This window comes from Emys orbicularis, chromosome 3 (genome assembly GCF_028017835.1).
Source record: "Emys orbicularis isolate rEmyOrb1 chromosome 3, rEmyOrb1.hap1, whole genome shotgun sequence".
NCBI lineage: Eukaryota > Metazoa > Chordata > Testudines > Emydidae > Emys > Emys orbicularis.
This window is the reverse complement of record NC_088685.1, coordinates 165,577,454-165,638,401: the sequence shown is the minus strand read 5'-3', so window position 1 is coordinate 165,638,401 and position 60,948 is coordinate 165,577,454. Positions and strand designations below refer to the sequence as shown.

Here is a 60,948-nt window from a genome sequence, read left to right as displayed (position 1 = left end):
GCCCGTTAAACAAGGGTCTCCCGCAAGTCCCCTTTGTGATTGATCTCTCTGTTCCTCATTTTCCCCAATGTCAGGCAATTCTTCCCTTACACAGCTGAGAAGAGCACTCTGAGCTCCAGCCTGCCCGTTGTCTGCTCTAACTGGAGGCAGTATCAACTAAAGGTCAATGTGAATTTCCCTAATATGACATTAGCAATGGGGCCCTATATTTTGCCTTTATCTTGGAAATTTCTTATCTTGAAGTTTTGTGGCCTGGCTTAAGCTTTCCTCACGTTTAATGAAGCTGAGGCCTAGATTCTTGGGAGAGGGAGTGTGCACAGTAGGATTAGATTTTTCTGACAGCTGTTGCTGGGAAGTGTGTGTAATTTTTAATATCTTGGCTATTGAGAGCACAGTTCAGAATCCATATGTGGACAGTGATGTATGCAACAAGGCTTAAGGCCTTGGGTAAATTTCTCTAGTAGCTACATCAAAGCCAACCAGGATAAGCTTATTAATGAATTTCAGTCAGAAAGTCAAGGGTCAGTCACCTACAACTGCCCCAGTAAGAATGAGTGAGATTGTCGTTGGAAGAGCTGCAGTTCTACCTACTATACTTGTCTAGATCCTGCCTCCTTGTCATCTGTGTTATCAAGTTAAAGGTTTCAAATCCTCTTTAAACCCCCCCCCCCCCCCCCACAGTGGTTCCTTAGCCGAGAGGGCTGCAGCCACTGGAGTTTTCTAATAAATGAAGGGTGGGGGGGAGAGATAAGAACATCAACACTTTGGCTGACATTCAAATTGATAGTTTTAAGGCAGGCAGCTCTGGGGAATTACAGGGATGTCTTCTGCACATGCAGGCCTCCAAGAATCAATTCATTCATAATTGTGACATCAGGAACAGCCTTTGATCTGTGCTCTGTTACTCTCACCACAAGGTAGAGGCCTTCAGGCTTCATCAGTCCTTAACACTGCATATTGGTTCCTAATAACTGCAGGCCACCTTGCCTATCAGAGCTGCTAGAGATTGTGTTCTCTGCACAGGGCCGGAAGCAAAGCCCAGTTGAGTCTGGTGGCTTGCAGAAAACTATGGAAAACTTTAGACCAGCCTTGACCAGTGTTTGAAGGGCAGGGCTGACGTTGTTTTAGAAAAGCCAGATGTGGGCATGGCTGCTAGTGTCTCCTTCAATCCTAAGGGGCGGAAGCATGCCCCCTGCCAAGGGCCCTAGCACTTCCAATGGGTTTAGAAAGCTGGGGGTAACCAGGAAGCTTTCTACACTCCCCAATACTTTCAGTATGTCAAACACTCACCAAAACCCTGCTTAGCTCTAATTTCTACCAGGCCAAGGAGGGGCAGAGATCAAAGCCCAAGCCCCCTGCAGGAGGATGGCACCAAGGCTGCTGTGACTTGCCTGTCTCTGCTGGACTCAGGGCTGGGCAGGGGAGGTTCTAAGCCAGTCTGGGATGTAAATATGTTTCGCTTTAGCTCCACCTGTTGCTCTCCCTTGCCAAGCCACTGGAAAGTCCCGTCCTGTGCCTGGGAAGCAGGAAGGGATCAAAGGTGCAGCTAGCCTGACTCTAGCCAGCCGTCCCACCCCGGGAGCGAGTTTCGGCACCATGACTGTGGGGGCCAGGCTGGGTGGGAGGGTGAAAGCCAAATTCTCCCCCTCGGGGCCTGGTGAGGACAAGATCTCCATCCTGGAGAGTCAACAGCAGGAGGAGGAGAGCCTGGGAGCCCCGGGGAGCCAGGCAGAGGAGACCTGCCGCTCCAAGAAAGTGCACTTCGCCTTCCTCCCGGACAACTACGAGCCGCTGCGGCAGGAGGGCTCGGCAGGCAGGAGCAAGTGCAAGAGGAAGCTGAGGAAGTACAGCAAGGTAAGGAGCCCGCTGCCCAGTCCTGGCGCTGCCCCCGGATCGAGCTCCGCCGGGCTCGGGGGGAGCCGCTAACAAACGCCGCGCCCGGGGCGGCTCCCGGGACCACACGGCCCCACGCTGCTTCGCTTGGGAGTCCCGGGCCTGCCCCTGCCGGCGCTGGGCTGGGCCGGGCCTTGGCACGCGGCTGCTGGGTGGCCCCAGACTCCGAGTGCTCGGAGCTGGCCGGAGGCTGCAGTCAGCCCCTAGCCCCTGGGGCGAGCCGCGGGCTAGCGATCAGCGCGCACAGAGCAAACCCAGCCCAGCCGGCTCCGGGGCGCTCCACGGCCCTGGGTGCTGAGCACCGCCGGGCTCGGGCTCTGCTGCCTGGCCAGGCGCTGGGCGCCTTCCTGGGGGAGGGGCGCTGGGCGGAGGGCGAGCTAGGAAGGGGTTAATAGCTCGCGCCAATCGTGCCAGAGGCCCCGCGTCTGACACTGACCAGCCCGGACCGTGGACCCCGCGCTCTCCCCAGCCAGGCGGGGTCGGTGTGTTTAGCTTGGTGGACGCTCCGCGGTTTTAACTCTGTTTTAAATGCATCATCTGCCTTTCCTCCGGGCTCCTCTTAGCAAAGGGCTCTGCTGGTGGCGCGGACTGGGCTAATGGGGGTGGTTCCCCACCTAATATCCGTTTCAGGACTTGACTTTCATTTATGCTCCAGAAACTGCACTTGAAACTTTAAGCACTATGAATCCTTTGCATTTCTCCCGCACCTTTCCGTGTGCGGTTCTGCAAACATTACTGAATGCAACCTCGCCTCATTCTTGTGGGGTGTGTCAGTCCCCATGTCACTAACAGGTAAACAGAGGCAAGTGCAGGTTGCCATTCACACAAGGTCACACAGAGAATCGTAGCAGAGCCTGGACTAGAACCTAAACATTCTGTCTCCCCATCCCACTTTCCTCCCTTCCAAGTCCCGTTTTTAATGTGCGCAGTAAGACATGGCCCTGATTTTTCTGCTCTATCTGTGGCAGTGATGCTTGTGCTGAGACCTATTAGTGGGGCAGGACAGCTTCCTCCTCTATGTGTTAGAGAGTGGAGAAGTGGGTTGTAGCCCACGAAAGCTTATGCTCTAATAAATTTGTTAGTCTCTAAGGTGCCACAAGTACTCCTGTTCTTTTTGCGGATACAGACTAACACGGCTGCTACTCTGAATACAGCACTCTTCTATCCCTTCAACTTTCTTCTCTGCACCCTCCCCGCTGTGCAATGCTGCTTCAAAGAAAGAATTTACTGCAGGATCTGTCATGCTCCAGTGTCGCTAAATGTGACAGCAACTCCCTGTTTGTAGCCTGACACCGGAGATGCAGATTTCAAAGCTCACAGTCTTCCCCTGTTGCCCCCTCCTTTAATGGTGAAGAGCCAGGCTCCTCTTCTGTCACTCAGACTCCTCTGTTAATCAGAGGGACAAAGGAAAATTAACTGAAATGTCACAAAAATTGTATTAAAAAATCCGAGGAAAAGGGAATGCAAACTGAGAGATGGTGCTAAAAAAAAGGAATGAATACACCAGACAAACCCTAAATGCAAATGCAAGTATAACTGCCCTGCCAGGGAGGTCACTGCTGGTTTCGGGAAATAAAACTAGAGGAGGAATGGTTGTGTGGTGAAGGATGATGGGGAGATCTGCCTTCACTTCCTTGCTCTACCACAGACTTCCTGTGTGGCCTTGGGAAAGTCACATTGTCTCTCTCTGTCTCATTTCCCCATCTGTAAAATAGGGCAATACTTCCCTACTGTACAAAGGTGCTGTAAGGATTGATTGATGTATGTGAAGGGTTCGGACATTGTGCTGATGGGAGCCTTATAGTACATAGATAGATGAGCAAGAGGGGAAAATTAGACTACAGCAAGCACTAGAAGTCACTTAGAAGTGCAGCAGTAGGAGACCCTTTTTTAGAGGGTTGCCAAGAATTTCTGGAACATTACACCTCACTGCACTCCTGTGAGTTGTTACCCCATTTTACAGATGGAGAAATGAAGTGACTTGCTCAAGGTTACACCAGAAATAAGTGGCAGAGTTGGGAGTAGACTCCGGGTGCCCTGACACCTAGTCCTGTGCCTTGACCACAAAACCATGTAGTGAACAATCCTGCATGGATCTCAGGGAGAGGGTAAGGGAAGTAACTGACAATTATTTCCTCAAACTTCTTATTGTAACATCAGAAAGTTGTAAGTGTAAGTCTTAAAGGCACTAACCTCCATTGTCCTTAGGAGGTGAATCACAGACTGCTAAAACAATACACTTAATATCCTATGGCTGCAACTCTGCCTTTGCACTTAAAAGTAAACTTGTGCTAAAGTGGTGAGTTCTCAGATCATTATAGTAACTAATAGTAACTGTCCAACAGATCTCCTAGGTATGTAAAATCACACTTAAAACTAACTTAAAAACATCCCTAAATATCTCTCACGCAGATATTTTGAGGCTTTCTAGAAATACATTGCTGCCATTCATAGGAAAGAGAAATGTTTGCTTGAAAGACAATTCATTAGTTAAATCTGAGGAAGCAGCCTGCTGACTTTCTTTGTTGTTCGGAAGAAACCAGTCCCATTAGAGAAGGAATGAAACTGACTCTCACTTAGATCAAAGAATAGAAAATCTGTCATTTCAGTCTGGAAATGGCACTAAGCTAATCCATGTGAGGGATACTTTACATTTCTTTGTGCTGCATTTCTCTAGCGTTCTTATTTTGACATCGTTCTAATTAACTACAAGTATTAGGGGGTGGATTTTTTTCTTTTCCAGCAGCAACAAAAATAGTATAATAAGATTCCATATATCTATAAAATGATCAGTTTAGAGTCAAGGTGTCCCTGAAAGTTGCACACAAATTTTAAGGGGGAAAAGTAACAATTTTTTACTTTGGTAACTATCATCATTTAGGTCAAAAATCACTCCTATTCCGAAAGTAACATTCCTCTTGAATAATTTTGGTAAATCAATGTTGTCCATTTAATCTGTGCTTGGTGCTCAGATTTGGGTCTGGGGGGTGCTAACTGGGTCAGCCATGGCCATACCCCAGCTCAGCCTCCTCCATTTCCCCCACAAAAAAATATTTTCACCGGCCACCTATGAGCGAGTCAAATAAATGATGTGGAAGTGGCGGCCAGTTGCCCATCCCTGGTCTAAGGTTTAGGGCTTGTCTACACTTAAAATGCGACTGTGGCGCGGCTGCACCACTATAGCTCTTCAGTGAGGACTCTACCTATGCTGACGGGAGGGGTCTCATATCGGTCCCCTAGAGGCCGTAGCTAGGTTCTCCTATTGACCTAGTGCTGTCTATCCGGGGGATGAGCTCGGTTTAACTGTGTCAGGGGACCAGGTGTTGATTTTTCATACCCCTGAGTGATGTAGTTACACTGACCTAATTCTCTAGTGTAGACTAAGCCTTAGTTTACACATAAAAGTTTACCAGCATAATTATATTGGTTAGGGGTGTCTTTTTTTTTTTTTTTTGCAGACACAGCTATGTCAGTAAAAGCCCTAGTATAGACACAGTAGTAGTAGTGGTATATAAAAGTTTTTATCCCAGTGTATCTTATGGCAGTTCTGGGAATGGGCATAAGCACTTTTATACCAATAACTGCATCTACAGGGGAAAGGTTTGGCTTGTTTAATGATACCCATGTAGTTAAACTGGCAAAACTCTTAACTGTAGACAAGGCACACAAAAGACAGGAAGGAAACAGAGGAGCAGTAACTTGCGCAGTGTCATACAGCAGATCCATGGCTGAGCTGGGAAAAGAACCCAGGTCTCCTGCCTTCCAATCTGCTGCCCTACCCACTGGTCTACTGCCTCTCAATCTGGCCACCCTAACGCTATTAAAACTTGTATAGGGTTTCATGGGAGTGAGGACTGCAGAGTTTGGCCCATCAAGGGACATTGTCTGATCTCATCTGGTCTTTCAGGTGCTGTAATTCAATTTTAGGGAAAACTATTTCTATAATAGAAATGGATTGGATTCCACCGATTTTGTTTTAAACAGATAAACATTCACCTGTAGCGTGTGCAATGCAAACATTGCAGTCTTGTGCTAGTCCCTGAGGGCCTGAAAGTAAATTTGACTAGAAGCTAACTATAAACAAAAAAGCACTGGCCCAGACTGTTTAACTGTCCAATCATGAGAAACGCCAAATGTAAGTAAATAATATCAAGACTGAAAGGAAAATTAGATTAATATTTTCAATTTGAATAATCTATCTTGGGTTTCCTGCAATGCTGTAAACAAATGTGTGAGTTTTTAATAGATATATATTGAAACAGAGATGGTCAAAATTTGAAATGTTGACAAAAAGAGTTGAAATGTTTGTGTACATTTTCATTAAACGTTCACCCCAATTTTAACCAGCTAGTGTCCTTCTTAAAAGCAAGCAATCTAATAGTCTTTATAACACACTTAAGGCTTGTCTGCTTGGGAAAGCTCTACTGGTATAAGCTAAGGCGTGAGCTTAAACCTATATAGTTACACTGATATAATCCTGTTTCAACTCTCTTATCGAACGATGCCTTTTTTCAGTTTAGTTTATGTTACTTTGGAGGGTGTTAAAGAAAAAAAAAAAGCCATTATTGCTGCAACATAAGAGTGTCCACATGGCAATTTATACGGGTATAACTATATCAGTTGAATTATGCTGGTCTGACAGGTAAAACTTTCCCCTGTGGACAAGCCCTAAGAAGATGGTGGGTCTGTTCATATTCTGAGGTTGTGGAAGGACATATAAAATGGCTGCCCTTTATTTGAGCTCCCCAAACTGTTTAATTTGATGTTATTTTCTGCTCTCTCTCTCTCCCGCCCCCTTCTTCTCTAAAAATAGAATGTTGGCAAAGCTCTCCAGAAAGGATGTCGCTACTTCGTGATTGGCCTGCAAGGATTAGCAACTGCATATGCAGCACCCTTTGGAGTAGCAGCATCAGTAGCCTCCTTGGTCCGCTAGAGTGGCTCTGCCTGTCTCATAAAGGAAGAAAAAATGAGCTTTCATAGAGGAGTACGGTGATTTGTACTTTCCTAGCATTAGATCTGCTGCTGTGACCTGCATCTGAAAATTCTTTTCAACAACAACAACAAATGAAGATGCTGACGTGACAGAGTATTCTATTCTGGAACAATCGCATTTCTCCAGTGCCTTTCATGCAAACATCTTAAGTGCTTTTCAGCTATTAAAATCAGATCCAGTGAAAGAATGTGCAAGCCCAAGGAAATAATCGTAGATTAATTGAGCCAAAGTTTGTAATTCTAAATGAATTAATTTACTCAAGCCTGATGCTATGTGTGAAAAGGAGCAAAGGGGAAGGGAAAGCAAGTAGAAGAGGGAGAGAGGTATGAGTGGAAAAACAGGAAGGGGAATAAGGCGCGAGAAGTAGTGGAGATTTGATGCTGGTTATGAGGAGGAAAAGTCAAAATAATGTAAGGAAATGGAGATAGTAAAGGTATCAGGAAAAGGTAGCCTCACAGCCTTTGATTTGCTTGTGTATTTTAATGCTTTGTTAGTGACAGCTACAATCAATATGTTCAGATACTATATGTCTCAGGTCTGAGACATGGTAGGCTTTACTACCTCAGTATTGCCAATTCTAGACATTGAGAAATCATGCCTTGGGCCCTGCAAAATCACGAGATTTGCTTAAAAATCACAAGATTTTAAGAAAAAAATATATATATCTAGTTTGCTTTCTGATTTTTGAGCCTTTAGGGTTCCCTCTAATTATGTTGCCAAGCTTTTCTCTGCAATTGTGAGGGCTAGAAAATTACTTTAAAAAAAATGAAAGCTGAGAATCTTGTGTAATCACTTGACACTGGGAGCTGGGGCTTTAAGAAAAATACCAAATATCGCAAGACTCTGGAAAAAACACTCCCAGGCACATCTGAGGCCCATAGAATTCTACTAACTCTGTATTCATTTCATTTTGTGAAAGTTGTGGCGATGCCATATCAAAATGAAACTTTCAGATGGCTGGGCTAAGAAATTTGGATGGAGATCTCCTAACATCACACTTTGAGGGAAACATATCTGAACTGTTATTGACATGAGATCAAGCATTTTCCTTACCAATATTTGGAGTTCTAAGTTGTGCTTTTCTGCTATTCTTTTAACTAAATCTTGTTGGCGTGTTCTCTTTGCCTTACTATGAATGAACTGGAATTGCCTCGCTTAAGAAGCCAGATTGTGTTTCTCTGAATGGTGATCAGAAAAATGAAGAACTGTAAATAAAAATAAAAATGCTCCCTTTGCTTTTGTGAATGTTATTTTTAAGTGCACAAATGAAAGGAAGTTTTTTATTCACAAAACAAGTACAGCATAGGCAGCTGCAGTGCAAGCTTCCCCACATTGCCTATTAACAGGCCTCCGCCCTGCCCTGGAGAAACCATCACTACGGATGAGAGATGATAGGTAAGTGGTGGAGGACCATATTGTCCTTGATGTGTCCGCTCAAACTTCCAACAAGGCTGCCAGTGGGTAGCTGTTGTGATGGTGTTTTTTGCAATGTGAACTCTTGTCCACTCAGAGCTGCACTCAGACCCACAATCCTCACTTCACACAAGCCACCAAATGTGTTTGGATTAATCTCACCCCCCCCCCTTTTTTTTTTTTTTACAGCTCTGCATTTGCTTCCTTCTGAGAAATTAATGATTCTTTGGGTGGGGGAGGAAATAGCGGGAGAGAGAGAGAGAGAGAGAGAGAGAGAGAGAGAGAGAGAGAGATCTCTCTCCCTCCCTCCCGCTATTATATATATATTGGGGGGAGGGATAGCTCAGTGGTTTGAGCATTGGCCTGTTAAACCCAGGGTTGTGAGTTCAATCCTTGAGGGGCCCATTTAGGGAACTGGGGTAAAAATCTGTCTGGGGATTGGTCCTGCTTTGAGCATGGGGTTGGACTAGATGACCTCCTGAGGTCCCTTCCAACCCTGATATTCTATGAACTGCAAACATGGCAAAGTTAAATTAATTTCAATATTAACCATTCTGTATGGCTCAAGTTTTGATTTCATACCCAGCCAGCAGTTCTTATGCCATAATATAATAGCTGCTTGCTAATGGGTAACTCACAGGCTCTAGCCTGTTATCACCAGAGACTTTCCACAAAGGTAAATATGAACTTTAGCTTGTAAATTGCTCTGCCTGATGGTAACTGTGTTCTCTTGTCTACTGAACTATGGCCTCCCTTTGGCTGGTGCAGCTTTTATGGAATAGGCTTGTTGATTTAGTTGGGGATTGGTCCTGCTTTGAGCAGGGGGTTGGACTAGATGACCTCCTGAGGTCCCTTCCAACCCTGATATTCTATGATTCTATCAATGCATTTTCAAAGTGAGGCTAGAGATCGAGTTTTTAGTGCTGGGCTTGGGGCGGGGGAGAGGTTGAGGCTTATTGGCAAGAGAAATGCACGCTAAATGATGCCTCTAAAATAGACCAAAACCCAACAATCAAACAACAAATCGAGAGAGAGAGACAATAAACAGCTGATATTGTTGCCATTAAATTGTCAGTGCTTCATGTCAAGGCTGCTTTTCCTCCTTGAAATCAACTAGTTCATTTCTTGCTGAGGCTGACAATTGCTGTCACTTATCTATATTTCTCAACCAACGCTCTCCTCTCCCTCCTCCTTTCAACATAAAGTCAGTCTAAGGTCCTGGAGCTCCTGGTGCTAGCATAGCACAGAGTGAAAAAGCAGGGTACAAAATGCCAAGTCAGCAAACCCCCAACACATGGAAAAAATGGTTCAGTGGCATGGGGCCTAATTTTCAGGAGTGCAAAGGGGCACATGGCTCCCACTGTAGTCAGCTGTGCAAGCCGAGCACCTCTGCTAATCAGGCCCTGATGTGTTTATAATCTGAAAAGGCAGCATTGTAAAACTTCTGGCCTCGGTGCAGCACGAGTTTGAATGAGATACAGCATGTTCATACTTCATGAACAAACCAATGCCCACCGTCCTGTGGTGAGGTCGGAGGGGCTCTGAAGTGACACCACATGCATATAGGATCACCAGAGCAGTCTGATTATACCTAGATGTTGGTAGGGGCCTTTCATGCTGTTCCCTAAATACAGTAGGCCATCTCCAGTAAGACAAATCAATTGCTTACTGGAGATGGCCTACTGGAGGAGCAAAGTATGTTTGGGGGTATGGAATGGTTTGTCATAGGCATGGCCTCTTGGACAGGTGGTGTTGTACCCTTTCAGGAAGCAGGCAGTGTAACAGACCAAGTTGACCATGGTGGAAAAGGATAGTTGTCTTTATGTAGCAGACACGCAGAGAATATTTGGTTTTGGTACCTCTGCTGCTTTTTCACTTACTCTTCCATCTCCTGTGCCTGTTTTGTACCCACACCCATTGCTCCACCTGAGAGGTGGGTGTTTTTGGAAGGCGTGCCGTTGTGTGACTGCCATGTCTATATTGTATGTTTTCACATTTTTTACCCAACTTCCACAATGTTTTACTTCGGAGGGCATGCTACAGCTCAAGGAGTTGAACACATCCAAGGGTTGAATTGGAAACAAAACAATGGTGGATAGCTCCAAGCTCTGCCCATAAAACAAGTTCCGCCCATGTGAATCACCAAAAGGAGAAGCCCCTCACAGTAGATTGTGTAGGTATTCACAGTTTGATTGTGTGTGATGTCTGAGCTCCCTGACCTTGGCTTCCCCTTGGTATGGCTTAATTCTACCCACGTGCTCTGCTAGGTTCCTTTTGTTTGGCTCGTTCTAACTGGGGGGTGGGGAATGGTGATAATTCCCAAAGACCACCCACTTGGGGCATCAAAATGAGACTTAACTCATAGTAAATTTTACCGATCTATGATCCTCCCTCTCCCTTCTTACAAGAGGAATGAATTAGAAAACAAAGTTGATTTACATTATCATGCTTTGGCATCTGAGTTAACACCTCCCTCGAATAAATGGGGCAGTTGACATCTCTCAAAGCTATTTTTCCAGGCTCTTTGCAGACTCTCGGCATCAAATAACCTCAAAAATGAGTGATTCTTCACAAACATGACTGCTAGCTAACCTGAGATTCGAATTTTTTTCTGAAGCCGAAAACAAGACAGCAGAGAGGTGTTGGTATGCCGAGCTGTTTGCTAGTCCTGAATTAATCCAAAGCTGGAGCCAGCACAGTGGAGAAGTGACTGTGATAAAAGGAAATAGGAAAAGGACCAGCTGAGTTTTGGAAAGGGATCTACAAGGGGGTGGGGGGTCAATATGCTGCCTCTCTTTTTGGCTTTCTTATGATGATATATCGAGGCCTGAAAGGTGGCTTTTTAAACATTCGGGGGACTTTTACCTTTAAAATATCAGGAATGGCAAGTCTTCCAGTTTCTGCAGAAGGTCTCCAAAGAGGACCAGAGAACTAGAATGGGAATTGTCTCAGCCCTCTATTGAAGGGGTAATGGTAATGAAGTTTTCACAAAGAGATCTTGTCTTCCAAGTGTTTGTCAGGAGTTTTTAAGTTTCTGTTTAGACATTTATACTACAGTAAATGCTGTGGCAGTATGGCCAGGCTCAAACATTTATAAATAATAAGGAAGGCCCCCAAAATCATGAGGTTGGTTTAAAAATAATGAGATCTAGTAAACGTTGCATTAGGTTATTTGCCTTCTGGTATCTGAGCCTTTAAAGTGCACTCAGGTCACAATTGCAAGTATTTCTCTGCAACCATGAGGTCTAGAAACTTTTTTTTTCCAATTGAGAGCTGAGGTTCTTTGTCTAATAACATGATCCCAGGAGCTGAGGTTTTAAGAAAAACACCAAATATTGCAAGAGTTGGCAATGCTGCAGCATGGGCAAATAGGTTAAAGAGAAATTCCTTCCCCTCTCAATTTCTTGGGGTTTGATTTTTTGCGATATCATCATCCCACTAGTTCTAGAGTCACCATAGAATCCTCTCAGCGGTTCTCAAACTTCATTGCACCCTGACCCCTTCTGACAACAAAAATTACTACATGACCCCAGGAGGGGGGACCGAAACCTGAGCCCCTCCGCTCTGGGCAGGGAGGCGAAAGCTGAAACCCAAGGGCTTCAGCCCTGGGCGGTGGGGCTCAGGCTTTGGCTTTGGCCCTGAGCGGTGGGGCTTCAGCCCCAGGCCCCAGCAAGACTAAGGCCAGCCCTGGCAACCCCATTAAAACGGGGTTGCAACCATAGTTTGAGAACTGCTAGCTGGAGCAGAGTATACAAGACCTGAAGCTACTATTTTTTTTTTTTAAACTTAGCCTTTTAAAGTTTATGTAATAAGCAAAAATGGGCAAAAGCACACCTTTTCTTTTCTAGTAGGTCACCTTTAAATTAAGTTCTTGTTTACCTATTCTGAGTGCCTTCAGTGATCGTTACAAATCCTGTGTCATTGAACAGAATAAGGCCGAGGACTGCTTTTCTGGCCAGAGCAGTTTAATGGCCATAATAACTCTCCACGGATTCACAGGAAATGTTAGAGCACTCATGATTGTTATTGGTTTCACCTGCACAACTTGCTCCACTACAGAGAAGTGCTCCATTGCACAGCATGTTTTGCAGTGGTATGCTTCAGAAAGGGCCTCGACACAGAGTAACACATACCTTTATAAGACACTTACAGAGCTTTGCTAGTCACAGTGCAGCATTCACTTAAGAAACGCGCAACCCGTTAGAGATCCTCTGCCTGCCTGCCCAGACCACAGTGCAAATGGGGAAGATTGTGTCCTGCTGTCTTTAAAATACAGTTGTTTTTTCTCCCTTCAACTTTTTCTGTATTTAATTTCTCTAGCCCTCTGCTCACTATTCATTGTTCACCCTTTATCCTCCCGTCCCTCAGGCAAACTTAGTGCTAACATCTATAGGCTTCGCAAGTCACCTCTTCATGGCCTGCCTTGGAGACTTTTTTTACTTCAAGCAGCACTAGAGGTCCAGAGAGGAGTCTGTATATTTAATGAGGTTTTAAAAGACCTAGTAGACGCAAATTTTCCTCCTCCTGGCATGGGTAGGAAGCTGTGTTTTTTGGGGAGAGGCGTTTAGTCTGGGCTTATGAGAGGTGGTAGGGCTGCTTCTTGAATCATAGGGGCCATAATACTACTCACCCTGGTAACCAAAGGTGTCATTTGTGTATTTGTGTATTAAGAAGCCAAATATCAAGATCTCTGACTCCAGCTGGCTGAAAACACCGGCACATAGAACCATGCTGTGCCTTTGATCCTTGTGAGCAACACGCAAGGATCTCCATGAAAGCTGTGTCCGTGGATTGAGAACTGTGCAGAATCCACAACTTCTAACCTATAGGGAATTGCCCTTTAGTGTCATCTGCTGGGCGGAATTCAAAGTTCTGTGTGAGTTAGCAATGCTCATTGTTCTCTGGTACCGCCTTATGTCAAGGATTAGCTCTCTGACAGGAACAATACTAGAGCTGTTACCTGAACAGGGAGAGTAGGGAGTGTAATTTGTCATGACTGATTTTTAATCCAGATTCTGTGTCAAGCCCCTGCAGTGGGATGTTTCTCTGCATTTCAGATGTGTATACCTGTTTGAACTCAACAGCTCAATGGCCATTTTGCACTATTTTTTTAAATGTAAGGCGGCAGGAGTATTATATTTTTCTTGATTTTTTAAAAAACGCATTGCACTTTCATCTGAGGATCTTGCCAGTCTTTACAATCATTGCCGAGATGTCTTTTATCCCTGTACTGCAGGCCTTTATCAGCTTCCCCAGAGCATGCGCAGCTCCGCTGTGATTATTCAAGTTCTGTGGGTGACACTCAATATGTTTGGATAATTGGGGTTACAGAAAATTGAAGGAATTTTCAATTTAACTAATAGAAGATGGGGAACAAGCCACTGTGTCAATTATTGGATATTTGCTTAAAATAATCAAGGTTGTATTTGCTTGATGATGGTAAATTCACAGAGCCCAGGATTTACTGCTGGCAAGAGTAAAAAGATGCTTTTCAGTGGTGCTAGAACCTTGCTACACTGCTGGATAATGGATGATGCCACATACTGATTTAGCTGACTTTTATTACAATAAATGAAGGCCTGCTGAAAATCTACAAATCTGCATAAGTGGTTCCCCATAAAGGAAGTGCCTTGTGAATGAGACCCATTATCTTGCTGCTTTGCAGAAGTGTTCTCTGCTAGAAGGCATTCATTATTAATGATCCTATTTTTAATTCTATCATTGCCAATTATTCACCAGAGATTTCCCCCCATGTTCATTACATTGAGTTCAGTTCCAGTGCATGACTCACTGAACTTATTTGTTTCTTTGAAGATTATAAATGGAAGTCGTGATGCTTTTATCCACCTCGCCTCCTTTTAAATGGATATTTTGAATCTATTGTTTGTTCTATGTTTAGAGGAAATTTAGAAAATAGTACTTGTGTGTGTGTGTGTGTGTTAATTTTGATCTCCTCTGGACCAATTCATCCTGAAAGCCATGTGACTCCCTGACTGAGAGGTATAGAAGGTCAGTGAGTTTGTGGCACTGTCTCCCCTCCTCTCCTGTTTTTTGCAGAACTGAAGGAACTGTGTATTGTTACAGAAAGACAGCCTCAAAACTCAGGAAACCCTTATTCCCAGGCTTGTCCACTAACCACTGGGCCACACCTCTGTGCACTGGGCAGTAGTTTGTAATGTTGGATAATTATGGCCATCAAAGGAATATGTGTAAGACAGATTACTCCAGAACACTTATGAACCCAACAATATTTTTCATCAAGAGTTTCCAGGGTTCACAACCGTGAACTCTCACAGTGAGTGTGTTCAGAATCAGAGGAGCCTGGCAGCTAAGGACCCACACCTTGAGTCTCTGGCTTCTGTACTTGGTGCAGCCCAGTCTCAGAAAGAACTGAACGATTTTAGCAGAAAGTTTCTAAAAATGTACAGCCTGAGGCAAACACCTGATATGGAAAATTTCAGACTGTACTCTTAAAGTTTGACAATATTATAAGCAACTGAAAACATGGTCTTATAATGGAAAGTGTCAGGTTACCTTAACTACAGGTGGCACAACCTGCTCTGCCTATAATTAAATTAGAATCCAGTTAAAACCTGCAGCTCTGTTTGTAATGTAACTAAATCAGACCATTGTTCTTGTACAGGTTGTTCCAAATCTTTTAGTCTCAGAGGGAATTAATGTATTTGGCTCCTGGATTACATAGGTGTGTCTGAAAATAACATAAAACTGCCTGATAAGTTAGTTACTAGCGGTATTTTCAGGTGGTATTGTGTGTATGAGCAAATCGCCTCTCTCAGGACATGCAAAATACTAATTCAGCTCTATACTGGATTTCTCACATCACAGCAGGAGGAAGGAGATCACGCAGAGGCTGCTGTTTTCCTGGCTCTTGTTATTTTTCCTGTAGTTTCACCAGACCAGGCTACCGAGGAAGTCAAAGTTAAATGTAACAAACACTCTACTAGGCTGAGCTAAACAAAAGGGCTTTTACCTCAGTGCTTGAGGATTTTGGGAACTGTGGATTTCAGTTCTGTTTAGGCTTTGAAATGATTGTTCTCTAAATTTATTCTGCGTATACAGTCACTGGGCTATGACATGTGCCCTCTCTAGGCTCAAATCACTGGCTGTTATCACTGTGGTATATAACCAAGGAGCTACTGCTGCCTGGATGCATAACGCTGTTAAAATGTGCAGTATAAACCAGGGCTGTTCTCCTCCATGTTCTAATTGTATTTCTAATTCTAATTCTAAAAGCAAAACTGCTCCACATTCAAGTCCCACCTTTGGTGATGGCCACAAGAAGTGCAAACAAACTCTCGAAATTATTCTCTCCTAATCTCCAGTCCTGTCTGCTGTGTCTTTCAGATTGGACGTGTCGGAGAGCACAGACTGCATTTTGTGATTTGCTCAGTGAAGAAGACTTAATACACAACAGAATGTTGGGTCATTGTTGAGCTGAGCTTGTGGAAGCAAGTGGCAATTTTAACCACAAAGAACTGTGTTCTCTGTGGAGCTTTTTGGCCAGGATAAAAATGCATGATCTGCAGAAGCTTAATAAGCAGTGGCTTGTAACGTCATTTTAGGCTCACAGCAATGTAGAGCAGGAACTGTGTCTTCCTGTGTGTATATATCATATATACTGTCTGGGGCTTATGTTAATTTGTTTTAATTGCTGGGTATAAGCATTATCCTTTTGGGGGAAGCGCTTGCTGCCTGCACCTGTGTTGTAGTTTTAATGGAGTGTTCCTTCCTTTTGCTAAGGTGCACCCAAGCTAATGTGTTAGAAGTTTGGTTTCCTTTATACTGTTTTTCATGTGACTGCATGCTACTGTGGCCCAGGGACCCCTGTGTTCACACCCTGCACGCTACTGCAAATATGGGTGTCAGATTTGTACACAATATGCCTGGTGAAGTATCATTTGAAAACTAACAACAACAACATCATTGTTAAATGTATGTGACAATACTGTGTGTGGAATTATGGATACTCAGGGATATTATGCTTTGAAATTTGTGCCTAAAAGGTGTTTAAACCAGGCATGTCAGGGGAAGTTGATAAACATGTTTCCTCAACGCAAAGGAAAAAGGCCAACACTTCAAACCAGGTGTGGCCAAATTCAATGGGCTATTTGTTTGCATTCGAGACTGCAGAAGGAGAACATTTACATTGTCAAATTGCAGCAGGAAGCAACACATTGGAACACACCAGCAAACACCTTAATCAAGATGGAGTTGGGCCTCAATAGGAGACAGGTGACTGAACCCCAGGGAATCAATTTGACCCGTGAAACAAAGGCAGACCAGTGCAGTGCAGTGCAGTGTTTGATGGGAAGGGTGTGTTAACTCCAATTAAAAAGCTGTGATGTATCGACTCTTTAAAAGAGCAGCAAACTTTGTACAGTGGTAGGGGCTGTGCATAGCAGAGAAAGGAGCTTGGGGGCTGGAGTTCACTGATTGTTACCTGCTAGGCAAAGTCTGGGCTGGGAGAGCCTTGAGGAGTTTGCTGGTGAGGAAGACAGGCTGGTGTGGCAGGGGAGCTGATGCACAGTCTAATCTCCAGAAAAGCTCACTCTTGCTGAGGCAGAGTGCTCACAGTTCTGGGTGTTCTCAGCAGTATGTTACAGCTACTAATCTTTATATGGGCTTAATATTAGCACCATATACAATTAGAAAATTCATATTTATCAAGGAGCACAGAAGACTTTTTTTTTGTACTTCAGTTGTATTTAGGAAATGGCCTGTCAAATTTTTGCCATGATGCTGGCTCAGGCCTTATTTCTATGGGGGCCTTGTGCATTCTTCAAAAGCGATTTATTTGTGGCTCAATGGGACTGGAAAGCTGAGTGATCAGACAATGAGTGTGGTGCGAAGGTGGGGTGCCATTGCGTAATGGGATCCCTTGACAGATGTGGTAGTGTGGAGAGTTGAGCTTTCCTGGCATAGAGGGCGGAGTGCCATAATGTTGTGCTTTGGTATTGTGTAATGCAGGGATCGTCAACCTTTGGCACGCAGCCCATCAGGGAAATCCGTGGGCGGGCCGGGACGGTTTGTTTACCTGCAGCGTCCGCAGGTTCAGCCGATCGCAGCTCCAGGCCCATGTCGCTTCCCCCATTGGCCTGGAATGGCAAACAGCAGCCAGTGGAAGCTGCCATCAGCCGAACCTGCGGACATTGCAGGTAAACAAACCATCTCGGCCCACCAGCAGATTTCCCTGATGGGTCGCGTGCCAAAGGTTGACGATCCCTGGTGCAGGGGCGGTGCTACCATTTAGGCAAACTAGGCGGTTGCCTAGGGCGCCAAGATTTGGGGGCACCAAAAAGCGGTGCCCCCAATTTTTTTTTACAGCGTTCCTACGCCCCTTCCCCGAGCACACGGTCGCCGCTCCACTTCTCCCGCCTCCCAGGAGTGCCAATCAGCTGTTTGGTGCTGCAAGCCTGGGAGGGGAGGAGAATTAGAGCGGGGGCAGCATGTTCGGGGAGGAGGCGGAGCAGAAGTGAGCTGGGGTGGGGAGCTGCCGCACGGCTCCCCGGGGGGAGGGAGCTGCCGCGGGGGGGGGCGCCTCAGGGCAGAGGGGGGGAGCTGCAGCGGGGGGGCGCCTCAGGGCGGAGGGGAGTGCGGGGAGCTGCCGCAGGGCTGGGGGGGGGGGGGTGCAAGGTGGAAGTTTCGCCTAGGGCGTGAAACTTCCTTGCACCGACCCTGCCCTGGTGTAATGTATTGAGATCTCCTGGCACAGCACATCACCTGGACAATGGGGTGTCTTTGTGTGTTGAGGTGTTTGGGCAGAGCAAACAGTCACCTGTTATAGTGAGAGCAGAAGTTGGTTCCCGTTCAATACCCTGGCAGTGCAGTACCTAGTCTGGCTAGAGCATATATCTACCAGCCTTTCAGGAGAAAAAAAAATGTGGGACATAATGTCCAAAGGGGATAAATCTGGGGAGAAGGTGCCTCTCCTTTGCTCTTCTTTATTCTCCCAGCCCAACATCACCCAGTTCTTCTTCTTGCTGGCTGCTGTGTTGTGAAGAAGGAGAAAGCGTTCTTCTCTTTTCTATTTGCACTGTCCTGGTTAGACACCCTCCCCCCGTCCCCCCGTATGCGGCATCTCCTGCAAGGAAGAGGAAGTGCTGCAGCATTCATGACAACATGGCCTTCTCTTGTGGAGGCAATGCTAGTGGAGTGTGAAGGAGTCACGGAACCGAGACCAGCTGATGCAAAGAGGTAAGAGGGTACTTCTCATGGGAAAGAAAGGGTTGAATGGGGAAGGAACCGGCCCCATCTTCACCAAAAAGTATGGGTGGCTTAAAAAAAATCAGTTAAAAAAAAAAACTTGCTTCCCTTCCAAAGTTACTGTAAAATGTGCAGTGATGGAAGTGAACAGGTGAAAGATTAATGGGGGCGGTTCCACACCCAGAATTCAGGTCAGTCAATAGGTTTGACAGCATGAGGCTGCCATAATAGCCCAACTCTGGATGATCAATAGTTAGCCTCCCAAGTTAGCTGGGCTAGTTCCAGTGATACCTTTGGTCAAACTGTGGCTTTATCATGTACACAGCACACATAGCGGAGGTGCAGCTTGTGACACCCAACCCTTCAGGGTTCCAATACTAATTGGACTAGCTACATTCTGCCTTTAATAAACCCTCTAATGGAAAATGATACAGAGCTTTGGCTAATAAAATGCCATAATATGAAAGAAAATGAATAGTTCATGTTAGTAATTGCCTAATGGAACATTATCCAAAACAAAACAGAAATTGACTGTCCGAAATAACCCTGCTATTCCTTAGTCTTTATGACTGTTTGTAGAAGCAAGGAGCTTTCCAATTACCAATAGCAGAAGGGCAGGATGTAACAACCTCAAAGAGCAACAATCACGGACTAGCCAGTAAAAGAGACCACATCCCCCTTTTCTCAAAGCTATTGCTAACAGAGAACTGAGAGAGTGGGAAACGGTCAGGGTACCACATAAGATGGCTTGGAGACAGACCGGTGGGACTGGGGTCAGTAAGGGTAACAATCGTGTTCAACACCCCCTCAAGAGATGGGCAGGCAGGTTGCTAGTATAATAGCAAGTTCCTCCACTCCACTCCATCCCACCTGAAGGAAACTGACAAAGAGACAGTTAAGTGAAATCAGGAATTTGTTTCCTTTCTTTTAAAGCAAGGGTAAGGTCATTTTCCATGGGCCCTCCAGGAAGGCAGTATCTGTGTCCTTTGCTCTAGCTACTCTGGGTTTTCATGCTAGCAATCATCTCATGCACCTTCTTGTTGAGGGATCCTCCATGGACTCCGTTTTTGCCCATGAGGAAGATCAGGGCTCTGGGAGTCTTGCCAATACAGATGGACTTGTTGTCACCCTCCTTGGTTCTGGTGTCCATCACAGCATCTTTTTCCACAAGCAAGTAGTCGCGGATCACACTGCACTTCTTGCCAGCTATGGTGATACCAGTCTGCAGGAACCCCTTCCTGTCATGGCCTATGATCACCCCCACTTCCTGAGGTGAGATAGCAGCCAGTAGACCCCCTGGCTTGGAAGCCCACACTGATTTGTTGTCATTGTGCCCCACGATAGCTACATCTTCAATGTTCTTATCTTTTAGAATGGTGTTGATGTAGCTTTTCCAGTCACCCATCCTGCTTCGGTTATCAGAATGCTTCTGAAATGCTCTCAGCCAACTTGTTACCTCTTTGCTTGCCTTCTGAGCTTCAGGACTGGGGGCTTTCAAGCTAATCCTGGAGATTTTGATGTTTGAGCTGAGGACTCTGAAGTGTTCAAGCTGAGGAATCAAGAGGGTTCAGCAGACACTGCTCTTGCTTTGCCAATCAAGGGAGATCTATTCCCATCATGAACTGGTCATGTGTATGCTTAAACAGTTGCTAAGAGTTTCTTTGTGATGTCAAAAGCATCTAGCATCACAACCTGTAGGCCATTATGATGTCATCTCTCTCTTAAAGTAAAAGTATCCTTTATTCCCAAGAAATGTACAAGATGTTGGCCCTTCTACTTCCTACTGCCAGGAGGGGTCTGTGACGGTACCTCCCATAAGGCTTTATGGGAATATGACATAACTGGAATATGTTTTGTACTGCCTGTGCCATGTAACATATTTCTGTAAAGGTTATGGTCTACTATATCTATTCATCCTATTTGTACACATATCATTTTGTACTTGAGGTTAAGAATATTGGCCGTATACTTGCTTGATTTCTAAGTAAGCTTTGTGAGGCATTTGGTCAGTTTCTTTAGGAAGGAATTCGCAAGGTTAAGTACCTAATCAGGAAGCACTTGGGGAACAATGCATCTTGGAATGCTCCAATCCACATAAGAAGTCTTCCTGGAGACATACAAGATACCATGTGGACAATGGCTTCTGCCTGTAAAGACTGTGAGTCATGCATGGACATGTGACTCCAGAACTCCATCTTGGAGCTGGACTTTGCATAGGAGTGAGGAGGGGGGTCTCCACCCACAAGCGAAAGTCTATTTAAACCCATGGGAGACCCCTCCATTTTGTCTTTAGCTGGCTAAAGAGAGAGCCTCCTCACCCCCCCAGGATACTTGGAAGAAACTAGAACAAAGGGGTGTGAGTGATTACTGGACCCAGGCTAAAAGAAGATTAGTCTGTAAAAGGGAGCATTCTGGAACTGGTGAGGATCTTATCTGTATTCAGTGTTTGATTAGACATAATTTGCGCATTTTATTTTATTTTGCTTGGTGACTTTGTTCTGTTTGTTACTACTTGGAACCACTTAAATCCTACTTTCTGTATTTAATAAAATCACTTTTTACTTATTAATTAACTCCGAGTATGTATTAATACCCGGGGGAGCAAACAACTGCATATTTCTCTATCAGTGTTATAGAGGGCGAAGAATTTATGAGTTTTGCAGCTTTGGGGCAAGTAATTCAGACCCTGGGTCTTTGTTGGAGCAGACGGGAGTGTCTGGCTCAGCAAGACAGGGTGCTGGAGTCCTGAGCTGGCAGGAAAAACAGGGATAGAAGTAGTCTTGGCACATCGGGTGGCAGCTCCCAAGAGGGTTTCTGTGATCCAACCCATCACAGGATCATTCATATGAACTTCAGTTTTTTATTACAGTCCCCAAAGAACATGAAAACTGCTCTATAATTATAATTAATGGAGATATCCCATCTCCTAAAACTGGAAGGGACCTTGAAAGGTCATCGAGTCCAGCCCCCTGCCTTCACTAGCAGGACCAAGTACTGATTTTGCCCCAGATCCCCCAATGGCCCCCTCAAGAATTGAACTCACAACCCTGGGTTTAGCAGGCCAATGCTCAAACCACTGAGCTATCCCTCCCCCCTCTATATTGTGTATCACAGGGCTTGGTGGTGGAAGAGTGAAAAGGAAAATGCAGATCGATGTATAAACATGAAAAAACAAGATGAAAATGCAGAAGTCCCAGTACTGTAGTTGAAGGTGTTAAAAATTACAGGTTTTAGCCCACGAAAGCTTATGCTCAAATAAATTTGTTAGTCTCTAAGGTGCCACAAGTACTCCTGTTCTTTTTGCGGATACAGACTAACACGGCTGCTACTCTGAAACAATTCTTTCAGTGAATATTGGATCAGATTCTGCCCCTGGAGAGTCCATGTTTCTTCTGAAGTGGAAAGTGGAGAATTCCTCTAGGAGGCAAAGCCATCCAACCACCTGCTAGGCCTTTCTTGCCCTCTTCCAAAGTCCTAGTCTAGTGATACCATCTCTTGCTCTGGAGTGTTGAAGGAAACAGACTGTGCAGCCAACGTTTACTTACACTTTGCAGCCGAAGTATTCTCTATTCTGTGCCTCACCCGTCAGTTGTGTGGTGTGCAGGGAAACTGATGCTGGATCTTGGGCAAAAACTCATCAGTATTAACTTGGCATGGCTGAAAGAGGTATTTAAAGTAGAAATGGGCCTAAACCAGTGGTTCTCAAAATTTAACAACTCACAAACCCCTTTCATGAAAATATCAAATCTCGTGAACCCACTCCTAAAAATGAATATTTCCAGGGATTTTATCCCTTACCTGAGCATAAATTATAGCAGCAGTGATCTTGGAAATAATTTGGTTTTTTATGACATGCTTATTACACACTATTTATTATTACATTATTCATTTTATTACATTATGAAAACAGCAACACTTCCAAGATTTCACTTTTGTAGCTCATATCACTTCGATTAAGCCTCCTACATGTTTCATCAAGGAGTACGAACCAGCATGAAGGTATTTAAGAAGCCAACTCAAATATTTTCTCCCACAAGCATTTGAGTCTTGAGCTGTCCAGGCAAACAACACATGACTACAACAAAGCTTAAACCTGTTCTGCCAGGAAGTTATGGTCACGGGGATCGGGCTGCTGGCCCCGGCACCTGGGGTCCCTAGGGATGGCTCTGTCCACCATTACAGAATTTTTTTTCTGAGAACCCCCGATACATTTTGCAAACCCCAGTTTGGGAACCATTGGCATAAACCAAACCCCCCAAATCTGATAATTTCTGGACTTTGGATCTGGATCTCAACTGTGTAGCTGGCCTCTATGTATATAATGGGTTGAGCAAAACATCCACATACTTAATAGTTCAGGCCCATCTCTTAATATACAGATACTATCTCTAGCTAATATGAACAGACTTCTCCTAGCCTCTGAAACAGTAAAATAAACATCTTATGGTGATTACGTGACCTCCTTCACAGCAAGTGCCCTGTCTAGATCAATCCAGCTTTCTTGGCTCCCTCAGCATGCTACCATCAGTGCCAGCTGTAAGCACGTGGACTCACCCCTGCGGTGCCTCTTGCTGGTCTCTCAGGGAATTAGCTCAATTTCCAGCCCGGAGCACCTACTGCAAGCCAATGATCTGCCACAACTGGGCCCCATGTCCCCACCGGACCCCAGTGCCCATTTTCTCTGAGGTGCTTCCCCCTGGCAATACCCCAACAATCTCTGTGGGTCTCCCTTCCCTGGGGAACCCCCACCCATTACCCCCACCTTGCCTCAGTCTGGGCTACTGCCAGTCCTCACCTAGCCCACTCACTGGGGCAGACTGCAGTATAAAAGCCACTCATCACAGGCAAGGGGGTTTGACCTGCCGCCTTCTTTTACCAGCCAGTACCTCTATGGGCCTGGGAAGTCACCAGACTGGAACTCCCCTGCTCCTCTGGCTCTTCCCCGGCCCTGCCTCACTCCCAGGTACCCTCTTATTCCCCTGCAGCCAGGCCAGTCTCCCTCCACAGCTAGAGGAGAGACTACTTGGCTTCTGGCTGCCCTGACCTTCAGATAAGGCCCAGCTGCCCTGATTGGGGCGTGGCCCAGGTGTAGCTCCTTCCCCAATCAGCTTGGGCTTTTTCTCCTAGTCCCTAGCCCTCTCCCAGGGCTGGCTTCTACCCTGTCAGGGCTGGAGCGGGTAACCACCCCACTACACAGCCTGCATAGGGTGAGAAGCCCCGGTGGGCCAGCCTATATTCCACCCTGGTCCCGAGGCCCGCCGGGGATATCAGCTGGCGGCTCCTTCATGGGGCCGTGAGCACGGGCGTGTACTTGGCGCGGTTCACCCCCGTCCCGGGACACCTGCCTCTTCTGCGGCGTGAGGGAGACCCTGGCTCACGTTTACTTGGAGTGCGCCAGGTTGCAGCCCCTACACTGACTCCTCACCAATATTATGTTGCGTTTCTGGCTGCACTTTTCCCCTCACCTTCTCATTTACGCACTCCCTATCCGTGGCCCCACAAAGTCACGGAACCTCCTGGTCAACTTCCTCTTGGCCCTGGCTAAAATGCCATCTATAAAACCAGGGAGAGGAGGTTGGCCAATGGAGTCTCCTGTGACTGTGGGGCCTCTTTCTGATCCTCCGTCCATTCACGCATCCGGGCAGAGTTCCTCTGGGCGGCGTCCACTGACTCCCTTGACGCCTTCGAGGAGCAGTGGGCGCTGTCCGGGGTTCTCTGCTCGGTGTCCCCATCTGGTTCCCTTCTTCTGACCCTGTGACCACACTCCTGTCCCTGTTATTTCATTAGTTGTCCCCTGAAATCAGTTGGTTTCCAGGTCCTGTAGATCCTCCCCTTAGGCTGGGGGGGGGGGGATCCTTTAGCAGTGGGCGGGCTTCCGCCCACCCACTTCCCGGAACCCAATAGGTACACAGCCTGCATGGGAGCACTCTCAGGTCTTTTATAGCAGTGTCTCCCTAATCCAAACCAGTTCTAACATCCTGTCCATCCACCATGGTATATTTGATCACCCTTGAAAACTACATGTAAAGAGTATCAACTTTGTAAAGCAATGGTGGAAGCAAAGATAATTCTCATTTTATTTCTATAAAATATCGTTTCTGATTATTGAGAACATCGGCAGTGGCTATACAATCTTCAGTTCTGGCACCTTTCCTCTTTCTCTCTTATTTTCGGATGGTACAGGTGTTGAACTCCTCTGTGAGGTGAGAAAAAAATGTGGATGCATGTATGGCAGGAAGAATTCCTGGTAGGGAATGTGTTTCAGGCTAGGACTTCAATAAAAGCTGCTGGGTGTGCAGCACTTTAGGAAACCAGACAATTGATTTAAGCACCTAAAAAGGATTTAGGAGCCTAACATTAGGCACCCATTTTTTAATACCCTGTCAAGGGTGTAAGAAACTCGATCACATAACTGAGTCAACATGCTGAACACCTTGCCTTGAGGAACTGAACCCAGTGGTGGTCAACAGTTTCCTGACCACTGAGGACATGGTATCAGCAGGTAAAATGCCAGACTTTAGCAGTAGGCAAAATAGCATGTTTATAGAATTTGTCTTTGCTGCTGCCTAGATGTAGTATGCAGCAAGTAGAGAGAATGTGGTTGGGAAAGTGATAAAGGAGGAGAGTTGGGAAGAAGTGGCTCTGGGGATCCCAACATTTCAATGGAACCATGAGCCAGTTAACCTTAATCTGCCCTGGAAATAGAGGCACAAATCCTTCCCCATAACTGATTTGTGTATCAATGCTGAAAAGTTTGGAGTTGCAGTCTGACAGTGATCTGTTGTCGCTCCCTCTGGTCCTGCTTTTGGAGACGGGCATAGGGCCAAGTCATGAGTTACATGGGCTGTGGAGTGCCCAAAGAAGGACAAAAACAACGAGGAGTCCTTGTGGCACCTTAGAGACTAACAAATTTATTTGGGCATAAGCTTTTGTGGGCTAGAACCCACTTCATCAGATGCATGAAGTGAAAAATACAGGAGCAGGTATAAATAAATGAAAGGATGAGGGTTGCTTTACCAAAGTCAATCAAATGAGATAAATCAATTAACAGCAGGATACCAAGGGAGGAAAAATAACTTTTGAAGTGGTAAGAGAGTGGCCCATTACAGACAGTTGACAAGAAGGTGTGAGTAACAGTAGGGAGAAATTAGTATTGGGAAAATGAAGTTTAGGTTAGGTTTTGCCTTTGCTTCTATATGTAAGCTCGGTATGATGCTGGTTGGAAATTTGTCATGTCCAATTTTGGAGTGAGAAATTAATGACTCAGGGAAACTTTATAGAGAAATCAACTATCAAGTGGTATTGGTCTCTCAGTGAAGAGTGTTACACAATAGTAGAGATATTTTACAGTAACTGGTGTGGGCTGACTATGATCAGTCATGTTGCAAATACATAACTATGCCAGAACCTAACTGCGCTTTCAAGAATTGTAGCTTTTTTTTCCTGGCTAAGGGAACAAAGTATCAACAGAGAGTTTAATGTTAGATATCCCAACTGGGAGAACCTCTGCATGGCTCTACCAGCAAGTTGTGAGGCCTGGTTTGCACTACACAATTAGGTCCTCCTAAGGCAGCTTATGTCGACCTAATTATGTCAGTGTACACACTAGAGCCTTGTCCCACCCATGTAAGTGCCCTGCTACACTGACACAATAACTCCACCTCCATGAGAGAAGTAGGGTTTATGTCAATGTAGTTAGGGGGCAGCAGTGTCTGTTTTACTTACATCCACAGTTGGCTGTCTTGTCTATTTCACAGCTTCATGCTGGAGCTATGAAATTGACAAGAAACCCTGGCTCCCTGCTCCCAACCTGGCTGCTGCCTGGAGGCTCCCCACTCAGGTGGCCATGAAGCTGGGGAGGCTGCCCTCCTGTTCCTAGCCTGGAGCGGGGAGCCAAGACCCTGGGGGTGGGGGCAAGTAGGCTCCCAGAGGGGAGCTGACCTCTCAGTCCCCCACACTGCCCCTCTTTAGTCTGTGGAAGCACTCCTGGTGAGGACACGCACCTCCAACAGAAGGAGGATTGTGTGGATATCAGCCACCGCAGTAATTACATAAATAGACTTAAGTCTATAGTGTAGACATGCCTTCAGTCTCATCGCCCAGGCTTTCACCGCCCTAGAAATCCACTGACTTCCCTGGAGTGGTTCGCGGCTTTACACCGTTGTCAAGGAGACCCAGACCCAGGTTCCTTCCCCTGATGAGGGATTCGCTGCAGGCCCGTCTCCACATTGCAATGGGAATTAGAGTGCTCTGCATCCCCCCTAACCGTCGGGGTGTATGGGAGGGGGGAGGCGACGGGCTTTAGACGGCGATTTCCAGCTTCCATACAAGGAGACGTGGACGCAGACCTAGGAACTGAAATGCCCGGGCGAGGGGCGCAGGCTGAGGCCCTGTCCAGCGCGTGTGGGTCTGAGGCAGAGGCGGCGGCGGCTTTTCCCGTCCCGGCAACCTCGCGGCGGCTGTTTCCAGGGGCTGGGCGGGGACACGAGCGACGCGGCCTGGGGGGCTCCTGCACGGCCCCGGCAGGGAGGGGCGTGACTGTGGGAGCCCGGACCCGCCCCTGTCCTCATCAGCCGCGGCCTCCGCCCCCCTCGCCTCAGTCGCCATGAGCGGATCCAGCGGGGCCCTGGGGGGCTTCGGCCTCCTCCCGCCGCTGCCCCAGTCCCGGACCGCCTGGCTCGGCGCCGCCGGCGCGCTGGCCCTGGCCGCCCTGCTGGGGGCCGCGGTGTGGCGCTGGGCCGGGCGGCGGGCGGGCAGCGCCCGGCTGCAGCGGGTGGGGACGGTGTCCGGCCTCTTCCTCTACCCGGTGAAGTCCTGCCGGGGGATGGCCCTGCAGCGGGCCGAGGTGACGGCGCTGGGGCTGCGCAGCGGGGAGATGCGGGACAGGTACCGCCGAGGCGAGGCGGGGCTGGCCGGGGCGGGGGCAGCGCGCGGGGCGCTGCGGGAGAGCGAGCGCCTTGCTGCAAAGCCCGCGGGCGGGACAGGGCTTCGCTTCGCCCTGGGGGTCCAGCTACAGGCTGGTTCTCGTCCCCTTTGGGCTGGTCTCCAGGCCCGTTATAACCATTCCGCTCGGGCAGTGTCGCCCTTGCCCATAACCCCTTGTCTGCCCGCTTAGCCTCCGCGCCCCCTGCAGGCGAAGGGGAACAGGTTGTTCGGCCGGAATAGTTAACTCTAGACACTAGATGGTGGGATCTGAGTTACTACAGCGAATTATTTCCTGGGTGTCTGGCTGGTGAGTCTTGCCCACGTTTTCAGGGTTTAGCTGATCACCATATTTGGGGTCGGGAAGGAATTTTCCTCCAGGGCCGATTGGCAAAGGTCCTGGGGTTTTTCACCTTCCTCTGGAGCATGGGGCACGGTTCACTTGCTGGAGGATTCTCTGTACCTTGAAGTCTTTAAACCACAAGTTGAGGACTTCAGTAGCTCAGACATATGTCAGGGGTTTGTTACAGGAGAGGGTGGGTGAGATTCTGTGGCCTGCATTGTGCAGGAGCTCAGACTAGATGATCATAATGGTCCTTTCTGACCGTAAAGTTTAACCCGTTTCAAGGGCCCCTGCAAGGTGAAGTGGGCAGTTAACCCCCTATTGTGCCACGGGGAGGCCCTTTCCCTGACTAGAAGAAGAGCTCTGTCTGTGTAGCTCTAATGCTTCTCTCTCTCACCAGCAGATGTTGGTCCAATAAAAGATATTCCCTCACCTACCTGGTCTCTCTGATTCACCCAAGGTCATCTAGAATAAAACTCAAGATGCACCTCTCTGCTAACTCATGTTTAAGGCTGCGATTTTGTCATGGACATTTTTAGTAAAAGTTGAGGACAGGTCATGGGCAATTAACAAAAATTCAGGGAAGCTGTGACTTGCCCCTGACTTTTACTAAAATGTCCATGACAAAATGGGCAGGGAGGAGGGTTGAGTACCCTGCCCTGCTGTGGCTGGGAGGGACCCCTGCCTGTGGCAGCTGGGGAGCTCCGGGGGATTTCCCCACTGGCAGCGGCAGCTGAGGATTTGCTGGGGATACCCCCTCATGCTGCTGCCCATGGCGGCTGGGGAGCTCCGGGGGTCCCCAGCACCCATGGACTGGGGAGCTCTGGGGGATCCCATGGCAGCTGAGGAGCTGCTGGGGATCCCCCACCACCCACAGTGGCTGGTGAGCTGTCAGGGGTTTTCCTCCACCCTCCCCCGGGGTGGCTGGGGGGCTGCTGGGGACCCCCGCCTCTGTTGCAGCTGGGGGCTGCTGGGGACCCCCGCCACTTTGGGCAGCAGGGGTACCCAGCAGCTCCCAGCCACCAGGTGGGGGTACCCTGCAGCTCCCAGCCGCTGCGGGCTGAAGTCACACAGGTCTGCAGAAGTCACGGATTCTGTGACTTCTGCACCATGACCAAATCATAGCCTTACTTATGTTTAGCCTCTAGAAGTGAGAATTTCCATAAATATCCTGTATATACCTGCACTGCTTGGATTCACAAGTTTGTTAGTTGCACTGCAGCAAGAAAGCTTTGAGTTAAAAAAATAAAGCTTATTAGTTTTAGTAATAGTCTCTTTAATGAGAGACATCTGTGTGTTGTGTAAGGGCATAAAAGGGAGGGAAATCAGACTTATTAAGGAAAAACCTGAGTAGTTATGATATGAAGATAATTTCTAAGCTCTGTGCATCAGGAAATCTCTCTCTTTGCACTCCCTTTCCTTGATCATTGATGGTGCTGTGTAAAATGTTTAATGTATTTTGTTCCCTTTTAAACTACAGGTTTTGGCTTCTGATTAAAGAGGATGGACATATGGTTACTGCCCGACAGGAGCCTCAGCTGGTCCTGATATCTGTAAACTGTGAAAATGGCTATTTAACGTTGAATGCTTCAGAAATGAAGGAACTGCGTGTTCCAGTCAAACTTTCCAGGAAGAATGCAGTGCACAATTGCAGGTATTAGAGGAAGATTTTTCTTTTTGAAGTACTAACTTCAATTTAATATGCTTTTCTTTCAATTTTACAAAGAAAGTGTAACGTATCTTAATGGGTTTGATGCAGGAATTACTGGGTGAAATTCTATGGTCTGTGTTATGCAAGAGGTCAGGCAATGTTATCGTAATGGTCCCTTCTGGCCTTAATTTTTTAATAAGTCCACTTACTATTGAAGTCAAATTTTAGGAGATGACATCAAGGTTATCAGAGATTATACACTATATCTACCAAATTACCCATGCATATTTACTGTCTGTTCTGCATTTAGCTGGGCTGGGTGCTTGCATTTGAAAATCTTGGTCATGTATGTAGCTATTTCTTGATTTCCAATAAGCAAATTCTGTGTGATGTGCATCATCGCATAGAATTGGTAAATTGGAATTTGTGACATTAGGTATTTTACCTGTACTGAAATCTACCTTGGAAAATGGCCAGTGCCTAGCAGAAAAGGTAGGAACACTTTTTCCCTGTTAAAATGTCAGTTATATTTAAGAATATTGGGGCAGCTCTAAATGTTGGTAACCTACCTGAGCGTGGTGCTGTGGGCTTCTTCCTTGGATAGCAGGAGGAGTGCCGCAGGCTTTTCTGCCGCCCTAGGCGGCAGAAGGTCCCGCCCCGAAATGCCGCCCCCCACAGAGGCGGCGGAAGGTCCCCAAATTGTAGCGCCCTAGGTGACCACCTAGGTCACCTAATGTGTTGCGCCGGCCCTGGATAGCAGAAGACATTAGAGTACCAATTCTTCTAGCTGCTGGAGTTGAGAATAAAGCAGCTTTATAAGGAACTATATTTGCCAGCTCTATCTGTAAATTATTGCTATGGAAACTACTGTTAACTAATGTAGTTCAGTTTTTTTCTTTTTAATTTACATAAGATTAATATAAATTGACGATGCTGTTTATGATGGAAAGCTTGGGGGGAAAATAGCATTATCTTTTAAAAATCTGTCTAGTATGTATATAAGATCTGATCCACAATATTTCACTTTTCAGAGATAATGTCTTTAAAAAAAAATGTTTGTAGCCCCTCCTCTGTGCTGTGGTTCAAGCACCTTCTATTTGGTGCTTGCTATCACTGATATTTGGAGTGGCGTATGCCCTTTCCTTCCAGGGTTAGGTTCTTTTCTGGTGCCTGGTACCTCCATCCAAGGTGACTCATTGCTGTGCTGTTCTTTGAGAGAATTAAATGATAATGCTAGCTGGCAAGAAGTACAAAGCCCACTACACAAGGGACAATAAAGCAAACAAACACAAACCCCTGCAAAGGATTGGCCCATCCAAAATAACAGCATAGCAAAGGGGGACTTTATTGGGTACAGGAAAATAGGATCTGGGGAAGGAAGGGACTAAGGTTATATTATAAGTAATAAATAAACCAGTCCTTAACTTGTCAACACTCACAACTCATCCTAACCCCTGACTCCATCCCTGGCACCTCCTCAGGCAAATTGTACATTAAGGCTGAGTCCTGAGATGGAGTGTTGCAGTGCTGTGTTTTTGGCCAGTTTAAACAAAGAAGCCTTCTTACTCTATCTTCCCCCCGGGGCTGCGGGGGCAGGGTCCTCTCCTGCCTTCTACCAGGCTTGCTGATTATGTGAAAAAGTAGCCCCAAAATCACTAGCCACCACCATTGGGCTTCTTTGGACTCTCCTGTGGGCTTCTTGTGTCCACCCAGCTGGGAAATTTCTGTGCTGGGAGGCAGGGCTGGGGCCCCAGTCCTGCAGCCTGAAATAGCGGAAGGGAGGTGGAGCTGCTGGCAGTGGAGGGTGAAGGGCAAAGAGCTAGGGCTGTGAAACAGATGGATCTGCAACTCCCCTTCTCCCTTGGCAGGCAGCCTGCCTTGGGAAAGCCTGTGACAGTGCCAAGCAGGTCTTCCTTGTGGCGGGGCTTGGAGCTGGAGTCTCTAGGGTAGCAACCGGAGAGGTAAGTTACTAAGTAACCTCCCTCAGGACTGCACTGGGACAAAGGGTGGCCCTAGAGCTTCTTGGGCTGGGGGAGAGGGGCCCCATAGGTTTGTTTCCTTGCCCTGATGGAGAGAAGAGCTCCCCATAGATTCCTGTCCCTCTGTGCAGTCTCTCCATCCAAGACTCTCACCAGGGCTCATGCTATGCTCCCCATATGAACTTACCGCAGCTCCCAGGAAGCGGCCACCAGGTCCCTGCAGCCCCATGGCACATGGGCAACCAGGGAGGCTCCGAGCCCTGCCCTCGCGCCTGCAGGTGCCGCGCCCGTAGCTCCCATTGGTCATGGGCCCCAGCTGTGCCGCTGACCGGACTTTTAGTGGCCCAGTCAGCGGTGCTGACCAGTCAAAAACTGGACGCCTGGCAGTCCTAACTGCCGTAGAGCTACGGCTCCCTGTGGGGAGTGGGATTCTTGCAGGGACTCCGGGAGTGGCTCCCACAGTTAAATGTGAAAACTGAAACTAAAACAGGTTGTGCAATGTTGGGGGCTGTGCAGCTTTGGCTGGTCATTTGTCTAGCTCACCCCATGCACCAGCCTCCCTATTTGCCTCAGCAGGAGTTTCTGATTCCTTCTGTCCCCACCCCTGACTCCACGCAGGCTGAGAAATGGTGTCAGAGGGCTCTCGTAGCCATGATAGTTGTAGTCCTGTTGGTAGGGCCACCTAGAGGCTCAGTACGGAGCTCCAAGAGCTGGCAAACTCAGCTCTTGGAGCTCCGTACATGTTACTTTCTGAAACTTGATAGTCACTATCAAGATGATAGAGATGATTTAAAATATCTGAGCTGCGTAAGTCAAAATTATAAACATAAGCAATTCTGTTGCATTTTTCACTTGTAGATCTCAGTGCTTTTTAAAGGTATCATCCTTATGTTACAAGTACTGAAAACTGAACCACGGAGAAGGTGATTTATCAAAGGTAAAACTGTGAGCCACTGGTAGAGATGGAAACAGAACTCAGGTCTCATGACTCCCAATTAGAAATTAGACTAATTTGTTTTTCCCTCTTTTCCCAGTTAAGAGCTCCCGTACATAGCTTTGCAAGTATTAGATTTGGGGAATCCAAATTCGCTCTGATGTTGATTTGTGCAACAGGACTGTTTAAAAATTGCTAACTTGGATAGTGTGGTGTTGTAGGTACCTATAAAAGTTGCAAATAACTTACCTGTAATTAAATAGTTTTGACTGAATTGTTCCATCCAGGTGTCTACCTAAATTTAAATCTTTCTGAATGGTTCAGCCATTTTCAAGAACAAGATTAGGGGAAGTTGCGTTGTTTTGCCTGTTAAAAGTTCTTACAGCTGTATTGCTGAGAAGTTGTAGGCCTCCATGATTTGTAACAGGGACTTAAATTTGGCAGGCAGGCTGCCTTTGTATCAGAAATGTGCCTTTTGCTATTACCATGAAAAAATGCCTAATTTTGGCTAAACTTAAGTTTTTGAAAAATCTCAGATTATGAATGTCCAGCTAAAGACCTGTTAGAGTTTGGCAGCTAACTTCTCCGAAGATTCCAGCTGCACTGTGTGTGCTTCATTCTCCTCACAGATCATATGTGCTGACTGGACTGTACATGTGCCATCCCCACCGAGCGACTGAGCATACTCTATCCCTGGGGTGCAAGGATTGAGCAGGGCTTCTGCAATTGCTTCTCCCAGGTGCCAGGGACCACTGTGGCACTGAGCACTAAAACTGAGAGCAGAGAAACGCTCTCTTCTGTCCTCTCTGTGTTTTCCCCTCCTGGCAGTGTGGAGGAGATGGAGAAAGTTGACTGACTTGTATGTAGAGGGTTGAGGAATGGAGGGGGTGTCAAGACATTCAAGGTGAGAGGAAGGCTTGGAAGCTAAGGGAGGGGAGTTAAGAACAAAACTGGGGAGGGAAGAAGAGGAGTAGGGGCAGGAGCAGGGGAGTGTGCAAGAATAGGAACAAGAATCGGGCATGAGTGCAGGAGCTGGGGATGGGAGAGGATAGGATCAGAGGGTCTGGGAAAATGGCAGGAGTCATGGGTCAGAACATGGGTGGGGAGAGGAGCAGAAGGAAGGAAATAAGGGCAGGCCTTGGGCTGGGGAAAGAGCCAGGGTGGGAATAGCGGCGGGGGCAGGTAGGAGGTGAAGGGGACGGGGAGAGTCTGCAGAGGAGAGCGGTATGTAACTACTAGAGAACACTTCCCTACAGAACATGGAATTGAACCTATTATTCCTGAGTCTCAATATCCCTCTGCTGTCAGTTAGTACCTGTGAAACTCATTGGCAAAGTGTGTCTTCAACCCTTTCTCATGGCAGGTCTGCACAGAGACTACTGCTGCTAGTTATTCCAGTAGTAGAGGACTCTATGTCAGGACTCCGTTAAATGTCGTGTAATGGAAATTTTTTTTTTCAACTTTTAATTATTATTATTATTATTTTTTTTTTAGAAAATTAAGAAATTGTGTAAAAATACATTAAAAAATGTTAAGTTTGCTAAGTCAAACCCGCCAGAATTAAGGTTGCCTGTGCTACTCCTAATTCTGCCCCAAATCATTAGTTAATTTTGAAAATCTTGTCCTGCCTTTAAGGCTGGCAAGTCATACTGTAGAAAATTGAAATAACTTTTTAATGAAAATAAGCCAACAATTTAAAAAAAAAAAATACCACCTTCTCCGGAGTGCAGATATGGCCAGTGACAAATGCAGTCAGTAGAAAAAACGTAAATACTTGAGAATAACTTCCATTTTCTTATGGCCTTCGGGGTACTCGCTATAGAGGTAAAGGAAGCTGCACTGCATATAAATTAACAGGACCATTTTAGAGGTAATAATGCAACTAATAGTGACTGGCCTTGAATTTTTTTTGGGGAAAATTATTGCTCTGTAGTTGGAAAAAGATCCCTCTCATAAGCAATATTTATATCCTGCTGTTGGTAGCTTTTGCCACCCACATGGAATTAGTCTGCATGTTAAATCCTCAACTCCAGTTAATATAGAGAATATCTCATGTTGAGGATCACATCTTGAACACGAGTCAGCAAAGCGATGCTGTTGCAAAAAAAGCAAATGCCATCTTAGGTTGCATTAACAGAGGCATAGCAAGCAAGTCACGTAGTACCGCTCTACTCAGCACTGGTTAGGCCTCAGCTGGAGTACTGTGTCCAATTTTGGTCATAAATGTATGGAAAGGATGGAGAGAAACTGGAAAGGTTCCCTAGGTAAGTGACAAAAATGATCAAAGGGATGGAATGCAAATAATCTGAGCAAAGGCTGAAGGAACTGGGTATGTTTAGTTCGGAAAAGAGGAGATTAAGGGGGGATATCATAGCGGACTTCAGATAGTTGAAAGGCTGCAATGAAAAAGATGGAGAAAAGTTGTTCTCTTTTGCCACAGAGGGCAGGACAAGAGACAATGGGTTCAAACTACAGCATAGCAGATTTAGATTAAATCTCAGGGAAAATTTCCCAACTGTAAGAACAGTAGGACGATGGAACAGACTGCCTAGGGAGGTTGTGGATGCTTCTTCACTGGAAGTTTTAAGAAAGAGGCTTGACAGCCATTTGTTTTAGAGGATTTAGAGACAACAAATCCTGCATCTTGGCGGGGGGTTAGACTAGATGACCCTTGTGGTCCGTTCTGACCCTATGGTTCTGTGATTCTATCTCATTCCATAACTTGGGGCTTTGCACACATTTATAGTAGGGGGTACTTCAGAGAGACAAGTTTCATATATCACCCTATTTTTACCTCCCTGTGTCAGGGGAAAATGTTGGACTTACACAACCCTCCCCCAAAATGAGGGGTTATTTTATCAGGAACCTCAGGATCAAAGGACTCTAAATTTGTTTCACGCACTCTACTCTGGCTTCTGAACTGACAAACCCATTCTCAAGCTGATTTGACTGAGTATGTGGATTTAAAAAAAGGATGCAATATCCGTTTTAAACAGAAACCATCTTGCAGCCTTAATTATGGTATGTCTATCCTGGCCCTTAATAAAAAATGCTTAAGGAACAGAAAGACTGTCTTTAGCGGTGATAAAAGTGTCACCCGATATATTCTTTAGGTGGCATAATCTCTCATTTTTTGTTTAAATTCTCATGCCTCTAAAATTTGAGGCAACACTTCCATAATCACAAGGGATGGGATTAACAAATGTTGATTGACCGTGACAGTGCTCTTGGAAACTGTCATTCACTTGCTTAAATTGATCAAATCTAAATTGGTATATCTTTTGGTAAAGGTTTTCTGTCTTTTAAAAATGAAAAATGGAGTGGAATTATACTTGGTATTATTGACACAAGTGTGTAGAATAAATCTCACTTTTTTTCTTTTAAATCTAGCATGGCAAACGGATGTTGTGTATTACAGTACATTGTTGTGACAGTTAACTCAGCCTAACTTGTTCAGTCCTAACAGGAGGGAAATTCGATTACTGTTCTGGTTGACTGTCTGCAAGGAACTGGTGTTGCATGTACTGGATTTGTTTGGATTTTTTAAACATTTGCAGAGAATGTATTAGTGGGTCCAGAATTTAACTTTGAATTAGCCGCAATCCAAAGTTCCATATTTAATCTCTTTATCGCCACTCAGAGAGCTCATTGACTACATTTTTTTCCTTTGTTTTATAAAAGCAAGATGTTTGATTTTGAATTGTAGAGATGAAAATAAGTCCACTTGAGTTCTCTGCTTTTAAACTAACTCACGCTTCTTTTAGGCTGTTTGGATTGGATATCCAAGGCAGGGACTGTGGAGATGAGGCAGCTCAGTGGTTCGCCACCTTCTTGAATACACAGTCATATCGACTGGTGCACTTTGAGCCACAGATGGTGCCTAGGAAATCCAGAGACATATTCACCACTTTCCGATCCACAGATGAGGTTAGATGAAAGTTTTCCTCGAAAATCCTTTTCTGTGTGTGTCTTCCTTCCCACCCAACCCTCCTATTGTAATAGTTGTACATGCCTCCCCATAGAACATACTGAAGTACCTACTTCAAGCATATGAGCAGTCCCATCGGTTTCGGTGGGATTGTTTGCTTGCTTAAATTGTGTTTTAAATACATTAAATTTATTGAACACGAAGAGCTACAGAATCTGAGGCTGACATTTTGACAAGAAGTGACCCAGCATGTGACTAAGGGGAACTCCTGATGCACTTTAATGAATGAGAGATGCTGGAGTTTTTGAAGACAGTTTATTGGTAAACTCAATGTGTACTGAAACTCCCTCTGCTGTCTCTATCCCCAGTTATGTGCAGCACTGTTCTAATATGAACTGTCATTACTGCTATTTTGTTTACAGATACTAGGCTGAGCCCTAAATCAGAGGTTTGTGCTTCCACTGAGGAAAGCCCTCACAAAAGAGGGTTATGGCAGCACAAGGTGCCCACAATCCCCTCTCCCCTGGAGTGGGCCTGCAACCACTGCATTAGAAACAGGGTACAAGGGCAGGGAAGTCGGGTGATGTGCTAAATCAGTGCACTCCTGTGGCAGCCTCAGCTCCCTGGGGTCAGGGATCCAATGAACAGCTGCCCTTTCTCCTTCTCGTTCTCATCCTCCACTTTACCTCCCCTAAGCAAAATCCTCAAGGGAGCAGGGTGTTGAAAACAGTATCTCTCCTTCTCCAGGTAAGAGTTCCCCATGGGGCATAGTTGGCTCTGGTAGTGCAGGGAGATGCAGATTGAGTATCCTGCCCTGCAACTGTGAGCGTTATTGTTTATTGAGCATCAGCATTTTACCTGGTGTTGCATAAACAGAAAAAAAGTACAAGAAGTTATATTAAAATCTCTACTCTCTGTGTGCATCTTCTCGACAAGTAAATGAAGACTAATTAAGACCATTAAGACAATTTCAGTGAAGAACTCACTGAAACTGAAGATACTGTATGTATGTGGCTAAGCAAGGTGTTATTTTGGCAGATTCACGTATGCAGGGCGCATAGAGCGGTGGTGTTGGTGTTAATGTGAAGAACCGAGCAATGTAAACATTTCATTGCACATTTTCACTTGTTTGAGAGAGGGGAGGGCATAGACTACCTTTCATTTTACAGATTTTGTACAGTGTGTGCAAGGAAAAAAGGATAGTTTGGGAGGGAAGGGAGACTTTCAGTGTGCACTGAAACTCTCCTGAAAACTGCCTTCAAAGTCTTACACTTGTCCCATTTACTGATGTGTGCAGAGGGAGTTTTCTTAAAGTATTATTCAGTGGCACTTTTTGCCAAAGTGTTAGCCTCCGTGGAGAAAAGTCAGTGCCATTAATGATCAATTGCAACTTAATTTTAATATTGTTTGTTGAGTAAATCTCTTCCCCAGAGTTTGTGATAGAGTGGATTCAGTCTATCAGAAAATCTCATTTGATATAGATTGAAAAAAGGAAATATTGAAAAACATAGTCAGTTTGCTATTTGTAAGACTGGGGACAGGAAAGGGAATGGTCTTTTTTTCTGACACTCCAGAGAAAGGCATCCCTAGGCAAAGAACTATAAATATGCAAATAAACTTCATGATGACCAAGGGGTGTGCAAAGGAGGGTTGTGAATTAGGCACTAGGCTCTCTGTGGGCTGAAAGAAACACTTGACTTGCAGAAAAAAAATTGGAAAAATAATAGTTCTGGACATTGTTTGTTTGTAATTAAATATGGGTCACCTTTTATATGAAAATTTCATTTATAAATCATTTATAAAATAGTAGTAAATGATTAATAGATGTTTAACAATCTCTAATCAATTAACCATTTTATAAGAGGTTTCAGAGTAGCAGCCGTGTTAGTCTGTATCCGCAAAAATAACAGGAGTACTTGTGGCACCTTAGAGACTAACAAATTTATTAGAGCATAAGCTTTCGTGGGCTACAACCCACTTCTTCGGATGCATATAGAGTGAACCATATATTGAGGAGATATATATACAGACTAACACGGCTGCTACTCTGAAACCTGTCATTATGCAAGGCACTGCATTTAGCCGTATGGAGTGGAAATCCATCAACTTCATGAAAAAACTCGTACAGATACAGACAGACATCATCTTCCTTTCCAAATGCAAGCAGATGGACATCATACCAAAAGGACTAAAGGTAAAAAATCCATTACAATCTACATATCACACAGACTATGCTGAGAGACTGTGTCACACACTCTCAAAGAAACTGCGAAACCACCTGATCAGCATCCTATACAACAAACAGGGAAAGATTAAGAATGAGCTCTCAAAACTGGATACTCTCATAAGAAACCAACCTTCCACACAAACTTCCTCATGGATAGACTTTACAAAAACTAGACAAGCCATTTACAAGACAAACTTTGCCTCTCTACAAAGGAAAAAGGACACTAAACTATCTAAACTGCTACATGCCACAAGGAGCCACAACAGTAGTTCCCTTAACCCACCCAGCAATATTGTTAACCTTTCCAGCTATACTCTTAGCCCAGCAGAAGAGTCTGTCCTATCTCGGGGCCTCTCCTTTTGTCCCTCCAGACCCACGAACATGATACAGTTCTGCGGTGACCTAGAATCCTACTTTCGACGTCTCCGACTCAAAGAATATTTCCAACATACCTCTGAACAGCATACTAACCCACAGAATCCCCCCTACCAGCACTACAAACAAAAGGATTCTGCGTGGACTCCTCCGGACGGTCGAAACAACAGACTGGATTTCTACATAGATTGCTTCCGTCAACGTGCAAAGGCTGAAATTGTGGATAAGCAACATCACTTGCCCCATAACCTCAGCCATGCTGAACACAACGCCATCTACAGCCTCAGAAACAACCCTGACATCATTATCAAAAAGGCTGACAAAGGAGGTGCTGTCGTCATCATGAATAAATTGGAATATGACCAAGAGGCTGCTAGACAGCTCTCTAACACCACATTCTACAGGCCATTATCCTCTGATCCCACTGAGGATTACCTAAAGAAACTACACCATCTGCTAAAAAAACTCCCTGACAAAGCACAGGAACAAATCTGTACAGACACATGCCTAGAACCCCGACCAGGGACATTCTATTTGCTACCCAAGATCCATAAACCTGGAAATCCTGGACGCCCCATCATCTCAGGCATTGGCACCCTAACATCAGGCTTGTCTGGTTATGTGGACTCTCTCCTCAGACCCTACGCTACCAGCACTCCTAGCTATCTTCGAGATACTACTGACTTCCTGAGGAAACTAGAATCCATCGGTGATCTTCCAGAAAACACCATCCTGGCCACTATGGACGTAGAAGCCCTCTACACCAATATTCCACACACAGATGGACTACAAGCTATCAGGAACAGTATCCCCGATAATGTCACAGCTAACCTGGTGGCTGAACTCTGTGACTTTGTCCTCACCCACAACTATTTCACATTTGGGGACAATATATACCTTCAAGTCAGCGGCACTGCTATGGGTACCCGCATGGCCCCACAGTATGCCAACATTTTTATGGCTGACTTAGAACAACGCTTCCTTAGCTCTCGTCCCCTAACGCCCCTACTCTACTTGCGCTACATTGATGACATCTTCATCATCTGGACCCATGGAAAAGAAGCCCTTGAGGAATTCCACCATGATTTCAATAATTTCCATCCCACCATCAACCTCAGCCTAGATCAATCCACACAAGCGGTCCATTTCCTGGACACTACTGTGCTAATAAGCGATGGTCACATAAATACCACCCTGTACCGGAAACCTACTGACCGCTACACTTACCTACATGCCTCCAGCTTCCATCCAGGACACACCACACGATCCATTGTCTACAGCCAAGCTCTAAGATATAACCGCATTTGCTCCAATCCCTCAGATAGAGACAAGCACCTACAAGATCTCTATCAAGCATTCTTAAAACTACAATACCCACCTGCTGAAGTGAAAAAACAGATTGACAGAGCCAGACGAGTACCCAGAAGTCACCTCCTACAAGACAGGGCCAACAAAGAAAATAACAGAACACCACTAGCTGTCACCTTCAGCCCCCAACTAAAACCTCTCCAGCGCATCATCAGAGATCTACAACCTATCCTGAAAGATGATCCTTTACTCTCACAGATCTTGGGAGACAGACCTGTCCTCGCTTACAGACAACCCCCCAACCTAAAGCAAATACTCACCAGCAACCACACATCACTGAACAAAAACACTGACCCAGGAACCTATCCTTGTAACAAAGCCCGATGCCAACTCTGTCCACATATCTATTCAAGTGACACCATCATAGGGCCTAATCACATCAGCCATACCATCTGTGGCTCGTTCACCTGCACATCTACCAATGTGATATATGCCATCATGTGCCAGCAATGCCCCTCTGCCATGTACATTGGCCAAACCGGACAGTCTCTACGCAAAAGAATTAATGGACACAAATCTGACATCAGGAATCATAATACTCAAAAACCAGTGGGAGAACACTTTAACCTGTCTGGCCATTCTTTGACAGACCTGCGGGTGGCTATCTTAAAACAGAAAAACTTCAAAAACAGACTCCAACGAGAGACTGCTGAGCTGGAATTGATATGCAAACTAGACACAATCAACTCAGGGCTAAATAGGGATTGGGAATGGCTGAGCCATTACAAACATTGAATCTATCTCCCCTTGTAAGTATTTTCACACTTGCTTCTTATCAAACTGTCTGTACTGAGCCATCTTGATTATCACTTCAAAAGTTTTTTTCCTCTTACTTAATTGGCCTCTCAGAGTTGGTAAGACAACTCCCACCTGTTCATGCTCTCTGTATGTGTGTGTATATATATCTCCTCAATATATGGTTCACTCTATATGCATCCGAAGAAGTGGGTTGTAGCCCACGAAAGCTTATGCTCTAATAAATTTGTTAGTCTCTAAGATGCCACAAGTACTCATTTTATAAGAGTCCAACAACTCAATGGGTTGCTTATAACCTTCTGTAATATCTTCTACTGATATCTGCAACATGTAACACTCGTGTCTGTAATATGCTTCTATCTATTATTTATCATTTATTAACCCTGTATAAACAACTTATAAATAGAAGTTTGTATTTGGTCAACTTTACTATTAATTTACGATGGCTACTATGCTGGGAAGGGACAAATTATTGCACTTCTCAAAATACTGCCCGAGTCGTAAGAATGTGACTACAACAACATAAGACTACATGGCTAATATATGGCCATCAGTTCAGTTACCTGTTTCTTGGCCATCGAAAGTTCTGCAGACCTTGTCTGTTGAGAAGCATGCTCTAGTGGGAGCATTAGGATTTGTTTGCCTTCATTTTTGTAGATTGCCTATCCCGACTGCAGCCCAGCCATGATCATCTCAGAAGCTTCGTTGGAAGATCTAAATACGAGGCTGGAGAAGAAAGTTACAATACAGAACTTCAGACCAAATATTGTTGTTACGGGTTGCAGTGCTTTTGAGGAGGTAAGTGATCTACAGCAGTGGTTTTAAAACTTTTTTTTCTGGGGATCCAGTTGAAGAAATTGTTGATGCCCACCACCCAACGGAGCTTGGGATGTGGGAGGGGCTCAGGGCTGGGGCAGGGGTTTGGGGTGCGGGAGTGAGGGCTGCGGGGTGGGGCTGGGAATGAGGGATTCAGGGTGTGGGAGGGGATGTGGAGAGGGGGTCAGGCCTCTGGGCTGGGGGTGCAGGCTCTGGGGTGGGGCTGGGGATGAGGGGCTTGGGGTGCAGGAAGGGGTTCCAGGTTTGGGGGGGGCTCAGGGCTGGGGCAGGGGATTGGGGTGTGAGGTTGGGGCACAGACTTACCTCCGGCGGCTCCCGGTCAGCGGCACAGCAGAGGCAGGCTTCCCGCCTGTCCTGGCACCGTGGACTGCGCTGCGCCCTGGAAGTGGCCAGCAGCACGTCCCGCTCCTAGGCAGAGGCACGCAAGCGGCTTCGCGTGACTCTTGCCCACAGGCACCATCTGTCCATCCCCCCCAAGTTCCCATTGGCAGTTCCCAGCCAATGGGAGTGCGGAGCTGGTGCTTGGGGCGGGGACAGTGCGCGGAGCCCTGTGGCCCCGCTGCCTAGAAGCTGGACCCACTGCTGGCCGCTTCCAGGGCACAGCACGGTGTCGAAACAGGTAAGCACTAGCCTGCCTTAGCTGGGCAGCACCGCCAACGGGACTTTTAACGTCCCGGTCGGCAGCGCTGACCAGAGCGACCCAGTGCCTGACATGCCGCATCCCAGTACTGGGTCGCAACCCGAAGTTTGAAAAACACTTATCTACAGTACTTTAATTACTATTTGTTCTGAGTCTTGGATGTGTTCTTCAGAACCCTATTCCCTTGGGATATAGAGTCCAAAGAACATCTAAAGCCTTGGCTGTACTTGGGATTAGCTCTGATTCAGCCATCAATAGCTGGTGACTGGTGTAGCTGCAATGGTGTAAACCCCAAATATAGATAAGGAAAGCAGCTATCTTGGAGTTTGCCCTGGCACATCTGGCCACCAGTAGCTGACTCCCAGGTACAAATAGAGCCTTAGAAATTCTACTATAAATGCCTGCAAAGTTTAAAGGGATATCATAGGTTTGTGGATATTAATTTATATTTATGCAACCTAGTGAAGGATAAAATGAATGTATTGAAAATGTGAGGCTGGGACTGCATGCTTGCCTTTAGGCCTCAAAGGGGAAATGTTATGCACAGTATAAGACATCTAATGATCGAGAAAAAATATTTGGGAGTTGGTGAGAGATTTTATCACATTTTGCTTATAAATAAAAGCTCATCCTGATGGTCCGAGAGTACCATAACTGCTGCATATTTATTGGTTCTCTAACTTTAAACATTTACTTAGTGTAGATAAAACTGTGGGTTTACATGGTGGAGCAGTGCAGATTTTACATGTTTGAGTTCACTCTGGAGAGTTGCTCTTTATGGGTTTGATTGTTTCTGAGGACCTAAAATTCCCATTGGAGGATTGGGCCTCTGTCTTCCAAGTAGGATTGCATTAGGAAGCTTCTGGGCTGATAAATGAAGACTGACTTTGCTTGTTTTTATTGATAACATTTTGTGGAACTGTAGTTAACTTAAATTTTTTTAGATTAAATACAGTGTTAATTATCAATTGTGAAATCAGAACAAACACACTTATGACTAGAAAATACATTCTGCAGAAGGCTTTTTTGGTTCTCCCTTTTTGTATTAACCTGCATTTTATGTTTGATAAATTACGTGTTTTTAATAAAAATCATGTATTGTGAACCTATAAGACAGGTACATTTTAAATGACCAGTCACCTTTTAGTGGAGTGTATCTGAAGCAATTTGGTAATTCATACAACTTACCCTGTAACTTTTGCAAAACTGATCACACTGCTTTGAGTAGATTAATATTCTGGTGTTGACGAATGCGGTGCTAACATGTTTTATTAAAAATAACAACATATCTATTATAGCTCTTATGAGGATGCAAGAAAGCATAATGCTCTAAAATGATGCTTCGTCTTATAGTAATGGCCGTGCTCAAAGCCAACTTCTGGGAAATAGTTAATGCAAATATTCTGAAAGTATAATAATATATAAATGTTTACATTTCCCTTAGGATTCCTGGAATAAGATAAAAATTGGTAATGTGGAGATGAAAGGGACAATGGCTTGCCCCAGGTAAGTTGTTTAGGAATATACTTGAAGGAAAAATAAATATTAAGTAGCTGCTGTTGTCTAACATTGTCTATCATTACAGGTGTATTTTAACAACCATTGATATGGAAACTGGGATCATTGACAGAAAGGAGCCACTGGAAACACTGAAAAGGTAGCAAAAATAGTAGTGTCTCATTTTGTATTCAGCAGTTATTTAAAAAAAAAAAGGGCATTTGAAATGTGTGCTACATGTACTCCTACAGCCTCTTAAATTGCAAACTTTGGGTTCAGTCCTTGCCTATGCACTATATTGAAAAGAGGACTCATTAAGACTCTCCTTCTCCCATTTCCTATATATAGGATTCCTTGGTCCTCTCTTCAATATAGTGTGCCTGTATAGTCTAGGCAAGGACTGGGCCCAAAGTATACAATCTTTAAAATTGCATAATTTAACTGGCTAATTGTAGCTGGTAATCATTTCTATCTGTCCTACAAATATATAAACTATAGTTTGTGTGTGTTAGAGAGAGAGAGTGAGTGAGTGCATTATTGGGGATGCAAGTAGCATCACCTATTATTAAGGTTGCCTGACACTTCCCATTTGAAGACCCCTTTTTCAGTTACTTATAACTTTGCCAAACTTTAACTACTTGGGCTGAAGTTTTCCATTCTGGGTGTCTGCTTTAGGCAGGCTTTGTTTTTGTTGTTTTTGGGGAAAGTGGGGTTGGATTTTAGCCAGAGGTTTAGCCATTTCTGAGAATGAGCAATTGGGGTAGAAATTGGGACCGGAGACTGGTGGGGCAGGAAAGGAGGGGGACTGGTATTTGAAAGGGGAGGGAATTGAGACTGGTTGGGCAAGGAGATAGGGGAGGGGGGAAATGGATGGACTGCAATTGGCTGGCAAGGAGACTGCAGCTAGGAGCCAGGGAGGGAAGACTGGGAGCTAGTAGATGGGAGAGGGAGGAAACTAAGATGGGATGAGGAGTTGAGAGATACTGGGACTGGCTGGACGAGAAGTAGTGGGATGGGGGGAGGAAAAATAATAGTGATTGTGTAATTAAAGACTCTCATGATGCATATCCAAATTAAGATAGCACAGGCAACCTTTATTCTGGCATTTTCTGACTTTCGAGTGCTTGACTTTATTAAGGTTGCAGTGTGTGTAGTCTATATGATAGATTACAGGAATGTCACGCTGAACCCTAGAATGTCTGTGGAGTCAGTGTGAAGTGAGGGAAACAGTTAAAAACATGGCTGAGAGCTCTCTTTGTTTAGAATATCACCAGGTTCAATCATCATTGGAAGTGCTGTCTGTTACTGGCCAGTTTTTAAGTTCTCAGCCATTTTGACTTTATGAAATACATCCATGCTGTGTACAGTTATAGTTAAGTATCCATCTATGCCATGCCAAGAGTCCCTAGACAATTGTGATACCACAGATAACCAGTCATCACCCTTACTCTACATCTAATCTGCATGCAACAGTTTCATTGGTTCTTTGAAGGAGACTGCACGCGGATGGTGAGATACTTGGCCCAACTGTCAGACCCATTCAGCAGCTTGGGGCTTTCAGCTACTTGTGTGTGTGACAAGGATCAGTCAGTCTCTCCTCATATGAGCTGCTCCATTCCATTAATTATCTTAGCTGTCCTACATTGTCACCTGTTTAACTAGCTTGCATCCATTAAGGTGACCAAAATGAGAGAGCATACTTCAAGTGTTCTCTAACCTTCACCCTGTAAAGCCATGTGCCCTTTGACTTGTATAGTCCAAGGCCCCAATCTTGCAATAATTTATGCTCATGCTTAGCTTTCCCTTGAAATCAATGGGATTACTCATGGTAGTAAAATTAGGCAAGTGAGTAAGGGTCTGCAGGTTTGGAGCCTTAATACAGCCAGCATCTTATCAGCTTTCTTCCCTGCCTCTGCACGCTGAACTGAGAATTGAATTGTCAGATCTGTCAGTACACCCAGATAATCTCCTTCTAGCAGTGTTAACTAGTTTTCTGCTATTTAAACTGTACTGGTACTTAAGCCCTGAAAACTGTTATGCGTGTGTGAGATATTTTACTCACAGCAGTAGCCTCACTAAGTTCAGTTCATTGTGTTTGCCAAAAGAAAATCTATTGACTTATTCCATCCTAAATTTTTGGTGTGCCATAAAACTTGTGTATTTAAATGCTGCATATTTTTTTTGGTTTTTTTAAATAGTGGTAGTGGTGTAAAGAGAGATGAGTGAAGAGTATCCCAGAACATAATCTACTGCTAATTTACAATGAAGGGATGATATTAAATTTACTTACCAAAAAAACCCATTAACCTCTGTTACGTAGGGCATAATGTCTGTGGATTCTCTTTGTGTCTTAAATACATAAACAGAATCTGGGTACTTATACAAGTTCATTATTCTGTTGTGTTTCCTCCAACTTAAAACAAAGCCCTCACCCCTTTTTTTTGTTTGCTCTACTTCTTGAAGCCGTGTTTTGCCTTAAGTGAATAATAATGACCATTTTCTCTGTGCAGTTACCGTTTGTGCGATCCTTCTGAGCGACATCTCTACAAATCCCATCCTTTGTTTGGATGGTATTATGGAATTGATAAAACTGGAACGCTTCAAGTTGGAGACCCTGTGTACAAGATAGTCCGTTGATGGAAGATGCATTTTGAGTGGAAAATAATTGTTCATTTTTATATGCAAATGTTTTTTTCTGTGAGCACAGAGCCTGAAATAACTCCTTGATGTTATCTTGAGGTGTAAAGTACACTGTCCTTGATTGTCCACAGATCCTGTGAGGTGCCAAAGTCTTCTTAAATCAGTCAGTCCACTAATGTGCCTTGAGCCCCTAAATCTAAAACTAAATCTTTAGTTTTCTGTTAGAGCGTAAACGGCAAGCTGTCAAACACTTAGATCAGATGATAGTGATTTTCAGTCTTACACACGCACACTTATATTATTGCTATTGTGGAATGAGGCAAGAGGGTGAAACAAGTTGGATGATGATAGTTGAATGTTCCCTTCAAGGTTTGCATATGTTTTAAATTCCCATTTAAATTGTAATGTCTTAAGAAAACCACCCTTGGAACATTTTGATCTCTTGTTACTTTGTTATGGATTGGCAGATAGAGCAAGAAATTCTGAACCAGCAAAAGAGTGGGTTGTGACAAGGCATGAAGTAGGCTAGACTGTTTTGGAGCTTAGATTCTCTACTTTCTATAGTGAACATTGAAGTGCAGTTCTATTTGAACATTCTTGAATAACAGCCTAATAAAGTGAAGAATTAGGCTGCTGCCGCCCTGTTATTGACTCAGTTAATGGTACTGGGCAAGCACTTATCATGCTTGTTGCAAGTAATGCCTACCTGTCTCACATTGGTGTTGCCGAGGATTGACTGATTTTTGTAAAGTGCTATATAAATGCTACGTATTATTGTGGCACCATATATCCCAGCATTAGCCCCTGAAGAAACATAACATTGTGCGTGCACAATGCGGTAGATGGTGGCAGGCAGAGGCAGTGGAAGAACAAGTGTCCCCATGGGCAGAATTTGGTGAACCCTATAAAGCTCATGGTCCTGAGCATAAAGAAGTTGAACAAGATTTAAATCCATTAAAATTACAGTAATTAAAGGTGGGCTTTGGGGGATCTGGGGTAGATCAGGTCAGATGAATATTTTTAATACAAATGTTTCACTTTTAACCGATGGAAATGTAATTATTTGATTGAAGCAGCTAGGGGAACGAGATTATGTAAACATTGCTAATCAGACAATTCAACAATGGTTTTCTAAAATTATGTACTTAAAACTGTAAAACAGATTTTAACGCTAGAAATAAATATAAATCAAAATATAAACTTCTACAGAGTCCTAACTACTGTTTAATACAATGTGCAATTTGAGGGAGTTGTTCTCTTGGCTTTTGCCATTTGATGTTACATCTTACCTATGTTGGTGTTCAGTTATTTCTCTGCTGCTTAATATACCTCTTGGTCTGGCAAAAGGCTCTTCCCACTGGTGCCCTATTGCACAGTTAAAGGCTTTGTGCAAGAAGCAGATGCCAAACTCGGCATCCAAGTGTCCTTGCATTGCTGTGGAGAAAGGCTTCAGTGCAGAAAAGTCTTCAGATTTCTGATGTGGGGAGAGAATCATCAGGATTTGGTAGCAGCCTGGATCTGTGTGGATATTGGCAAAGAACCATCCTTGAACCTGAAGCTGGCAGAACAATTCTTCCAGTACAGGACACATCAGAGCTGAGATACCTTCTTGTTTATCTTGTGCTATGGAGCTAAGAACCAAGACTCAAAGTAGACTAGATCCTGGCCCTGCTGTGGTCCATTTACAATAGTCTAGTAGCACAAGGGGACTGAATGCCGGGTTGGGTGAATCTTTGGTTAGATTGAGCCAGCTCTGCGCTCCCTGCTCCCCCTGTAATCCTTGGCCCCCTGTGATCCTTGGTGTGCGTGAGGCATTAAATGTGTGGCTTAGGGAAAGGATTTGGCTGGAACACTGTTGCACCTTTGACATCTTTGGCTGTTAGTAACAGCCCTCAAGGAACTGTTATAGCCAAGGCAAGTTAGAGCAGCCGTTAAGATCCCTCACATGCATAAAGCATGTACTTAACTTTGCAGGACTGGCCCCTGTTTAAATCATTAATTCTATTCCTTCCTATCTGGCAGTAGTTTGCCAAAGAGAACTCTCAAACAGATTGTGTAACTGTGCTATCAGCGTTTACCTCTGAACTTCGTCACAGTAGCTTATTCCTGCCAGAGGGGATGTAATATCTGCTGAGAATTTTTAACACTAGCATTCTCAGGTGACAATGGATGTGGTAGCTAATGTGATAACCTTTCTTGTGCCAACAAATAAATAATATGAGGTGCTCAGCTTTCTCCCTTCTTCACATCGAAGCAATTTCTACAGGAAAAAATGCAGATACTAGAAAATGCCCACAGCCTGTCAGGAGTTAATCATTGATTTCCCCCCCTCCCCCACAGAGGTGATGAGTGGGGGTGGGGGTGAACGTTGAGAGCGGAGTGGGATGAGAGGATAGTTTATTGTGTGGAGCGCAGGGTTTTTCTTGATCCAGGCTGAATATGCAGATTTAACTTGAGGGGTAAGATTTGGGGTTATCTTGGATGTTGGGGAAGCACAGGAACAGAATACCTCTGGGTGGGGCTGAGAGGCAGAATTGGCCCGGCTCTGGGGAGTTGAGGAAGGGGAGGGGTGCAGGCATGAGGTGAGGGGGGAAAGGAAACTATGGGACCCCAGACCCACCACCACCCCCCTCCCTCAGGTCCAGTTGCCATGAGTGGATCCAGCCGGCCCCAGGGGGTGCTGCTGCCTCAATCCTGGGCCACCTGGCTTGGTGCTGCCACTATGCTGGCCCTGGGCCCCCTGCTCTTGGCTGTGGTCTGGTGCTGAGCCAGGAGGTGGGTGGCTCCCAGCTGCAGCAGATGGGGATGGTGTCTGGCTTCTTCATCTACCTCGTGAAGTCCTGCTTGGGGGGATGAGGGGGAGACTGGGCAGTGGGTGGAGGTGACCAAGCTGAGCTGCAGTGGGGAGATGCGGGAGTTACTCCTGGGGGTCTGAGCCAGTGAGCCCTGGGGAGATGCTCTGTGCTGGTGGTGGGGTTTCCACTGCCCCGAGCCCGCTGGACCAAAATAAATTGTCTTCTTGCTGTGGGGCAGCCCCCTTCCATGAAATGCCCTGTTGCTGCAGGTTGCACCTTGACCCTAGGTTAATATAGTGATGAGTCCTGGGTGAGGACTCTATTGTTACTATTTATTGGACACTGCCCTGGCCTGCTCTGTGTCCGGCAGAGCACAGACAGTGAACAGAAAACGGGAGCAGAGGGTTGCAAACATTTTCATAGCTCAGGGACCCACTTGTTCTTACCCTAGGTGCATAACATCCCTATGGCAATTACACAAACTGCCTACAGGGACAAGTAACCTTAGGAAAGTATATTATAGATTGGAAATGGGTTGGGCCAGTGCTATGTGACTAGCAAGTGCAGATCATAGCTCAGGTACGTATGCTTGAGTATCATAAACAACTTTATAATATATATATATGAACTAACCACTAAAAAGAGTAGAAATTGGGGTATGAAGAGCTTATGGCAGGATCAGTGCCACAATTAGCAGTGACAATTGTATACAGTCATATCTTGTATCTGAGCTGTAGTGGAAGCTGTAAAGGCGGGGGGGGGGGGGGGACCCCAGAGTATGCACCAGCTATGGTTGTCTCCAGGTTTAACTTCAGGAACCATTGTGATATAGATGTAGAGAGAAATTAGCAGACTAAATACAGATTTATCATTGCCTTTTCTCCTATATATGTACATCATGTTAAACCTTTTAACAAAACTGTTCTTAACAGTCTGAAGCAAGTCTCTGTTAATTGGTCTCCATTTCTTGTATCTATGAAGACTTTTTCTACAAATTCTTCAGCTATCCATAGAGCCGCCCACTGTATTCAAGACCTGAATTTTGAAAACGTTTGTGTTTGTGGGTTGGTATTTATTTTTGGAAGATCTTTTGTATTGAATTTATGTAGAAAACTAAATGGGGTAAACCATTTTTTTGTTTTGTTTGCACATTGCCTTTGATTAACCTGCCTCTTTGAAAGAACAATGTCTCTTTACATACACAATATGGCTAATTTGTAGTTAGCTTTGTGTTACTTCTAGTTGAGCTGGATTGTAATACAGTCATGGAATCATAGAAATATAGGGCTAGAAGGGACCTTGAGAGGTCATCTACTCCAGTACTCTGTGCTGAGGCAGGACCAAGTTTACCTAGACCATCCCTGACAGGTATTTGTCTAGCCTATTTTTAAAAACCTCCAGTGATAATTCCATAACCTCCCAAGGTAACCTAGTCCAGTGCTTAACTCTCCTTTTATTTAGAAAGTTTTCCATAGTATCTAACATAAATCTTCCTTGCTGCAGATTAAGCCCATTATTTCTTGTCCTACCTTCAGTGGACGAGGAGAACAATTGATCACTGACCTTTGTATAACAGCCCATAATATACTTGAAGACTGTTCTCAGGTCCCCCCTCAGTCTGCTTTTCTCAGGACTAACGTGCCCATTTAAAAAAAAAAAATTCTTATAGGTCAGGTTTTCTAACCCCCTTTCTCATTTTTGGTGCTCTCCTCTGGACTGTCTTCAATTTGTCCATATCTTTCTTAAGGTGGAGCATCCAGAATTGGACACAGTAATTCGCTGAGGCCTCATCAGTGCCAAATAAAATGGGACAATTACCTTACTTATCTTACATATGACACTCCTGTTAATAAACCCCAGTGTGATACTTGCCTGTTTAGTAACTGCATCGCATTGTTGACTCATATTCAATGAGTGATCCACTACAGTCCCTACATCCTTTGCAGCAGTACTACTGCCTAGCCAGTTATTCCCCATTTTATAGTTGTGCGTTTGATTTTTTCCTTCCTAAGCATGGTACTTGGCACTTGCCTTTATTGAATTTCACACCAGTTCTCCAATTTATCAAGGTTGTTTTTAATTCTTATCCTGGCCTTTAAAGTGCTTGCAACCCCTCCTAGTTTGATGTCATCTGCAAATTTTATAAGCATACGCTCCATTCCATTCTTCAAGTCATTAATGAAAATATTGAATAGTCCTGAACCCAGGACCCCACTAGCTATGTCCCTCCCAGTTTGACAGCAAACTATTAATAACTACTCTTTAAACATGGTCTTTCAAACAGTTGTGTAACCTTTTTCTAGTAATTTCATTTAGACCACATTTCCCTAGTTTGCTTATGAGAATTTCATGGGGGACTGTGTCAAAAGCCTTACTAAAATCAAGATATATGTCTACTGCTTCCCCCTCCCCGCCCCCCATAAGGTCAGTAACCTTGTCAAAGAAGGAAATTAGGTCTGGAAACTGGGCAATTAAACTGAGATTCCCCATGACGGAGTGTTCCTTGTCCCACATCTGACCTGGGCCATGGGGGACCCCCACCGCATGTACACCAATCTCTAAGCAAGTTGAGTGCTCCTGCCATCTCAGAACAACACTCTCCTAGATCATCTAAGAGAAGACTCTGTAGGCCTCTCAGAAAGACTCTAAGGGAAGGGGCCCTGGCTCTCCCCATAGTGAACCCACACACAAAATACCTCAGTCTCCTCGTGAGACAACCATATTGGAGATTTCAAGTTCTCAATCTGGTACCATGGAGGCTGCAGGTTCCTCAGATACCAGCAGTGCTGTTAAGTCCCTAGGCCCTAAGGGACTTGGCTCCAGTCAGATGTCGGTACTGATGGGACTTGATTGAGGTGGCAAGGGAAAAAGTCTGCCTCCACTAGATTGGAGACAACCCAATACTCAGTACCTAACACTGTGGTGCTGCAGAAAACCAAGTGGCCAGTCAGCTCCAGGTGCTCCTTGGAGTGAACAAAACCACTGACAAACCTGTCTACTCAGACTACCACCTTGGTGCTGATGGCTCTACCTGTGCCCCAGAAATTTAGATAAGTCAGAGACCTGACTCCTGTGGCAGTTCCGGATTCTCATTTGCTGGGCATCGACCCCCTATCAGTACCGAGACCCACCCAGTCTCTGGACTCTCACTTATCTCCACTACCAACAGAGTCACCACCATTTTCTAGTGGTGCTCTATCGACAGAAGATAATGGGGCTTTCTCTTTGGTCCTCCCAAATCTCCATCCATGGCTCTCCTATTCACTGTCTTAGGAACCTGCTTCTGGAACCCTAGGGGAGACGGAAGACAGCTGAGAGAGACATCCTGTCCCAGTGGTATGAATGCCCTTGTATGCCTCCTCCCATCCCACATGGTTCCCTCAATTACTATATTGGGACCCCAAGTGGCATACCACCAGCAATCCTCTAGAGCCTCTCACCTCGCTTGCCCACATGATAGCAGGTACTGCTTGGTAATCACCTGAAGTGAAGCACCCATATAGACACTACTAGAAGAAGAAGGGGGGGGTACTCACCCTGTGCACTAACCGGAGTTCTTTGAGACTGTCCCTATGGGTGCTCCACTATCCGCCCTCCTGCCCCTCTGCTTCAGCATTTCTTTATGGGTCTTTGCCGTGGAGAAGGAACTGAGGGCTCCTATGCTACTCCCCTCACCCAGCTTCACCCAGAATTTACTGTTGGCTGCTGAAAATTCAGATTGTTTTTTTTTCCAAGACGTAACTTGGTTTTTTGTAGCAATATTTGGAAATACTGGTTATAGTTAAATATTATATAAACAAATTTAAAAACTGCTCATTTGGATATGCCTATTTCAGGATTTCCTATAGGAGCAAGTGCCGTCTGATTTGTGTTGTCACTATTTGAACATGCGGCTGGAAAGACATTAAGTACCGTACAGTGTGGGAAACTGCTGGTGCCAGATAGAAAAGATAAGAACTCTTTTCCTCTGTTTAAAATATCAGTTACATTTAATAATCTTTTAGCAACTCAAAACACTGATGGCAATAAAGAACATGCTGCTAAATGTGTTACATCCGTGGATTGCAGAAGAGATTATTGTCTCTGTGTCCCCAGACAGTCTAAATGTAGCAACATGTCTAAGGAATTGTATTTACAAACTCTGGCTGTAATTCCATTGCTATAAGAAATACACTTGGGAACTGGTTTTTAAACTAATACAAGACAGATGGAAATTTTATTATAAACAAACAAAGACTGCAATTACCATTGAAAACTCGGGAATTATGGGGAGTTTTTGCATTTCCGGAACACAGTGTGTGTAATGTTTTAGGCTAAACCAACACAAAAACCTAAGTTATAAGAAACAGGTCAGCCATAAAAAGCTGTTATCTTTAAAAACAGCCACAATAGGAAACTGTATAAGTAATTTTAAATGGTTGTGGTGAACAAAACAGTGATTAACTTGAGTGCCCTCTTAAGGGTCATAATCACACATATAAGAGCTCTTAATGCATAGCTAGCTTTAATAGTCTCATTCACCTTGACCGTAGCTAACACCTCTTCAAAATTGTTAAGGTACATTGACACGTCTTTATTCACAATAACACATTAACTAGTGTTTTAATACAATTTCCTCTAACTTAAAAAATAAGAAGACTTCTCATTCAGCTTATCCCAGACCTTTCTCTTTGTTATACAATCTCTATTGACTGGAGTTGAGGCATCGGTGCGCGGCAACCCAACGGTGCCCTCCACCAGTCAGCACCGCTCCCCCGTCCACAGGACACTCCAAAAAGGCAAAGAGGTCTTCTCTGCCAGGTCTTCTCACCAGAGCAAGACTGGGGGAGAGACTAGACCCACGTTGGGCAGCTCTTGGTCCCCGTCGGCCTTGTGGCCTCCCCGAATGCCAGTGGCCACATTCGGGTGCCCTCCATGCTGGAGGCCCTGCAGGCGGCTCGAGACGTTATGTCTCTGCCAGTACCGGTAGCACCGCTGTCGTCTGCTCCCCAGTCCAGGGGCAAGCCACTGCTCAGACCTCCGCAGTCGCTGCCTGGGTGGTACCCAGGGCCGGCGCTTCCACTAGGCGACCCTAGGCGGTCGCCTAGGGCGGCAGGATTTGGGGGGGCGGCACTTTGCCGTCCTTGGCGGAAATTCGGCGGTGGGGGTCCTTCCGCTCCAAGTCTTCGGCGGAAATTCGGCGGCGGGTCCTTCACTCACTCTGGGACCCGCCGCCGAAGTGCCCCGAAGACGCAGAGTGGAAGGACCCCCGCCGCCGAATGCTCAGAGGAGGAGCTGCCGCCTAAGGCGGCAAAAACCTTGGCGCCGCTCCTGGTGGTACCGCTCACGGTCGAGGGAAGGTTCCTGACGTTGTTCTTCGCACAGTGACCACCCCGTGTGCAGTCCGTGCTGGTCCCCGTCAACTCCAACCAGGTTGTCTGGCTGGGTACTGACTGACAGGGGTTCCAGGCACCGCTCAGTCTCGAGGGACCGTAGACCTCGTGAGGAAAGCATGTCCCGTCGAGACAGGGACAGACGGCACCAGAGATCCTTGTCTCCAAGTGGCTACCGTAGCCCTTCGCGGTACGGGCATCGATGCCATTCCCATTCTTCATCTCGCTCGAGGTCCCCGCCGCGGCACCGCTCCCGCAGCCCCAGGCATCGATTGTCGGCTCCCCAGTCCCGGGGCAAGCCACCGCTCGGACCTCTGTAGTCGCCGCCTGGATGGTACCGCTCACGGTCGAGGGAAGGTTCCTGATGCTGTTCCCCGCACAGTGACCGCCCCGTGCGCAGTCCTGTCCACATGCACCACACTGGGGCTGCTGGTAAACAACATCAAGTCCACTTTGGTACCGGTGTAGCGCATAGAGTTCATTGGGGCGATTCTGGACGCAACGTCGGCCAGAGCCTCCCTCCCACCAGACAGATAAAAAACCCTAAGGGAGCTCATCAGCGCAGTCACAAGGTTCCCTGTGATGACCGCCAGAGCGTGCCTTGAACTCCTGGGTCATATGTCGGCGTGCACGTACATGGTTCATCATGCCAGACTCAGGATGCAGCCCCTCCAACTCTGGTTGGCCTCGGTTTTCTCCCAGTCTAGAGACAGGATGGACAAAGTCCTCACTGTGCCCAAACTGGTGATAGCCTCCCTGCGCTGGTGGTCCTCCCCGGGGAACATGCTCCAAGGGGTCCCATTCAGGGGCCGACCCCTGACTGTGGAGTTTATGTCCAATGCTTCAGACCTGGTGTAGGGAGACCATGTGGGAAATCTCCAGACCCAAGGTCTCTGGTCCGCGCAGGACCTCACCTTGCACATAAATGTCAAGGAGCTCAGGGCAGTCCATCTGGCATGCGTGGCCTTCCACTCGCGCCTGGCGGGCAGACTGGTCAGGGTTCTCACTGACAACACGGCCTCGATGTTCTACATCAACAGGCAAGGCGGGGCCTGTTCCTCTGCCCTCTGCCAGGAAGCCCTCAGGCTCTGGGACTTCTGCATAGCCCACAGTATTTACTTGGAAGCCACTACTTACCGGGTGTCCGGAACTCTTGGGCGGATCGGCTGAGCCGGGACTTCTCCTCTCAGCACGAGTAGTCACTGCACCCAGAGGTGGTGCATAGGACTTCCCAAACGTGGGGCAGTCCCCAGAATGTCCCTGCTTCTGCTCCAGGGGAGGGTTGGGCATGGGCGCGATCTCTGACGCCTTCCTTCTGTCCTGGTCTGGTCAGCTTTTCTATGCTTTTCCCCGATTCCACTGATCGGCAAGGTCTTGGAAAAGATAAAAATGGTCAGGGTCCGTGTTCTCCTGATCGCCCCGGCATGGCCCAGGCAACATTGGTACGGGCCTGGCAGTTGCCCCACGAGCCTGGCAGTTGCCCCACCGTGGCCGCTGCCCACCCGCCCGGACCTGCTCTCCCAGGACCAAGGTCGCCTCTTCCACCCCAACCTAGCAGCTCTCCACCTCATGGTGTGGCTGCTTAATGGTTAGGCTAGGAGGAGAGGACTTGCTTGGAAGGGGTTCAATGCATCCTCCTGGAGAGCAGGAGGCCCTCCACGCGTCAGGTCTACCTGGCGACATGGTCTTGGTTTTCCCGGTGGGCCGCTGATTGGGGCGTCTCGCCTGTGGCTGCTCCGATCCAGCTTATACTAGACTACCTCCTTCATCTTAGGGCCCAGGGCCTAGCGCCCTCGTCCATCAAGGTGCACTTGGCAGCCATATTGGCCTTCCACCCACCAGTGCAGGGCCACATGATATTCTCTCATGCCATAACTGGTCGCTTCCTTAAGGGTTTGGATCACCTCTTTCTGTATGTTAGGCCTCCAGTCCCCCAGTAGGACCTGAACTTGGTGCTGGTCAGGTTGACTGGACCTCCATTTGAACCGCTCGCTACATGCTCCTGGTCACACCTCTCGTGGAAGGTAGCCTTCCTGATGGCGATCATGTTCACTAGGCGGGTCTTGGAGCTCTGGACCCTGACCTCCGAACCCCCGTACACGGTGTTCCATAAGGATAAGGTCCAGCTCTGACCATACCCTTCGTTCCTCCCTAAGGTGGTCTCTGCCTATCATATGGGCCAAGACATTTTCCTTCCGGTGCTCTGTCCAAAACCCCATGTGTCCGGTGAGGAGTGCCACCACCACATGCTGGATGTGAGACGGGCTCTGGCCTTTTACCTAGACTGTACAAAGCTGTTTAGGAAATCTTCGCAACTGTTCATCGCTTCGGCCGAATGCATGAGTGGCTGGCCGATCTCCACTCAGCGGCTCTCCAACTGGATCACCTCGTGTATCCGTACTTGTTATGACCTGGTGGGCGTTCCCCCGCCGCCGATTGTGAGGACACACTCGACTAGGGCGCAGGCCTCGTCGGCTGCCTTTTTGGCCCATGTCCCTATTCAGGACATCTGCAGGGCTGCCACATGGTCGTCGGGTCACACGTTCACCTCGCATTATGTGATCGTCTCCCAAACCAGGGAGGACGCCGGGTTCAGCAGGGCAGTGCTCCATCCCGAGTGTCTGTGAACTCCTATCCACCTCCAACAGATATAGCTTGGGAATCACCTACTGTGGAATGCACATGAGCAATCACTCGAAGAAGAAAAGACAGTTATCTTTTCCATAACTGGTGTTCTTCAAAATGTGTTGCTCATGTCCATTCCACATCCTGCCCTCCTTACCCTCTGTCAGAGTTGTCTGGCAAGAAGGAACTGAGGGTGGGGGGAGCGCACAGTACCCCTTATACCATGCCATGGCGGCGCCACTCCAGGGGTTGCGGTGCCACTCCAGGGGGCGCTCCCCTATGGGTACTGCTAAGGGAAAAACTTCCGGCACCAGTGCACGTGGCGAGCACGCACACCTATTGTAGAATAGACATGAGCAACACATCTCGAAGAACACCAGTTACGGAAAAGGTAACTGTCTTTTTTCTATATCGCTAAATAGCCTTAAGGATTTGTGTGCCATCTATATTTGAAGAAAACAGACTATAATTAAGCAAAGTTATTAGCTAGTATTGAGGCTAGTATGGGCCCAGTCCTGCTCACACTGGTATCAGTGGGACTTTTTGCCACTTTTCACTGGAGAGTGACTCATCTGTTCTTTATTGGCTAGTTGCATCTAAAGAAGGGTCCCTCTTATTCAGCTAACATCCTTCTCCAGCTTAAGTGACAGAGGTCTGGGTTTTATTTAATTTATTTATTTGGACCAATAGGACCAGGGTTCCGGTAATGGATTTATAGCAGTTGATATGTGGTTTATTAAGAAGAGGTGGCAATCTTTCATAGCTAAGGTTGAAACTAGAGTCCCAACTAAAACAAATCCTTCACATTTTGATTAAACTGAATGTGTACTTTTTATTATTCAGTCTAAAGTGGTACCTTTTTTGATACTTTTGGCGAAGTGTCTGATGTTTTGTCCCTGTATCTCCCCAACAGAATCACATTACAAATTTGATCTATGGGTAGATTATTTTTTAAATAATCCCTTCTTTCCTAAATTAGTTCAGTTGTTTATCTAATAAAGGCATTGTCTTTCCATTACTCTCAACATTTTTATTCTGGTCAGCCATAATTTCATGGGTATTTTTTAACCAGAGAATGTTTAAGAAATTACTATTATTTGAAAATTAGATGGGATTCCTTATCAATGGGGCCAATAGATGGGGGTGGGGGTGCACATGGTGACAGAATATGCTCGTTCCTTAGCAGTCTGGTCTACTTTTCAAAGTGAAAGGAAATGCTAGAATCTAGTAAAAATTACTCTTTTTACATTTCCTACCAAAGGGTTCCCTTCTCATGTGGGACATGTACACAGGTCTATTTTCCTGACAAAGTGACGTGCAGAAAATGTAAGTGATTTGCATATATAGGAGTTTGTGACAGAGCTGGGAACAGACTTCTTCTCCCTGAGGTGGTAGATCCATGCATTATCCACCAAACCACAGACCCTCTTACCAGGGCCGCCCAGAGGATTCAGGGGGCCTGGGGCAAAGCAATTTCGGGGGCCCCTTCTATAAAAAAAAGTTGCAATACTATAGAATACTATATTCTCGTAGGGGCCCCTGCGGCGCCCGGGGCCTGGGGCAAATTGCCCCACTTGCCCCCCCCCCCCCTCTGGGCGGCCCTGCCTCTTACAGAAATTGCTTCTAATCTCTGTACTTAGGCTGGTTTTATCATTGGCTAAATGAATAAAGCCTACCTACCTCAGTAAAGTGATCACAGATCAACAGACGAGAGCTCTGCGTAAGTGTAAAGCATTAGACAATCTGTTTTATGCCACTATTTAAATATATATATTCACTTTCCTATGCAAAAGAAATACGAATGCTGGAGAGAAACCAACCAACCCTCAAAACACTCTATATCTTGAGAATTTAAAAATAAATAATTTTTATACCAGTTAAGCTTGCTAAATAACAGTGTTCTTAACTAACATCTCATTAACAAAACCAAACACTTAAAAGTAAGCAAAAAATAGATTGGGACAGCCCTTATTTTATCTACATACTAAACAATATCACTTTTATCAGTGATATTGACATACATATATTTCATCATAACGTTAACTCTAATCTTAAATAAATAGTATAGTATGAGTGTAATCTCAAAATATAAACCTAGTACCAAACTCTGATTAATAAAAGACGAAGAAAATAAGTGGGTATGTGTATATAGATACACACACACACACACACACACACACACACACACACACACACACACACACACACACATATTTATATATGACACAAATTCATTGGTGGTTTTGCATTGTCTTCAAGGAGAATAGGATTAGACTACTTGATTTCAGTGGGCATTGTTTTAAGAGGAGGTGGCTCTGAATGAATGTGTATAAAGATGCAACAATCATGCACCTTCTGGTGTCTGTTTAAATTATCCTATGGTACAAAAAGGAGCTCAGTCACATACTTGTGCTGTGATTCACTTGATTAAATTAATCTGTGTAGCTTTGGGAGAAGTATTTATTTTATAAATAAAAGCCAGTATTCTCTTTGGAAATAGTCATGCCGTTGTTTTCAGTCAGGTTGTTGTAAGCCCCAGTTCTGAAGTCTTTACTCAGGCATACCGCCCCTTAAATTCAATAGAAAGAATGTTGGGTTTGATTAAGGCACAGGATTGGGAGGCCAGAAACATGGCTTCTATTCTTGGCTTTGCCACAGATTCCCTGTGTGGCCTTTGGCAAGTCACTTCATCTCTGTTTTTCAGTTTCCTCATCACTAAAAAATGGGGATAGTAATGCTGCCCTACCTCCCTGCAATGTTGAGACTAAATTAATTAACATTTGTAAGGTGTTTTGAGATCCTCTGATGGGAGGTGCTACACAGGTGGAATTTATTTATTAATGGGAGTTTGCCTGCATCAAGACTTAGGGCTAGGCCTCTAATTCATCTTAAATCTTAAGCAGGAAATCGGTGTGGAGGGAACAGGCAATATTTGCCTCTTCTCTTGTGAGCAGGTACACAGGCACAGAGCCGCCCTCAAACAGACGAAAAGAGCAAAAATGAAGGACACAGGCACCTCCCATCCCCCGCTGACTGATGTAGCCCTGGTGTAGCTGCAGCTATGTTGACAGGAGAATGTTCCTATTGACCTAGCTATCATTGCTCTGGCAGGTGATGTGCCTACACTGACAGAAATAACTCTTCAGTCAATAGAGGCTGCGTCTACTCTACGGAACTGTGGCAGCATAGCTGTGCTGGTATAGCCCTTATAGTGTAGACACAGCCAGAGAGAAGTCTGCAATGCCTCCTCAAAACCCTCACAGCGTGTCTATTCCAAGATGTGCAGAATACACTGACTTCAGTGAGGATTGGGGATGGCTGGTGCTTCTCGCAATCAGGTCTTGGTCATCTATCAAACTACACAAGATCAGGCTACAGTCGCAGATTGAGGCATTTTCTTCTAAATCTGGTATCCTCAAAATATGTGCTCTTGGAAGGAGAACCTGAAGCAAGAAAGAAACACACACACACACACACCCTATTGGGTTAAATTAAAGCCAAATCATAATGTGTCTGATGTATAGAACTCAGAGACT

General features: G+C 45.7%; 3 protein-coding genes and 1 pseudogene across 3 annotated transcripts; 3 read left to right on the top strand and 1 right to left on the bottom strand.

Annotated features, from left to right (window-relative positions):
- Positions 1-1,596: 1,596 nt before the first annotated feature.
- C3H1orf115 (chromosome 3 C1orf115 homolog) lies at positions 1,597-6,826 on the top strand. The gene is made up of 2 exons (XM_065400512.1): positions 1,597-1,854; positions 6,707-6,826. The coding sequence occupies exons 1-2, from the start codon at positions 1,597-1,599 to the stop codon at positions 6,824-6,826; spliced, it is 378 nt and encodes a 125-aa protein (XP_065256584.1).
- Positions 6,827-19,514: 12,688 nt separating this feature from the next.
- On the bottom strand, positions 19,515-19,928 carry PFN3 (profilin 3). Its single transcript, XM_065400280.1, has one exon. It carries the CDS (start codon positions 19,926-19,928, stop codon positions 19,515-19,517), a length of 414 nt encoding a protein of 137 aa, XP_065256352.1.
- A 7,200-nt stretch (positions 19,929-27,128) lies between these two features.
- Positions 27,129-47,814, top strand: LOC135876043 (mitochondrial amidoxime reducing component 2-like). The gene is made up of 7 exons (XM_065401179.1): positions 27,129-27,409; positions 29,269-29,442; positions 36,117-36,279; positions 41,664-41,804; positions 43,928-43,989; positions 44,069-44,140; positions 46,491-47,814. The coding sequence occupies exons 1-7, from the start codon at positions 27,129-27,131 to the stop codon at positions 46,615-46,617; spliced, it is 1,020 nt and encodes a 339-aa protein (XP_065257251.1). The 3' UTR covers positions 46,618-47,814.
- A 9,950-nt stretch (positions 47,815-57,764) lies between these two features.
- LOC135876291 (mitochondrial amidoxime reducing component 2-like) overlaps positions 57,765-60,948 on the top strand; it is a 15,461-nt pseudogene continuing 12,277 nt past the window's right edge.

Excerpts from the sequence above, each read along its gene's own strand:
- C3H1orf115 (XM_065400512.1), top strand. The coding sequence starts at position 1,597 with ATGACTGTGGGGGCCAGGCTGGGTGGGAGGGTGAAAGCCAAATTCTCC. Across the intron at positions 1,855-6,706 it reads AGCTGAGGAAGTACAGCAAG|AATGTTGGCAAAGCTCTCCA; the intron begins GTAAGGAGCCCG and ends CTCTAAAAATAG.
- PFN3 (XM_065400280.1), bottom strand. The coding sequence starts at position 19,928 with ATGGGTGACTGGAAAAGCTACATCAACACCATTCTAAAAGATAAGAAC.
- LOC135876043 (XM_065401179.1), top strand. The coding sequence starts at position 27,129 with ATGAGCGGATCCAGCGGGGCCCTGGGGGGCTTCGGCCTCCTCCCGCCG. Across the intron at positions 27,410-29,268 it reads AGCGGGGAGATGCGGGACAG|GTTTTGGCTTCTGATTAAAG; the intron begins GTACCGCCGAGG and ends TTTAAACTACAG. Across the intron at positions 29,443-36,116 it reads AATGCAGTGCACAATTGCAG|GCTGTTTGGATTGGATATCC; the intron begins GTATTAGAGGAA and ends CGCTTCTTTTAG.